This window comes from Dipteris shenzhenensis, chromosome 26, assembly GCF_047967505.1.
Source record: "Dipteris shenzhenensis isolate YYH24624 ecotype China chromosome 26, Dip_SZ_1.0, whole genome shotgun sequence".
Classification (NCBI taxonomy): domain Eukaryota; kingdom Viridiplantae; phylum Streptophyta; class Polypodiopsida; order Gleicheniales; family Dipteridaceae; genus Dipteris; species Dipteris shenzhenensis.
The window spans coordinates 1827059-1899147 of NC_141621.1; the positions used below are offsets into that span (position 1 = coordinate 1827059).

Consider the following 72089-nt stretch of genomic DNA (forward strand, 5'->3'; position numbering starts at 1 on the left):
ATCCATTTGCTTGCTCACATGTGGGATATCTCCTCCATGCCATGTGGCAGCTTGTCCTTTGCTCATACCTTTGCTCTACATGTGCTCATGGCACCACAACTCTCAACAGCTCCCCTTGGTGCCATAATCCTTTGGCTACTGCAAGGTGGTCAGATGTGAGTTACATTCCATCACCTCCCCTTAGTGCATGCATTGCTACTTAAGGTGGTAAAGTGTGGCTTTTACATGTCAATACCTCCCCTGGGTGCTTTCATAGCTACTCTCAGGTGGTCAGGCTTGATTTACAAAACATAGGCAAGGTTGGCAAGGTTTTTGCTTTTCAATACATTCCATTGATGTCACCTTTTGGCTCATGGCTTGATGATGACTCCGCGTAGTTGACTTGTTGATTCTTCAATCTGCAATCTTCTTCCTTGTGTCCGAGCTTCTTGCAATGGTGACACTTTGGTTTGTTCTTTAATCTGCAGTCACTTTGATAGTGACCCATCCTTCCGCAATGGTAGCATTTCACTGATGTTTTACTGAATAGTGCTTGTTTTTCATTATAGCTGTTGTATGTTGATGTCGATGTCGATGTCGATGCCTTTAACTCTCTTTCTTTTTCGAGAAGAGAGGATACACATTCTTCAAACTTTGGTTCTGGTAAATTCTTCAAAGTGGTTGTCAATGCATTATACTCCGCAAGCATGCTTTTAAGGAGAATTGCAAGTGCATCTTTCTCTCCTACTTTTGCATTTATGCCCTCTAGTTGAGTCATAATGCTTTTGATTTTGTTGACAAATTGTGCCATGGATTCATTGAAGCCCATGTGCATACCATAGAATTCAATTTTAAGATGGATTTCTTGGTTTTTGGCTTTTGCACCAAACACTGTGTTCAACTCATCCCATGCATCCTTGGCATGATCCTTAGAGTCTATATGATGAATTATGTTTGGACCCAAGTGCAATCCAATGAGTGATAGTGCTGCTTCATCTTGTTCCTTCCAAGCATCATTTTGTGCAGTGGGTATATCTTCTTTTACAATCTTCCAAAGCTTTTGGTGCATCAGAAGATATCTCATTTGTGTAGACCATGTGTGAAATCCATCCCCGGTGAACTTCTCAACAGTTGGAGTGCGGATTGCCATTGCAAAGGTCTTACCAGTTTGATGATACTTTCAAATCTGGCAATGTCTAATTGCATACAGAAAATCTGAGTTGACAGGTGCGTAGAGCTTGAAAAGACGATCACTTTTCCTTTTTGGAGCGTGTGCAAATTCTTCCTGGATTGCAAGTTATGGCTTGATGAAGCTTTTGTGAAGAAGAGGGGCCTTTGATGATGTGGCACAGGGATTCACATGCTGAATTCCAAACTGTGCTTAACAAGAGGCTGTGCTTAGAAGGCACTGTGGTGACCTTTGAACCCAACTTGGTTAAACCCAAGGTTACATTAACTAACCATGGTCCAACTAACCATAAACTTTACCCAAGGTTAACTTAACCATAGTTAGTTTGATCTCAACCATGGTGAACCTTTACCATAGTTATTTTGACCACAGTTAATTGACCAGTGAGTTAACTCAACTCAACCAAGGTAACTTGTGATCTGCCACGTGTCAGAATTGTAGGAACCTTATGCAAGAAGAGAGCTTCTCTGCTACGTCGCACCGCGGTGGAGAAACAAGATCGTAGGAATGGCGTCGCCGTTGCGAAGAGGCTGGCTTGAGAAGGGCGTGCTTCTTCTTATCCAGGAGCAAGGAGCGTCGTGAGGCTTCTCGTCGATGGCGCGCTGGTCTGTTGGAGCGCTGCTATGCGTTACGAGCTTCAGAGCTCTAGTAACTAGGTGCTATGATGGCAGAGTCGGTGGAGTCACCTATGCAGGAGCGTGGGATTCGGGCGTATGCCTCACTGCAAGCAACGAATTCGCTGTTGATGTCGTAGCATTGCGCTGGGTCGCTGGGAGCTATGGAGGTCGTAGCTGCTCGTTAGTTGCCCGTGAGCATTCTAGTTGCTGCTGAGAGCTAGAGCCTCAAATGGCTTTTGAAACAGTCGTAGAGGTCCGTGATGATAAGGCCACTGGCATTGCATCGTGTGCAATAGTCGTCGAATGCTTGGCTTTGTTGATGGGCTATTTGTGCAAGCTCTGTGTTGGAAGACTGCGTTGGAGCTTGTGAAGGCTACTAAGGCATTGATGGCGGCCTGTAGATCTGTTGTATGCAAGGAGAAGTCATGTAGATTTGTGTAAACCTTACCACTCAAGCATGAGGTCCAATCAAGAGCTTCTCTCTCAATCTATATCTCTCTCTCTCAAAGAGCTCAACGGAAATATGGACGGAAATTTGTTTTCAATCTAAAACTAAAACTAACCTAAGAGAAAACATGTGCTTCTAAGGCAACCTACAACTAATCTAGGAGACTAGACCTAAGCTCTGATACCATGACAAAGTGAGGATCCTACTCTCCTAGTTACTAAGACTACATCCTAATACAACACTAATCTACGGAGGATGCAACCTAAGTGCAAGCATGATGAAGAGAGTGCTCATGACATGTATCTCAAGTCAATTAGGTTCCAAGATAGATTAACTTGGACTCATAAAGAGAATCTTGAGATAGTGCAAAGTGCTTGATTGATATTACTTCAAATGAACCTCCCTTTTATAGGTGAGGGTACTTACATCCATTTGCTTGCTCACATGTGGGATATCTCCTCCATGCCATGTGGCAGCTTGTCCTTTGCTCATACCTTTGCTCTACATGTGCTCATGGCACCACAACTCTCAACAGGGCTACTAGCTAGAAGATTTGATCTGATCTGAACTGATCTAATACAATGGACTGGGGAGGTTGCCTCTTTATAGCTATGTGGGCGGTAGTTGGATCAACGTAGTTAGTGGAACCGACCAGTCAACCTAGTCAGTGGAGCCGACTAGTCAACCTAGTCGGTGGAACTGACTAGTCATCCATGGAATATTTAGGGAATATTTCCTATACTGTCGCCTCGGGGGCTCTTGCCCCCGAACCCCCACTAGGGGGGCTGCTGGCCCCCAGGCCCCAGTAAGAGTAAGGGGCTCCCACACAATCACCTTTCTACTATCAACGATCTCATTGATAGACCTCATCTGACATGCAAGTTTGGATCCATCCAGTGTCCCGGGCTCACACATGGCTTCTCCTCATATGGAGGCCTTACAACTTGAGCACCTTGGACCACTAGTGGTTACCAGGAGGGTGGGGCATTGAGCATATCTAAGACCCCCCCTCAATGTCCACCCGTAGGTGAACTAACTTCTCGGCCCAGTGCGGAGTCTCTGAAGATGACCATGAAGTTGATCCTTCCCGAGTGACTTGGTGAAGATATCTGCTCCATTTTTCTCTATTGGACAGTAGACCAATTCCACTATCCCATCCAATCATGCACATATTGATACTGAATCTCTATATGTTTTGTGCATGCATGAAACACTGGATTTTTAGCAATGGCCATCCAACTTTGATTGTTGCACCTCAGCGCAGTTGCCTCATGCTCTTGCATTCCCATGTGCCATAAGATCCTCCTCAGCCACACTGCTTCACAAGCAGCAAAACATGCTGCCTTGTACTCAGCCTCGGTAGAAGGCAATGCCACTATTGGTTGTTTCTTACTGATCCAAGAGAAGATACCTAAACCTAAAGAGAAACAATATCCACAAACTAATCTCCTGGAATCAAAATCTCCAGCCCAATCTGAGTCACAATGACCAGCCAAGGAAGTGCCCGTACCATAGGTGATGCCATAATCAAGAGTGCCCTTCACATTCCTGAACACATGCATCCCTGCATTCCAATGATTCTCTCGGGGCTTATTGGAGAGCCTACTCAAAACGCCAATGGCAAAACTAATGTCTGGTATCATGTTGCATGGATAGATGAGACTACCGACCAGCTTCATGTACCTCCCGATGTCTACTAGTGGTGAGGCATCCTCCATAGACAGCCTCACATTTACCTTCATAAGTGTAGCTATCTCCTTGCACTTGGACATACCAAATGCTTTCAAGATCTCCCTTGCATATTTTTACTGAGAGATGAAGATCTTGCCTGGCTCTTGCCAGCAGACTTCAATCCCCAAATAGTAGTGCATCAAGCCTAAGTCTGTCATCTCAAACTCTGTGCTCAACGCCTTCTAGTCTGCTAGATCATGTCTTCATAGTCACCTATAATAAGGAGATCATCCACATATAGAACAATAATAGCAAATGTTCCACCTTTCCTGTACACATATAAGTTAGCATCTGAGGCACATCTTTTGAAGTTTAATTTAGGAAAGAATTTATCTATCCCTGTTGGCACCATGCTCTTGGGGCCTGTTTCAGCCCATACAAAGCCTTCTTCAGCTTACATACCTTGTTCTCAGAATGGGGGGCCTCAAACCCAGGTGGCTGAGCCACGTACACCTCCTCCTTGAGGTCACCATTCAACAATGCTGATTTAACATCCATTTGATAAACTGGCCACTTTTTATGAGTAGCCACCGATAGTACTATGTGAATAGTGGTCATTTTAGTAGTTAGAGCGAAAGATTCATGAAATTCAAACCCTTCAACTTGTGAAAATCCTTGTGCAATCAATATGGCTTTGTACTTTTCCAAAGTCCGTCAACCTTGTACTTTATCTTCCAAACCCACTTGGTGCCAATAACCTTTCTGTTAGGTGGTCGATCTGTTGAGAATGTCATCGACTTGTTAGCTATAGATGCGGTTGGTACACTACCCATAAATAATAGCTAGATGACAGCTATCTTTATGTACTCTAGTTAGTGTCTCAATTAGTATGCCACCTTAGTTAGCTGAGTTTGGTTTGAGACCCACATATAGGGTTCACCTATTCTTTTGTACTTAGAGTTCTTTTGGCTTTCACAACTAAGAAGAGGAAAATTGTTTTCAGCCTCCACCTTTGTGTATATTCCCCCATTGTGTATGTGAGAAAGCTACTGCAGGATGGAAAAAAGAAATACCTGTCTGATGTATTTCATGTCCTGAATATCACCAGGAACCTGGTTTTTGTTGGTCAAATGGTTGAGCAGGGCTTGCAGGTTTGATTTAATCCTCATGGATGCTTTGTTGAGGATATGAAAAATAAAGGTCGCTTGATAGCAAAAGGGACAAGGGCAAGATGTTTACATTGGATGCGGACATGCTTGAATTAAGTGCAGCAATGTTTGCACATGGGACCGGTGTAGTTGCAGATATTGATATCTGGCATAAACATGTTGGTCATGTTAATGTACATCGACTTAAATTAATGCAGGATTGCCTAAGTTTAAGGTTGCAAAAATGCAAAAGGTATGTGAAGCCTATCAATTTGGAAAACAGCAAGGAAACCTTTCCTAGACATGTTCAAGAGAGTAAGAGTGAGAGTGCTCTCAATGGAAGCAAGAACAGAAGAGGGAGAGAGAGAAACAGAGAGCCACACAAGTTTTTGGTGGGTGCAGATCACCCTAATCTTATTTTTCATTCATTTATATATGTGTTTGAGTATTGTACATAACCGGGGTAAAGGCACAGTGACCTTTAACCCCCACAACCTCCCACTTAAAGGACAATGTGCCTTTAAGGGAGAACAACTAGGGAGAATACTATCCAATGCCCATCAATACATGACAATACTCAAACCGCTGACTAGGTAGACTCTTCGTCAGCATATCTGCAGGGTTATCATCTGTATAAACCTTGACAAGCTCTATGCGCTTGTCCTCAAGTACCTCCCTGATGAAATGGTACTTGACCTCAATTTGTTTGGTCTTTGCATGAAAGATCAGATTCAGTGCTAGCTGAGCACTCATGGAATCACTAGGCAATGTTGGTACACCTGTATGAATCCCCAAATCTCCCACTAGCCGATCTAGCCATATAGCCTCCTTGCAACCCTATGTGGCTATAGCATACTCAGCCTCTATGGTAGACAAAGCAATGCACTTCTGTGCGCGAGACATCCACAACACTGCACCACTTGCAAAGGTGAACACATAACCAGAAGTGGCTATCCTACTATCCACATGTCCTGCATAGTCTGAATCTGTGTACCCAAGTACATGCATGTCTCCTCTACCAAAGCAGATGCACATCTCCTTGGTACCCTTCATGTAACTCAAGATGCACTTAACTGCCTCTATGCTACTTTCCTAGATTAGCCATATACCGGCTAACAACTCCCACTGCAAATGCAATGTCTGGCCTAGTAGCTACCACAACATACATAAGACTCCCAACCGCTAATGCATAAGGAACCTTGGCCATCATGGCCCTCTCCTCATCTGATTTGGGACTATCTATATGACTCAGTTTCACATATGGAGGCAATGGAGTACTCACTGCCTTGCCCCCGTCCATATTGAAATGCTGCAATACTTTTGTAACATACTCCTTCTGTGAAAGCCAAAGGAGTTTCCTACTCCAATCACGGGTGATGCGCATACCAATAATATGACCTGCAAGTCCCAAATCCTTCATATGAAAGGCCTCATACAACTTGGCCTTTAATGCATCTAGCTCATAAGTATTCTTGCTAACCAATAGCATATCATCCACATTTAGTGCCAGGATTATTAGGCTATTATCCTTAACCCTTTAAGTGTAGAGGCAGTGATCAATTTCACTCCTTCTAAAACCCTTGGACCGAATGAAAGCATCAAACTTATTATACCATTCTCTAGGTACTTGCTTAAGACCATACAGACTCTTCTTCAGCTTGCAAACTAAATGCTCTTTGCCCTTTTCTTCAAAGCCTTCCGGCTATACCATGTAAATTTTCTCATGCAGATCACCATATGCAAGAAAGTTGTCTTGACATCCATCTGCATAAGCTCCATATCCTCTGTTGCCACTAGTCCAAGCATGCATCTAAGTGTGGTCATCTTCACAACCCGACGATCCCACATAAAGACCGCTACTGAAAATAGAACCTGAGATGCCTCAAAACATGGGTGCCATTGCATAATCAGACTCAGCAAGAAAATCTGCAAATATCTCTCTTCTGCTAGAACTCCAAAATCCCAACCGATGAGTGAGAAATGAGTTAACACTTATCCACTGCCATGTGGCATAAATCTAAATTTTCAAAACCTTAGAATGAAAAATGCATAATAGAGAGACGAAATCAAATACACAGAGATCTATAACTCTGAAAATACTCCACTGAATCACGCATGAACTGACAGTTAGGGGGTTTTTGGGCGTCCGAAACGCAATGGGATAGACGGTTTTGGAAACCGTGGTCTCAATCACTGGGTCCAACACACAGATTGAAAAACGTTATTGGAAACAGAGCTGTTTGTAAACTCCACCGGAGTGCGAATGATGAGTAACATAGAAGTTTTAGGACCTCCTAAGTCCACCGAAACTGACAGATCTGCAAATGGTTGCTCCAAACTTGAGTTCCAACACCCGGGCAGAAAAACGTAGGAACTAACACACTGACTCAGAAATCCAATGAAATGATCCCAGATTCAAGAATGAAGGTGTTTCCAAGCTCGTGAAGTGAAGTGGATACCAAAAGCAAGCAATAGTTGCCTCTACAAGTCAATACGGAGTCTCTGTCGTAACGGAACAGGGAAAAGCTCAAAAAACGACTTTTTCTTTGAAAACACTTAACAAGCTCTCAAAACCACTTCGCAAAACCAAAGTGACTTTTCCAAAGGTTCCTCCAAGGTCTCTGGACACTCAGATGCAAGTAAAGTCACCCACAAAGCTTCCCATAGAGCTTCTCCTTCCTCCCACAGAGCTACTGAGCTTCCAAGCATTCACGCACGCTCAGCTAGATCACCCGAGCTCTGATACCAGTTGAGAGTTCTCTCAACGGAAGCAAGAACGGAAGAGGGAGAGTGAGAAACAGAGAGCCACACAAGTTTTGGTGGGTGCAGAACACCCTAATCTTCTTTTTCATTCATTTATATATGTGTTTGAGTATTGTACATAACTGGGGTAAAGGCATAGTGACCTTTAACCCCCACACACATACGTCTAAATGCACCAAATCAATCTTTTCAAACTCTTTCTTTCCCCTTATTTTATGGGCTGATTTAGTCTTCTTCCCATAGAGACAGTGCTCACAAAATTCAAAATCAAAGAAACTCAAATGGGGTACATAACCCAAACGGCATAAGACTTTCATCCCATTTTGGCTCATATGGCCCAACAGGCAATGCCATAAAGAAGTGCTTGGCTGCTCAGTTATTGCAACAACATGATCAAATACACCTGATACATGTAAGGAATACAAAGTCCCACACTTGGCACCCTTGGCCAAAAGCATAGAGCCCTTTAGAATTTTCCAACTCCCAAAACCAAAAATGGTTTGAAAACCAGCATCATCTAGCTGACCCATTGAAATGAGACTCTTGGTCAGCTTAGGCACATGTCTCACATTTTTCAAAATAAATGCAGACCTATTTGCAAAAGAAAACTTTATGTCACCTACCTCCACTATGTCACATGCATAGTCATTTTCAAGATGCACACAACCTGTCTTTCCACTGTCATAAGTGGAGAACCATTCCCTATGGGGAGTAACATGGAATGAAGCACCAAAATCCAAAATCCAATCCTGGGAATATGCATCATCTGAAGTGGTAAGCAACTCTACAGATAAACTAGACATGAAGAGAATGTCATTGTCACTATCATGTGTGACTGCATTGATCTCCTCGATCTTCACTTTTCCTTTGTCCTCCCTTTGACTCTCTTCCTTCTGATTTGCACCCCATTTTGCATTCTTTTTCTTATCCTTTTTCTCTCTTTTCAGCTTGTAGCAATCCTTTTTCATATGGCCCTTCTTGCCACAGTGGTAACACTCAATGTTAAGTGCCCTGGATTTGCTACGAGACTTTCCTCTTTCTTGGGACTTCCCCTTGAACTGTGATTTGCCCCTTTGCACATTTAAGGCTGCATCCTACTTGTTGCCAGCCATACACTTCCGTCTAATCTCCTGGGCCAACAAGCTACCCACAACATCATCAAACTTCAGTACTCCACCAGGTGCAGAGTTACTGACCATTGTACGGAAGGTATCCCATGAGGATGGCAATGAACATAAGAGAAATATTGCCTTAGGATCCGTATGAAAACTAATCTTCTGAGCCTGAGGCTCTGGCTGAAGATAATATTGAATTCATTCAAGTGAGAAGCAATGCAGACCCCTTCCTTCATCTGTAGCTCAAACAACCTCTTCATGAGGTAAACTTTATTAGAGGCAGTTTGCTTCTCATACGTGGCACACAGTTTCTTCCACAAATATTCCGTAGTTTGCTCATTTACTACTATGAGAAATAAACCGACTCGGCAAGATGAAGTCTAATAGTAGACTTTGCTAATGCATCCAAGTCATTCCAATCATTCTGAGACATATCTGCAGGCTTAGCTTAAATACCTGCCAAGGGTGTAATCTGCGTCTTTTGAATAAGCACATTCCTTATCTATTCTTTCCACAAAGAAAAGTTTGTCCCATCAAACTTTTTAACGCTAGAAAACTCCTTTTCAGATATGGAAGAGGATGCCATGATGCAAATGAAGCAAAATCCCAAATGCTAGTGCCTGCAAGAGAGAATCACACCAAATACTAGGTGCACCCAATATGTATGCTTTAATGAAGAATAGTGTCACCAAAACTCAAGGCTCAAAGAATCAAAAAATACATCTGACTTATGTGCATATACTATACATCCATATGAGCAAATCTAGCCCAAAAGAAAATGCCAACTGCAATGGCAATCGAAAATGCCAATAAGTGCCAAATGGCTCAAGCATAAACACCATCCATGGGCATATGCATTACCAATATCTCATCCAAGAGAGCATAACACTATTAGTGCATCACCTGCAATGTGTCAAAGCTGTCCCTCAGCATAAAATAGCATCCATGTGCAAAGCGTCCATAAAAAATAGCATCCCACAAGCCAATCTCGGCCTATCATTGCATCCAATAAGGATCGCAATGCATCTAAATGGCCTATAAATTGTCCACTGCAACCCAATGCACACCACGAATGAGCGCACATGGCTCGAACTACAACGAGAGTGATCTACATAAGGTATGCTCAAGGAATCATGGTCCCACACAATGACTGGTCCCACGCAATGACCGCTACTGAAAATAGAACTTGAGATGCCTCAAAATATGGGTGCCATTGCATAATTGGACTCAGCAAGACAACTTGCAAATATCTCTCTTCTGCTGGAACTCCAAAATCCCAACTGATGAGTGAGAGATGGGAGTCAACACTTATCCACTGCCATGTGGCATAAATCTAAGGTTTCAAAAACTTAGAATGAAAAATGCATAACAGAAAGACAAAATCCAATACACAGAGATCTATAACTTTCAAAATACTCCACCAAATCCTGCAAGAACTAATAGGCAGGGGTTCTTAGGCATCCGGAATGCAATGGGACAGACGGTTTTGGAAACCGTGGTCCCAATCACTAGGTCCAACACACAGACTGAAAAACGTTTTTGGAAATAGAATTGTTTGTGAACTCCACCAGAGTGCGAATCATGAGCAACATAGAAGTTTTAGGACGTCTTGAGTCCACCGGATTTGACAAATCTGCAAATGGTTGCTCCAAACTTGAGTTCAAACACCTAGGCAGAAAAACGTAGAAACTGACACAGTGAGTGAGAAATCCAATGAAATGATCCCAAATTCAAGAATGAAGGTGTTTACAAGCTCCTGAAGTGAAATCAACACCAAAAGCAAGCAATATTTGCCTCTCCAAGTCAATACGGAGTCTCTAGAAGATTAAAAAAAGACTTTTTCTTTGAAAAACTTAACAGCCTCTCAAAACCACTTCGCAAAACCAAAGGTTCCTTCAAGGTCTCTATGCACTCGGATGCAAGTAAAGTCACACACAAAGCTTCCCACAAAGCTTCTCCTTCCTCCAACAGAGCTGCTGAGCTTCCAAGCATTCACGCACGCTCAGCTCTAGATCACTTGGGCTCTAATACCAGTTGAGAGTGCTCTCAATGGAAGCAAGAATGGAAGAGGGAGAGAGAGAAACAAAGAGCCACACAAGTTTTTGGTGGGTGCAGAACACCCTAATCTTATTTTTCATTTATTTATATATGTGTTTGAGTATTGTACATAACCGGGGTAAAGGCAAAGTGATCTTTAACCCCCACAAAGAGGCCATTGGAATTAATCCACTCTGATGTGTGGACTACTAAAGCTACATCTATTGGAGGCTATCATTATTTTGTCACTTTTATGGATGACTATAGCAGAAAAGTTTGGGTGTACTTTATGAAAAAGAAAAGTGAAGTGTTTGGGCATTTCAAAGCTTTTAAAGCTATGGTTGAAAAAGAAACAGGCCTGTAAATAAAATGCCTTAGGTCAGATGGAGGGGGAGAGTACCTCTCAAATGAGTTTGCAAGTTTCTTGCAGGAGCATGGCATAAAGTAGCAATATTCATGCAGTCATACCCCACAGCAAAATGGACTTGCAGAAAGGAAAAACAGGCATATTGGAGAGGTATCTCGTGCCATTCTCAACGAAAAAGACCTGCTATAGTAGTCTACATAATGAACAGGACTCCCACTATAACAATACATGGCATGATGCCAGAGGAGAGGTATACTAGTAGGAAACCAGATATTTCTCATTTGAAAGTTTTTGGTTGCATTGCCTATGTTCATGTGCCAGATGAGTTGAGATCCAAGTTGGACCCAAAAGCTGAGAAGTGCATCTTTATTGGTTATTCTCTGCAACAGAAAGGGTATAGATGCTATAACCCTTCTAATCATAAGTTTACAGTGAGCAGAGATGTTGTTTTTTATGAGATGAGCAGCTGGTATAAACCAGTAAATGTGATTGATGATGTAGATGCACAAAATGGTAATGTTGTACAAAATTCACAGCAAAAATCACAAAATATTAGTGGACCTATAGTGTCCTCTAGCAGTGGTTCACATACTTTGCCATGGACAAGCAGATTGAGATCAGGAGGATCTCCTCAAAGCAATGCAGATAGTGGTATCCAAGTATCACAAAAAGCAAAAGAGAAAGTAGATCAGCCCATGGTTGATGTGAATGCAGGTCACTCTTATGTGGATGGTGAATCCAGTGGCTCAGAACAAAGCCTTGATGATGAGTTGGGTATTCCTTCTATTGTTACACCTGGAGTAAGGAAGACAAGGGATGTTTTGAGAGCACTTGGTAGTGAGCCTATTTTGCACAGGTCTAACAGAGCTAGGTATCATGTGGATAGGCTGAAATATGATGGATTTATAGCCATTCACTATGCCTATATGGTCAAAGTGATACATGAACCAGAACCCACTTCTTTTGAGCAAGCCATGGGAAAAGAAAAATGGGAGAAAGCCATGGATGAAGAAATGGATGCCTTGGAAGCAAATGCTACATGGGAATGGGTGCCTTTGCCTAAAGACAAGAATGCAATTGGCCGCAAGTGGGTTTATAAGGTGAACCACAATGCAGATGGTTCTGTGAATAGATACAAGGCAATATTAGTCGTCAAGGGGTATGCACAATCATATGGCATTGATTATGAAGAAACATTCAGTCCGGTTGCAAGGATGGCAACCGTAAGAGCAGTCATTGCTATGGCTGCATCAAAGGGATGGTCTTTACATTAGATGTATGTAAAGAATGCCTTCTTACATGGTGATTTGCAAGAAGAGGTCTATATGGAGCAGCTACCAGGTTATGTTCATGCTGTTCATCTTGAGTTTGTTTGTAGGTTGAAGAAAGCCTTGTATAGCTTGAAGCAAGCACCCGGAGCATGGTCTGACAAGATAGGATAGTATATGTGGGGTTAAAGGTCACTGTGCCTTAACCCCAGTTATGTACAATACTCAAACACATATATAAATGAATGAAAAAGAAGATTAGGGTGGTTCTGCACCCACCAAAACTTGTGTGGCTCTCTGTCTCTCTCTCTCGCTCTCTCTCGTTCCATTCTTGCTTCCGTTGAGAGCACTCTCAACTGGTATCAGAGCCCGAGTGATCTAACTGAGCGTGCATGAATGCTGGAAGCTCAGCAGCTCTGTGGGAGGAAGGAGAAGCTCTGTGGGAAGCTTTGTGGGTGACTTTACTTGCATCCGAGTGTGCAGAGACCTTGGAGGAACCTTTGGAAAAGTCACTTTGGCTTTACGAAGTGGTTTTGAGAGCCTGTTAAGAGCTTTCAAAGAAAAAGTCGTTTTTTGAGCTTTTCCCTGTTCCGTTCGATGACAGAGACTCCGTATTGACTTGTAGAGGCAACTATTGCTTGCTTTTGGTGTCCACATTACTTCAGGAGCCTGGAAACACCTTTATTCTTGAATCCGGGATCATTTCATTGGATTTCTGACTCACTGTGTCAGTTCCTGCGTTTTTGCCCGGGTGTTGAAACTCAAGTTTGGAGCAACCATTTGCAAATCTGTCAGTTCCGGTGGACTCAGGAGGTCCTAAAACTTCTATGTTGCTCATCATTCGCACTCCGGTAGAGTTTACAGATAGCTCTGTTTCCAAAAACGTTTTTCAGTCCGTGTGTTGGACCCAGTGATTGAGACCACGGTTTCCAAAACCGTCTGTCCCATTGCGTTCCGGACGCCCAAAAACCCCTACCTGTCAGTTCTTGCGCGATTCGGTGGAGGATTTTCAGAGTTATAAATCTCTGTGTATTCGATTTCGTCTCTCTGTTATGCATTTTTCATACTAAGGTTTTGAAACCTTAGATTTATGCCACATGGCAGTGGATAAGTGTTGACTCCCATTTCTCACTCATCGGTTGGGATTTTGGAGTTCTGGCAGAAGAGAGATATTTGCAGATTTTCTTGCTGAGTCCGATTATGCAATGGCGCCCATGTTTTGAAGCATCTCAGGTTCTATTTTCAGTAGCGCTCATTACCGTGGGACTATGATTTCTTGAGCATACCTTATACAGATCACTCTGGTTGCAGTTTGAGCAGTGTGTGCGCTCATTCGTGGTATGCATTGGGTTGCAATGGATGATTTATAGGCCATTTGGATGCATTGCGGTCCTTGTTGGATGTGCTGATAGGCCCAAATTGCCTTGTGGGATGCTATTTTTTATGGACGCTTTGCACATGGATGCTATTTTATGCTGAGGGACAGCTTTGACACATTGTTGGTGATGCACTGATAGTGCTATGCTCTCTTGGATGAGATATAATTGATGCATATGCCAGTGGACAGTGTTTATGCTTGAGTCATTTGGCACTTATTGGCATTTTCTTTTGGGCCAGATTTGCTCATATGGATGCATAGTATATGCACATGAGTCAGATGCTTTGAGTTTTGAGTTTTGAGTTTTGGTGATACTTCAGTCTATTGTGGCATACACATTTGGGTGCACTTGGTATTTGGTGTGATTCTCTCTTGCAGGCACTAGCATTTGGGATTTTGCTTTATTTGCATCATGGCATCCTCTTCCATGCCTGAAAAGGAGTTTTTCAGCATTAAAAAGTTTGATGGGACAAACTTTTCTTTGTGGAAAGAACAGATAAGGGATGTGCTTATTGAAAAGAAGCAGATTAAACCCTTGGCAGGGATTGAAGCTAAGCCTGCAAATATGTCTGAGGATGATTGGAATGAGTTGGATGCATTAGCAAAGTCTACTATTAGACTTCATCTTGCAGAGTCAGTTTATTTCACAGTAGTAAATGAGCAGACTACGGAAGATTTGTGGAAGAAACTGTGTGCCACTTATGAGAAGGAAACTGCCTCTAATAAAGTTTACCTCATGAAGAGGTTGTTTGAGCTGCAGATGAAGGAAGGGGTCTCCATTGCTTCTCACCTGAATGAATTCAATATTATTTTCAGCCAGCTTCAGGCTCAGAAAATGAATTTTGATGTGGAGACTAAGGCAATATTTCTCTTATGTTCATTGCCATCCTCATGGGATACCTTCCGTACAGCTGTCAGTAACTCTGCACCTGGTGGAGTACTGAAATTTGATGATGTTGTGGGTAGCTTGTTGGCCGAGGAGATTAGACGGAAGTCTATGGATGGCAATAAGCAGGATGCAGCCTTAAATGTGCAAAGGGGCAGATCACAGTTCAGGGGGAAGTCCCAAGATAGAGGGAAGTCTTGTAGCAAATCTAGGGCACGGAACATTGAGTGTTACCATTGTGGCAAGAAGGGCCATATGAAAAAGGATTGCTACAAGCTGAAAAGAGAGCAAAAGGATAAGAAAAAGAATGCAAATTGGGGTGCAAATCAAAAGGAAGAGAGTCCAAGGGAGGACAAAGGAAAAGTGAAGATCGAGGAGATCAATGCAGTCACACATGATAGTGACAATGACGTTCTCTTCATGTCTAGTTTATCTGCAGAGTTGCTTACCACTTCAGATGATGCATATTCCCAAGATTGGATTTTGGATTCTGGTGCTTCATTCCATGTTACTCCCCATAGGGAATGGTTCTCCACTTATGATAGTGGAAAGACAGGTTGTGTGCATCTTGGAAATGACTATGCATGTGACATAGTGGGAGCAGGTGACATAAAGTTTTCTTTTGCAAATGGGTCTGCATTTGTTTTGAAACATGTGAGACATGTGCCTAAGCTGACCAAGAGTCTTATTTCAGTGGGTCAGTTAGATGATGCTGGTTTTCACACCACTTTTGGCTTTCAAAGTTGGAAAATTCAAAAGGGCTCTATGCTTTTGGCCAGGGGTGCCAAGTGTGGGACTTTGTATCCCTTACATGTATCAGGGGTATTTGATCATGTTGTTACAATAACCGAGCAGCCAAACACTTCTTTGTGGCATTGCAAGTTGGGGCACATGAGCCAGAATGGAATGAAACTCTTATGCCGTTTGGGTTATGTACCGCATTTGAGTTTCTCTGATTTTGAATTTTGTGAGCACTGTCTCTATGGAAAGCAGACTAAATCAGCCCATAAAAGAAAGGGAAAGAAAGAGTTTGAAAAGCTTGATTTGGTACATTCAGACGTGTGTGGTCCCATGCCTACACGGTCATTAGGCGGGGCTGAATACTATGTGACATTCATTGATGATGCAACTAGGAAAGTGTGGGCTTATGCTATAGCTCGAAAGAGTGATGTGTTCCAGGTATTTCAAAAATGGCTGGCCTTGGTTGAGAATCAGTCAGGTAGAACGCTTAAATGCCTACGGACTGATAATGGTGGAGAGTATCTCTCTCATGACTTTTAGCATTTCTGTGATACACGTGGGATTAAGAGGGAGCTCACATCCCCTCGTACTCCAGAGCAAAATCCAGTTGCAGAAAAGATGAACGTACCATTCAAGAAAGGTTGCAATGCATGCTTTCCAATGCAAGTCTTTCTGGTGGTTTTTGGGCTGAGGCAATGAAGACTGCAGTGCATGTGATCAATAGATCACCTAGTAAGAGTTTGGATGGTGGTATTCCTGAAGAGGCATGGAGTGGCAAGAAGCCCTCTTACTCTCATTTGCGTATATTTGGGTGTGAGGCATATGCACATGTGCCAAAAGAGCTTCGAAAGAAGCTAGATCCTAAGTCTAGGAAATGCATCTTTCTGGGTTATGGTGAAAGTGGAGAGATGGGCTATCGTCTCTGGGATCCAGAAGCAAAGAAGATCATACGCAGCCATGATGTGGTCTTCAATGAGAAGAAGATGCATAAGGCACCCATGAGGGATGTGGAAATGAGGAGAATCACTTTCTAGGATGTGAATCCACCTGCATATGTTGATAGACAGCAAGCTGTCCATGCACCAAATGTGCAAGAAATGGTGCCACCAAGTACTCCCACAGGTATACAATCAAGGGTAGATGATGGATCATCTATTAGTGGAAATGATGAGCCAAATGTGGCTGATATGCAAGTGGGACAGCAAGCTGAAATGCCCTTGAGAAGATCATCTAGAGTGTCTAGACCGCCTGATAGGTTTGTTCCAGGGGTAGACTATGTGATGCTTACTGATTGCGGGGAGCCTTCTTGCTACAAAGAGGCTATGATGCGTGAGGATAAACGCAAGTGGGAGTATGCTATGCAATCAGAGATGAGTTCACTTATGAAGAATAAGACTTGGGACTTGGTTTCTTTGCTACATAGAAAGAAAGCATTGCCATGTAAATGGGTCTACAAAATGAAGGTCACAGGTGATGATGTGCCTAGGTACAAGGCCCGTTTGGTTGCTAAAGGGTTCAAGGAAGAGAAGGGTGTGGACTTTGATGAGATATTCTCTCCGGTTGTGAAGATGACCACACTTAGATGCATGCTTGGACTAGTGGCATCAGAGGATATGGAGCTTATGTAGATGGATGTCAAGACAGCTTTCTTGCATGGGGATTTGCATGAGGAAATTTACATGGTGCAGCCGGAAGGCTTTGAAGAAAAGGTCAAAGAGCATTTAGTTTGCAAGCTAAAGAAGAGTCTCTATGGTCTTAAGCAAGCGCCTAGAGAATGGTATCAGAAGTTTGATGCTTTCATTCGGTCCCAGGGTTTTAGAAGGAGTGAAATTGATCACTGCCTCTACACTAAAAGGGCTAAGGATAGTAGCCTGATAATCCTGGCACTATATGTGGATGATATGCTATTGGCTAGCAAGAATACTTATGAGCTAGATGCATTAAAGGCCAAGTTGCATGAGGCCTTTGATATGAAGGATTTGGGATTTGCAGGTCATATTCTTGGTATGCGCATCACGCGTGATCGGAGTAGGAAACTCCTTTGGCTTTCACAAAAAGAGTATGTTACAAAAGTATTGCAGCGTTTCAATATGGAGGGGGGGAAGGCAGTGAGTACTCCATTGCCTCCATATGTGAAACCGAGTCATACAGATAGTCCCAAATCAGATGAGGAGAGGGCCATGATGGCCAAGGTTCCTTATGCATCAGCGGTTGGGAGTCTTATGTATGCTATGATAGCTACTAGACCAGACATTGCATTTGCAGTGGGAGTTGTTAGCCGGTATATGGCTAATCCAGGAAAGAGGCATTGGGAGGCAGTTAAGTGCATCATGAGGTACATGAAGGGTACCAAGGAGATGTGCATTTGCTTTGGTAAAGGAGACATGCGTGTACTTGGGTACACAGATTCAGACTATGCAGGGCATGTGGATAGTAGGAGATCCACTTCTGGTTATGTGTTCACCTTTGCAGGTGGTGCAGTGTCGTGGATGTCTCGCACACAGAAGTGCGTTGCTTTGTCTACCACAGAGGCTGAGTATGTTGCAGCCACAGAGGGTTGCAAGGAGGCTATATGGCTTGATCGGCTAGTGGGAGATTTGTGGATTCATACAGGTGTACCGACATTGCATAGTGATTCCATGAGTGCTATTCAGCTAGCACGGAATCCGGTCTTTCATGCAAAGACCAAACACATTGAGGTCAGGTACCATTTCATCAGGGAGGTACTTGAGGACAAGCGCATAGAGCTTGTCAAGGTTCATACAGATGATAACCCTGCAGATATGCTGACGAAGAGTCTACCTAGTCAGCGGTTTGAGTATTGTCGTGTATTGATGGGCATTGGATAGTATGCTCACTGGTTGTTCTCCCTTAAAGGCACATTGTCCTTTAAGTGGGAGGTTGTGGGATCAAAGGTCACTGTGCCTTAACCCCAGTTATGTACAATACTCAAACACATATATAAATGAATGAAAAAGAAGATTAGGGTGGTTCTGCACCCACCAAAACTTGTGTGGCTCTCTGTCTCTCTCTCTCGCTCTCTCTCCTTCTTCCATTCTTGCTTCCGTTGAGAGCACTCTCAGTATCTTGTCACTATTGGCTTTCAGATTTTGAAGGCAAATTTCTCACTTTATGTGAGAAAAATAGAGAAAGGCATTATGCTGCTTGTCATTTATGTTGATGATTTGATCACCACAGGTGATAGTGATAAAGATATCCTTCATGTGAAAATGCTATTGAAGCAGAAGTTTGAGATGAAGGATTTGGGAGAGCTGCGTTACTTCTTGGGCATTGAGGTGATTAGATCCACAAGTGGGATATGGCTCTTGCAGAGGCAGTATGGATTGGACATGCTGTCCAAATATGGGATGACAGGCTATAAGCCTATTTCACTTCCTTTGGAGCAGAATGTGAAGTTGAGCATAGATGCAGGTGAGCTTCTAGAAGACCCTACTATGTACAGACGCATAATAGGAAGTTTGATTTATATGACTATTACCAGGCCAGATTTGAGCTATGCTGTTGGGATGGTAAGTCAGTTTATGCAGGCTCCAAGGAAACCGCATTTGAATGCGGCTAGACGCATACTGAGGTATGTGAAGTCCACATTGCAGTATGGACTATTTTATGAGACTAGGGTTCGGATACAGTTGCATGGATACACTGATGCTGATTGCGCTGGTAGTATTTTTGATAGACGATCTAGAAGTGGATATATGTTCTCTTTTGGGAGTGTTGCATTTGGAGCAGCAAGAAACAGCCTACAGTTGCCTTGTTGAGCACAGAGGCTGAGTACAGGGGTGCAGCAATGGCTACATGTGAGGTAGCTTGGTTGCATAAGCTACTTTATGATATGCATCAGTCTACAGATGGGCCAGTTGTCATTTATCGTGACAACATGAGCAGTATACACTTGGCAAATAACCCAGTCTATCATGTTAGAACAAAGCACATTGAGGTGCATTATCACTATGTGTGGGAGAAGGTTCTAGTAGGTTTTCTTGATCTAGTTTATGTCAGCACAGAGGATCAGGTAGCTGACATATTCACGAAGGCATTGGGTGTTGAGAAGTTGTGCAAGTTCAGAGACCTGCTTGGTGTGCAGGAATTGGGATTGAGCTCAAGGGGGAGTATTGAGATATCGACCTCGACTCAAGATATGCCAGGGTGACCATTGTGCATTTATGTCATCAACTTGTTAGCTGCAAATGCGGTTGGTACACCGCCAATGAATAATATCTGGATGACAGCTATCTTTATGTACTCTAGTTAGTGGCTCAGTCAGTATGCCACCTTAGTTAGCTGAGTTTGGTTTGAGATCCACATATAGGGTTCACCTATTCTTTTGTACTTAGAGTTCTTTTGGCTTTCACAACTAAGAAGAGGAAAACTATTTTCAACCTCCACCTTTGCGTATATTCCCCCATTGTGTATGTGAGAAAGTTGCAAGTGAGACTCCTTCCTTCTCTCCCACTCTTCACACAATCTACCAGCTCCCAAGTTTCATTCTTCATGATGCTGTCATATTCTACTCGCATAGCATTTTTCCAATCTTGGTCTGCAAGTGCTTCCTCCAAACTCGCCGGGCTCCTTTACTTCTGCAATAATCTCAGCCATTAAGGCCATATTGACTATGTGAGCAGAAGCCCTCCTTTTCTCCTCAATTCTCTAAGACTGCCTTGGTCCATCTGCATGCTGCTTAACAGACATAGGCATCTGGTTATCATGGTCATAAAGCTGCCATACCCATCGCAACAATGGCTTTTCCGGTGGTGTAACAATAGGTTGGTGACTTATACCTTCATCATCTGATATTTCCTCCTCCTTTATAGCTCCTGGGACAAAACAGGTCCATAGTGAATTACCTCTTCACTTGATGATAAAGTGGAAGAGCTCTTCTCTACCTCCATTGCATGTGGGTGCTCCCTGAACACCACATCACGGCTTGCTATGATCTTCTTTGCCTCTCGATCATACAACTTATAGGCTTTCTTCTCAGCACAATAGCCTAAGAAGATACATTTGTGCTTTTGGGTTGTAGCTTGTTTCTCTCTTTGTCTAGTACATGCGCATAGCACTCACACCCAAACGTTCTGAAGTGGGAGACAGATGGCTTCTTACCGCTCTAAGCCTCATGTGGTGTTTTACCTTTGAGTGCCTTTGTATAGCTACAATTAAGGATGTAAACTGCAGTATTGAATAGCCTCAATCCAAAAGTGGTTTGGCAGTCCAGCACCTTTGAACATACACCTCCCACGGTGGTCCACATTCGATGTTCAATAACCAAATTTTGTTGAGGCGTATGTGGTGTCGCCGTTTGTTGCTTGATCCCTTTGCTCTTGGAAAAATCTCCAAACTCTATAGAAACAAACTCACCACCACCATCCAATCTGATTTTCTTCACTTTCTCCCTGTTTCATTCTTTCAATTTACCAAAAGCTTGAGCCTTTTTGCGAAGAAATTACACCCATATCTTCCTACTATAGTCATCGACAATCAATAAAAAATAGGAAGATCCCCCCAAGGCTTGTGTAGGCATCTTACCGCACAAGTCAACATGCACCAACTCTAGAGGAACGTTTGCTCTATTCTTGCTTTCTTGTGGGAATGCCTTTCTCTGTTGCTTGCCCATCATGCAAGCTTCACACGATTCTTTGATTTCTGCTACTGCAGGTAAGTGAGCAACCATACCTTGCTTCTGCATATCCTTTAGCATTGCAAATCCGATGTGGCCGAATCTTTTGTGCCAAAGTCTTCTTGTTCCCACTCCAGCGGTGGTTGTAAGAGCACTTAGCTCATACAAGTTGTTTCTCCTTACTCCTGTGCCAACAAGATTTCCAGCACTATCCAAAATTTTTACTCCTGTCTTGTTGAACCTCACCTCATGGTCAAGGTCAGTTATGGAAGCAATTGATAGAAAATTTCTCTTGATTTGTGGAACATACAGCACATTAGATAGTTTCTTAACATCTCCATTTACAGAAACAAATGAAACCGTACCTATACTCTCAATAGGGCATTTTGCGTTATTTCCAACCGTCACGGTGATGGGTTCTTGTAGAGGCTGCATGGAACAATATAGACCCTTCTTGCAGGTCATGTGATGGGAGGCACCACTATCTAACACCCATGAATCAGTGGTTGATGCTTCTTGAAGTGAGGAACACTCTTCCTCAATGGCCAAAAATAGATCCAACTATGCTTCCAATGTGTTAGCTATCTCTTTCCCCTAATTTGTCTTCTTTAGGGTACCATTCTTTTCATCTACTTTCTTGGCCCGGCAATCTGCAATCACATGGCTCTTCTTCTTGCAGCAGTAGAAGCATTCTCCTTGAAACTTCTTCTTGCTGCCCTTCTTCTTTTTGTCACCACTAGTAGAGGACTCACCTTTGGTTGAGGAAGCACCTTTGCCTTTCGTAGTGGCAGAGAACGCAGCATCCCCATTGCCGCCTCCATCTCGAGCTTCAAGCCTCAATTCCTCCTCCATAAGTAAAGCACAGAACTCCTCAAATGACAATGGTTGGGGTCTTACCTGAGTGTTAAGTGTTGTTACCAGTCCATCAAACCTTGGTGGACATATCCGAAGACACCGCTGAGCTAGTTCTTTGCTAGTCTTTTGTATCCCAGCACCAGCCATCTGGTCATGTAGATTTTTGATTCGGGTTATGAATGCCTTCGCTGTCTCTCCTTCATTAAACTTCTCAACTGTGAGCTGATTCTCCAGGTTCTGGACCCTTGTCTGATTCCGCGTCACATACTGACTCTTCAATATGTTCTAGGCCAAAGTTTCCTTAGATGTATGCTGAATCAAGGTCAAAACACTATCAGTAGTACTTGTAACTAGAGCACACAGAGCATCTGCATTCCTGCGTTTCCAAGCTCATAGAAGGTCCGCATTAGGAGGTATCGTACTCCCTGAATTTGCTGGGTCAGGGGTTCCTTGTGGTTCTAGGTCAGTCCCCAGTACTGTCTCCAGAAGCTCATATGAATCCAAAATAGTAGTAATTTAAAACTTCCACAGAGTGTGGTTTGTACCATCTAGCTTGCCTTCAGAGAAGGCTGGTGGGTGAATCCTCGACGCTTGGATTGTTGGTGCAGCTGCAGCTGCTGAACTCGAGCCACTTCTTGTTGCCATCACTCTGTATGCTGTTGAAGCTCTCACCTCTCTTCTACTCTTTGATCCTTAGAGCCGCCTGGGCTTTGATACCATGTTAAATTACATGGCGCAGCAGAACAAAAACTGAACAAAGAATAGAGAGTACACAGCAAACTGGAGATGAACAAAATTTTCCTTCAATAATATTGATGTAGTACAGATGATGGCTCCGTCCACTTGTGTGCTCCCACAATGGAGCTTAGATGGTGATCTAGATAGATACTAGGTGAAGAGCTACTAGCTGGAAGATCTGATCTCATCTGAACTCATCTAATAAATGGATTGGGGAGGTCGCCTCTTTATAGCTATGAGGACGGTAGTCGGATCAACCTAGTCGATGGAGCCGACTAGTCAACCTAGTTGGTGGAGCCGACTAGTAATCCCCATGGAATATTTAGGGAATATTTCCTATACCATCGCCTCGGGGGCTCTCCCAGCTGGGCCCCCAAGCCCCAGCAAGAGTAAGGGGCTCCCACTTTTCTACCATCAACGGTCTCATTCATAGACCTCATCTGACATGCAAGTCAGGATCCATCCATTGTCCCGGGCTCACATGGCTTTTTCTCATATGGGGGCCTTACAACTTGAGCACCTTGGACCACTGGTGGTTACCAGGAGGGTGGGGCATTGAGCATATCTAACACATATGAGTTCCAAAATCGAGGCTCTCGCATTAAGCCAATTCCAGTAGGAGTAATATCCTTCTTGGCGAGCATAGTATTGGATGATTGAAAGAATTGCAATATCTCAGCTACTATTGTCACTACAGCGCTATCAAGATCTTTGTCAACCAGGTTATCCTTTGTCATGACATTGTTAGATTTTATAAAGAGCCGAATATGCAAGAGGATTAATTTAGTGGATCATCCATCAGAATGGTTAAACTCTTCATGCCTGGCACACTCAATTCTATATAGCCAGTGTCTATATAGCCAATAGCCAATACACGTGTTTGTGCAATTTCCATGGAATGCAGCCATGTTCCTCTTATATAATGTACATAGCGAGTGTCCTATATATCCAATATATACTTCTAACGTTTGTACTCAATTTTCACAGAGGAAATGAAGCTTTGGTACACCTCTTCATCATCATAAACTTAATCTTTAATGTAGCCTTTAGCTTAGAGTTTAACTACTCGACACCATAGATGCCTTCAATACTTACAATCTAATATCTCATTTCTACATCAAGGGCACCATCATCTTGCTCACACCAAACCTCACTTCTACTATAAAAAAGTACCAGCTCCACAACGTTGGCCATGTTTTGTACAAGATGTCCAACAATTGGAGACTCTCTATGGTGCAGTTAAGCTTGAGAGTGTTCAATACACTTTGCCTGAAACATGAAAGAAACCTTTTCATCAAGGAAAAGCTTCTAACATTGCAGTTGGTTTCAAGTGCCCTAAACAATTTCATAATATCACCGGAGCTCCGAGGAACGACGCTGCAAATGGATGTCCACATAGAAATAGCCGAACCTTGAAAACTTGGAATTTTTGGCCCATATTCGACAAAGTTGCTCTCTAATTTCTTTAATGTTCTCATGTTGTCATGCAAGAGGTATGCTTTGTTCAATCAATAACTCTCTCAATCCATACTACCACTGCAAGGGTCGTATCCCACTTATGGATCCAATCACCTCAATGCCCAAGAAGTAATGCACCTCTCCCAAATCCTTCATCTCAAACTTCTGCATCAATAGCATTTTCACATGAAGGATATCTTCATCACTATCACCTGTGATGATCAAATCATCAACATAAATGACAAGCATCATAATACCTTTCTCTGTTTTTCTCACATAAAGTGAGAAATCTGCCTTGGCAATCTGAAAACCAATAGTGACAAGATACTATCCTATCTTGTCAGACCATGTTCTGGGTGCTTGCTTCAAGCCATACAAGGCTTTCTTCAACCTGCAAACAAACTCAGGATGAGCAGCATGAACATAAACTCGTGGCTGCTCCATATAGACCTCTTCTTGCAAATCACCATGCAAGTAGGCATTCTTTACATCCATCTGATGTAAAGACCATCCCTTTGATGCAGCCATAGCAATTACTGCTCTTACGATTGCCATCCTTGCAACCTGACTGAATGTTTCTTCATAATCAATGCCATATGTATGTGCATACCCCTTGACAACTAATCTTGCCTTGTATCTGTTCACAGAACCATCTGCATTGTGCTTCACCTCATAAACCCACTTGCAGCCAATTGCATTCTTCTCTTTAGGCAAAGGCACCAATTCCCATATAGCATTTTCTTCCAAGGCATCCATTTCTTCATCCATGGCTTTCTCCCATTTTTCTTTTCTTATGGCTTGCCCAAAGGAAGTGGGTTCTAGTTCATGTATCACTTTGACCATATAGGCATAGTGAATGGCTGTAAATCCATTTACAATCTAATAGTAGACTTTGCTAATGCATCCAACTCATTCCAATCATCATCAGACATATCTGCAGGCTTAGCTTAAATACCTGCCAAGGGTTTAATCTTTTTCTTTTGAATAAGCACATTCCTTATTTGTTCTTTCCATAAAGAAAAGTTTGTCCCATCAAACTTTTTAATGCTGAAAACTCCTTTTCAGACATGGAAGAGGATGCCATGATGAAATGAAGCAAAATCCCCAATGCTAGTGCCTGCAAGAGAGAATCACACCAAATACCAGGTGCACCCAAATGTGTATGCCAAAATAGAGTGAAATGTCACCAAAACTCAAAGCTCAAAGCATCAAAAGATACAGCTGACTCATGTGCATGTACTATGCATCCATATGAGCAAATCTGGCCCAAAAGAAAATGCCAACTGCAATGGCAATCCAAAATGCCAATAAGTGCCAAATGGCGCAAGCATAAACACCGTCCATGGGCATATGCATCAACAATATCTCATCTAAGAGAGCATTACACTATCAGTGCATCACCTGAAAAGCTGTCCCTTAGCATAAAATAGCATCCATGTGCAAAGCGTCCATAAAAATAGCATCCCACAAGGCAATCTGGGCCTATCAGCACATCCAATAAGGATCGCAATGCATCTAAAGGGCCTATAAATCATCCACTGTAGCCCAATGCACACCACGAATGAGCGCACACATGGCTCAAACTGCAACCAAAGTGATGTGCATAAGGTATGCTCAAGAAATTATGGTCCCATGGCAATGACCTCTACTAAAAATAGAACCTGAGATGCCTCAAAGCATGGGCACCATTGCATAATCGGACTCAGCAAGAAAATCTGCAAATATCTCTTTTCTGTTGGAACTCCAAAATTCCAACCGATGAGTGAGAAATGGGAGTCAACACTTATCCACTGCCATGTGGCATAAATCTAAGGTTTCAAAACGTTAGAATGAAAAATGCATAACAGAGAGACAAAATCCAATACACAGAGATCTATAACTATGAAAATACTCGACCAAATCGCGCAAGAACTGACAGGTATGGATTTTTAGGTGTCTGAAATGCAATGGGACAGACGGTTTTGGAAACCATGGTCTCAATCACTAGGTCCAACACACGGGCTGAAAAAGGTTTTTGGAAACAGAATTGTTTGTAAACTCCACCGGAGTGCGAATGATGAGCAACATAGAAGTTTTAGGACCTCCTGAGTCCACCGGAACTGACAAATCTGCAAATGGTTGCTCCAAACTTGAGTTCCAACACCCGGGCATAAGAACGTAGAAACTGACACAGTGAGTCAGAAATCCAATGAAACGATCCCAAATTCAAGAATGAAGGTGTTTCCAAGCTCCTGAAGTGAAATGGACATCAAAAGCAAGTAATAGTTGCCTCTACAAGTCAATACGAAGTCTCTGTCGTCGAACGGAACAGGGAAAAGCTTTAAAAACGACTTTTTTCTTTGAAAACACTTAGCAGGCTCTCAAAACCACTTCGCAAAACCAAAGTGACTTTCCAAAGGTTCCTTCAAGGTTCTGCACACTCGGATGCAAGTAAAGTCACCCAAAAAGCTTCCCACAGAGCTTCTCCTTCCTCCCACAGAGCTATTGAGCTTCCAAGCATTCATGCACACTCAGCTAGATCACCCAGGCTTTGATACCTGTTGAGAGTGCTCTCAATGTAAGTAAGAACGGAAGAGAGAGAGAGTGAAACAGAGAGCCACACAAGTTTTGGTGGGTGCAAAACACCATAATCTTCTTTTTCATTCATTTATATATGTGTTTGAGTATTGTACATAACCGGGGTAAAGGCACAGTGAGCTTTAACCCCCACAAACCAAACGTCTAACTCCTTTCCCTCTATCTGTGTCTTGTGTGCTCATCATAGTTTGTAGCACCTCTAACTCCTTCTACGAGAGGCTTGTTGAGTCCCTAGTGGTAGATTGTACGCTTTGTGGATTGTGGTCATAAAAGCTTTGGCTATCTCGAAAATCCAATTGATTATCTTTTTATTGCTTAGGTGAAAAACTAACTCTAGCTCTTCAGTGCCTCGCTACCTCCTACCCTACTACTATCCATGTTCCTTCTACTTTCTAGTAATTTTCATCTCCGCCAATTTCTCCCTGTTCGTGTCATCTCCTTAACCTACATTGAAAGAGAAAGAATAATTATTTGGTATAGAAAGAGTTGTCTTTTTGGTCTCTATTTTAGGACTATTTATGTGCATTGGCTGTTGTAGCGTGTAATCAGAATTGCTAAGAGGGGTTACGTATGAGCTTTTGAGTATTTCTTCTAGTGGACTATTTTATAATGGTTGTTTGTAGAGTCATCGTCTTTCATTATTCTTAGTGCTAAGTGTTACCTCGATTGTAAGATTGACTTATATCGTAGAGTCATCTCTCTCTCAGGACCTATGTATGGGCATAGGCTTAGACGTGGCAAGTAAGCAAGTGTCCTGCAATGCCCCTTTACTTAACTATAGCCCTTCAAAGGTTCAAAGGTAGGTGTTTTCATAAAAAACTCTCCAATCAAAAATCATGCTGCAACCTCACTTCAAAAAGCATTTCAGGCTAGAGTATAGGAGGCTTATGCTGAAGGTTTAGTGCTTAATTTGTTAGCACTGCCTCCGTAGGAGGGATGTATGATTGTATCTTTGGGAATTTTCCACGTGTATTCTTGTTCAGAAAATATTAGTTAGTGATTTATTTATCACATTGTCTCTTGTTAGGTCATGACAAAATTAGAGTGCCTTGTGTAAACAGTTTATCTCGCAACTCTGATAAAGTATTTCATGACATCTTCTTAAATATGCGATAGAGCAATCGAGCTTCTTGACTCTCTTGTATTTCATGCCATTGTTCTCTGAGCATCAATATCTTGTTCTTTGATTCTCCTTCTAACGTAGTTGGGAGACGTAGCAACCCAAGGGCATATCATCTTAGATTTCATGGCAACAACCGGAAGTGCATCAGCTCCTACATAAATAATCCTGCAACATCGTCGTAGTGCAAAGAGGACAAATTTGAAGCGCAGCTCAAACCATTGCATCTTATCTTTGCTTTTACTCCCTCCATGGTTTCAAGGACTCTTCCGTGCTTCGACTCCTTGACCTCTTGGCCAAAGAAGGACCTCTCACTATGAAAGAAATTGCATCCTGCGTGAGCAAAGTGGCTCCCAACATGAATTATCTCTACCAAATTTTGAGGTTCCTATGCATGAAGGGAATCTTCTCCTTGAGGTGGTTCAAAACTCTATTGGGCTAACTCCATGATTAGAATATTTCATCATTGATGATTATGCAATGTTTTACTATCCAGTTGATAATGGAATTTCTTCATCAATGTTGCATGTTATGTTATATGCTAATAGTATCATATGTTAGAACATTGCTAACTTAGTTTGAATATGCATCGTGGTCTTACTTCTCATAGACTTGATACAAAGTTTAGAATTATAGCAGCTACTATCATCAAACAATATCGCACACTCATAGAAGTAAATCATACATAATCAGAACTCCAGGAGCATTATAGTATTAATGGTCACATAGATATACAAGCCTTCCAAAAAGCCTTTGCTAAAAAAGAAGAACAAGCAATTTTGTTTATCTCCCATAAGCTCCTTGTTTTATGTCCTCATTTGCAACTCTTAATCTCAACTTAAAAATGAGGACTTCTTTGTCATTCAGGTAATGTTGCAAGTAAGCTTGTTGTGGTTGTCTAAGTATTTACACTTCTTTTATACATTTATTGCATGATTGCGTATTGATTTCTTGTCTTTATGGTGGGTGCATGTCTATGCTACGTGTGTGTCTTATGTCTATGTTTTGTGTCTATGTGCTTGTGTTGATGCAAATGTGTTGCATGAGTCCATCAAGTCACAATGGACCATGGAAGTGGGTACTTGTGCCCCTAATTAACAAAATAAATGTAACCTATAGGATGCTACCTCGATTTTAATTACCCAAATGTGCTATACCTGTGCTGCTGACAATATCCATTCAAGATATTTATATTTCCTCTAATGAGCCAAGGATGAAAATAATATTAGGAGCTAATTAGAACATCCAATAGAATCTGAATGGTGAACTCTAACAAGGATTTAGGTCATCAACTCTCCATGTATGAGCTAGTGTAGTTTGCAACACGGTGCATCCATGAAGGAGCTCTGAAGCTTGAGAAGTGTCTATGTGGCACTACGTGCACCTTGAAATTTTGGATCATTGCTCAAAACACATAGGACGCAAGCCTGGTTGTCTCGACTTTCAAAGCTCTAAAAAGATTATCTAGAAGCTCTAAAGGGCTTAGGACTACCGCAACAAGATTGATTCTTGAGTAAGCACTAAGTGGAAGAGCTACAATGGGGGCCATGCAAGAAGCTTCTCCCAAATCACATTGAATTCTCCTCTCTCCTTCTACTCTATCTATCTCATTAAGAATAGTCTCTTTCCTTTTTTTCTCTCTTACAAAGTCTCTAACTCAAAAGACCATTATAAATTTATATAGGAGCTCATAATAGCTTCACATCCAAAAAAGTGCATAACTTTTGCTCATGTAATGGAGAAGTTCTTGAACCAAATTCATCATTACAACTCCCTCTACAACTTGGGAGTGAGAAATGTAAGTGTAGAGCCTTGCAATCTCAACAACACACAAAAATGGAGGTGGTGTATCTCAATGGAGATGGAGATGGAGATGGAGATGGAGATGGAGATGGAGATGGAGATGGGGATGGGGATGGGGAGTGCTACACATGAAATGCCGCATTGGAAGCCAAAGCATGTGAGGATGGAGTGCAAATACAGCCGGAAAATCATGTGAGGATGGAGTGCAAATACGAGCGGGATTAATGCTAAAATACTTTCAGGAGAACCTAAAATACTTGATTCCAACAACATGCATTTATTTTATTTTTTAGAAAAACAATAGCATGCATAAATTGGCCAAAAGATTAAAAATTTTGCATAAAAGCAAAGCACATTGAGGTGCCAATACCATTTTATCTAAGGAAAAAATTTTGAGCCACTCTTATACGCTTACTTTATAAAACACCACATTTTCCTTCATTTGCATCTAGCATATCACTAGCTCATCATGGTTTTTCTCTCCCCGCGCTATCATTCTCTATTTCAATGAAAGTCACTTGCTAAGGACAATGGATACACCCGAGTGTGAGATCTCCAAGTGCAAAGACAACAAATTCAAAGTTGGCTTTTGAGCCATAGGATTCGTATAACCCTTCACAGTGAGCAAAAATTGATTCTGGACAAAGACAACAGATTCAAAGTTGGCTTTCAAGCCATGGGATTAGTATAACCCTTCACACTTGGCAAAGCAATTGTGGAAAAAGACAACAAATCCAAAGTTGGCTTTCAAGACATGGGATCAAAATAACCCTTCACTTTGCGTAGCTGATTATCTGTGCACCATATTAGGTTGCATATTAATAATGAATAATAAGTTAAAGTCAATGTATGACCTAGCCATTGATTGTGCTAAGGATCTATATTCTATATATGTGACAAGACAATCAAGGCATCAATATCATCTTTGAGGAAAAGAGAGGAAATGAAGCTCAGAGGATTGAAAAAAAAGACCTTTTATAGGCGGATGGCTAACAAATGTCCCATGCATCCGATGGCCATCTTGAAGGATGTATTCATTATTATATGTAAGCAAGGGTGACTAAGACAATTCAAAATTCAAGTAATGAAAACATGTTAGTGGGGATGCCAATTATGTCTTGGAAGTACCACAAGAGAGAAAGAGAGCAAAAGCAACTAGCATAAGATCAACTCTCAACCAATATTGAGAATCGCATTATTCCCAATCATTAAATTGTGTGACAGAGTGCACTAACTCTTCCCAAGGTAAACGTTGAGGTCTTGATCTATGAAAAAGCTTCTTTATAGTAATAAATGTGTGAGTAAGTAATGGAAGATGATTTGTTAGTTCAAGTTATAACTCTAAGCAAGATAATTTTGCAAATTTCTAAGCACTAAAGGAAACCTGATAGATTTTCAATTGCCTTCTAGCTTATGTGAAGGAAAGGGGTGGTAAAGTGTATTGAAAGGATGGTCTATGATTCATCTATTTTTAGCAAGTAAAGAATAAAGACGTATTTTTAGTGTAAAGAACTAAAGACCTTTTTTTTCGAGGGGAAAAGACGTATCCCCGCCTTGTAGAGCTTAGGTTAATCCACCATCTCTAATGGGTCTCCTAATCTTTAAAATTCCTAATCGACACATTGAAGCATCGAAGCATCGACTTTTGATGGGATTTGTTACACTGGGTTTGTAATTTTGTGTTTTAATTGTCTATGCATTCAAACATTGCATTGCATCTACCTGCGAACTTTCCTTTAAGAAATAATTGCTAATCTATCTAACACTTTAGCCTAAGTTTAACTCCCTAATCTAATTAATTTAAATTAATAATCTAACCTAATGTTATTAATTTATGTAACCTAGCTAACCCTCCCTTCCCCTCCACCTCTCAGCCTCGCCATCTTGCTCAGTCTGCTTCGGGCAATGATTCATGAATTCTCAACCGACTCCCCGTTGAGGTCCTCCGCCTCGCCCACTCGACCCCTCTGGCCCTTGCTGCCTGGAGCCTTTTCCACAGCCCAATCACCTCCCACTCCCTCCTCAGCCCATCTCGTTCGTTGCTGCCTTCACAACAACGACTGCTCATGCTTTCTTGAAATCATACCGCATCCTCCTTTATCTCTGTGGCAATGGAAACCGGATTGGAGGTGTCTTGCAAATGCTAGACCCCCTTAACTGCACATCGACCCTGGGAGAACACAAAAGCTCGAAACGAGCACTGTTCGCACCTCGACAGTGACCTCAAATGCAAGCGGGTCTTTCGTTTTACTATGGAGAATCTAGCAGCGAGTATAGGGACAGCGGATATAGAGCAATGGATATAGGGACAACAGAGGGCACATCAAAGGAAGGGCACAACAGTACTCTAGGAGTGACGTTGAGGCTGGAGGCGCAAGGGAGGGCAGAGGCAGCCGGCGGCGGAGCGCATCGACATTTTTATTCAAGTTTTAAACCTCCATCTAGAAAGATCGTTAATTTTTGGGTTGTACCTTAGATTACGATCATTTCCTTTTCACCACACAAATTAATGGAATTTTTTCACAAAGGGCTGTTTTCATATCCAATCTTACCCATCACCATTTCAAACGACGAACTTTTTTTAACACAAGGAGCCCTTCTAGAAAATAGGACCACCTCTCTATTTCTATAGGCCCTTCACACCTATTATGTATGCCACATGAGCCAACAACCAACCCTTCAAACCTATTCTGCATGCTTCATGGGCCAACAACTATCGTTTCTATTGCAATATGTGCTTAACAAAGAATGCTAGGATTGTGCAAACCAAGGCTACAGCTAAGAGCATCTACAATGCAATACCCTTTGCAAATAGAAGCTTTTAAGTGGTCAAAGTTGCTTTTTGTCCATGCTTTACCAATTCTTCTAGGTTCCAACATGTCATTTCACTAGCTTTTTCCAAATGAGAGGGCTCCCAAGGGTCGCTAACAACTAGACATGAGGAACACAGATGCCCCTCCATAATAGATCCCATTTGCTTAGGAACATTGTGAAAATGCATGAAGTTGGTCAAGAGGTGGTCTCTAATATCAAACCCTTGTTGAGTGATCTGTTGTCTTATCCTTTAGCTTTGATTAGTATATTAATAGCTCCAAATTAGGTAGGTAGTTAGAAAGCAAAGCAACAAACCAAAATCTTAGTTGGTCACGCGGTAGTACCATGCATCGTGCATGAGTACTACTAGTACATGCACCGAATGGGAAACCTTGATAAATTATTACCCCCCCCCCCCCCCTTTAAGTGGGGAGGGAGAGAAAGGTAGGGAGGTATAGAAAGGGAGAAGGAACTGATGTAGGCAATTCCACGCAACCTATTGCGGGCGAGATTTTCCCGTTCACTGCACGTACCATGACAGGTGAGTAGAGTCCATAGAATGCAATGATTAATCACCATCAACAATCAAGTAGATGATATCATAGTTGACTATTGACGTACATACACCATACACGAAACTAAACAATACACAGGGAGATTTAGCTTGAAAATGAAAGCTCAAAGTTGGAATCAATTACTAGATCGAGATTGTAAAACACTCTAGGGCAACAAATCACCATTTGAAGTGGAAGGGGCAGCAACTGTCCTTGAGATGGGATAGAACGGACGAGGTGGCAAGTGTACACAAACAAGTCTCAAAATGATTTAAAGCACTAAAACTAAAATGCACTCCTACAAAAAACACACACACGGGGGGGAAAGGAGGAAAGGGGGGAGGGGGGCTTTTTTTGTACGCCAACCGTATACAGGAAATTCCATACGGTATGCATATCAAAACTACCTTGGCTGGTCCACGTATGCCATAAGGCAAGATCTTATATGAGAAGAAAAGGATCAAGGTGTGTGACGCATCAGGCCCTAATTCGTACACCCTTTAGAAAAAGATCCCAAGGCGATGCATCAAAGCAAGTTTTAGTCTGTAAGATATGAGCTTCTCCAGGGCATAAATTAACACAAACAATTACTAGCAAAGATATTCAACAGCTTCTTCCATGTCATGAATGGCCCATATTACGTCAGCACTCAGTAGGACTAAGGAGGCAGCAGCACGTCTCCATTGATAAGTACAACGAAGGTCTTAGCATTCTGCTTACCATCTAACGTTATAAGGAAATGGAAGTATCGGAATCAGAATACAAAATTTATAAATCTGCAAATTCAGCTTACAGCGTACAAGAAGTCCTTCTCATCATGAGAAGACCACTGTCAGAAGACCATCCCTTGCCAGTATGAATACTTCTGTACTGGAAATGGTAAGCCTGGCTGATCAATGTTCAGAGTTGCCTCTGGTACACGTTTCTCACAAAAAGTACACCTATACCCATAACTCCGACCAGTGCGCTGGTGACCAGCCATTGTTTTGTTGCAACCGCTTTCCGGACTTTTATATCGAGAGGTAGCTTGACAAGAAAAGCTACAATTATACTGAAAGATCCTAATGCAACACTAGCGAGCCATTGCTCTTTGCTTAGATGAACGGTGTTTGCCAACTTCCCAAGGAACTCCACCATAATGACTTGGAATACCACAGTGCTGAAGATAACACCAAGGAATACTCTGTTATTTAGTATATTTTTGAAAACATTGAGCTTTTCCATTTCACGGGAGTTTAGCTCGTTGAAAACCTGCAGCAACCAAGACCAAATAGTCTCTCAATGGCTTTAAACTCTCTCTCTCTCTCTCTCTCTCTCTCTCTCTCTCTCCAGTCCGACCCATAACCCATGCGCTCAGCCTATTTTCCTCCGTAACCTCTCTGCACAGCCCAGCCTTCCCATAAACCATCCACTCAGCCCGCTTTTGCAAGGGCTCTGTTGAGCAAAGAAGATTGTAAAGATAGCAAAGAACAAGAACCTGTCTTGTGAAGAACGTACCAAATGATGTGTGCATGAGGAGGTGTGACATCTTTTGAAAGGTACAGACCTTGATTAGAGGGTACATTACAACGCTCTAAGTAGAGTGCCCTCTTCAAGAAACATGTGCCTCTCCCAAAGAGTCGTAGCTCTTGGTTGTAGCTCGTGTAGGGGTGTGAGTCTCCCATGGAAGGTCATAGCCTTTTAAGAGTCCATCCATCCAACCCTCTAGGAAAGGAATACACTACTGATTGTGACATTACAAGTATTGAATTGCATCGTGCGAATGGGTGTAACTCTTCATTTAAGGACTTGTCATTTAGTGAAAAAGTGCACCTTTTTGTGAAGGGTGCAGGTACGTACCTCTTCCCTTGCATGGCACAAAAGGCATCCATTCTAAGGGGTAAGTTCTTTCAAAGGGATGTATTTTTCCTTGTTGAGGGTTGTGTCTCATAAGCCGTGTTCAGTCAAAGAGCTAGTGTCCCTTCATCCAAGCATCCATAAGTCTAAGGCAGGAAAAGAAATGCGTCATGGGTCGCCACAACTGAACAAATCCTCCAATGTCTCAAATATGCATTGGCATACAGGCCTTGAAATGAGAAAAGCACAAAACAGCCCCAAACGAATCAAAAGAGCAGGAGTAAGGAGCCTTGACTCTATCAAGGTGGCCAGGATGATTAGAGAACATGGTTTCATTAAAATCAAACCATCTTCCTTAAATAGGAGGAGACTCAAGTCCCTATGTGCACACCTAAAGGTCCTTATTCATCAGGCCTTTTTGTATCACCTGGATGATAAGGATGTACTCAAAAGAAGTTAGCTTGTCTTAAAGAAACCCAAAGATTGGAATTTCATAGCCCCTATGCATACGAACAGCTGGCATCCCATTTCTATGCCAAGCCATAGAGGGCATGAGTCCATGAAAGACCCATACAAGCGGGGCTGGGCTCATACGGAGCGTTAAACCTGTAAACTCGTCCCAAAAGCAAACCTTTATTTTCACACCATACATTTGATTTCTAATTTGTTGAGATAAAATTGGCAGCCAATTTCTTCGCTTTCTTGGGTTAATCTACCAGGACAACCGTAGTTCTAGGCCCTTGATTTCCAAGATCTTGAGCAAACCACTACAATTGATTGCAAATCTGGTACTCTACACACTACAGCCTTAGATTGCCAAAATGATAAGCTTTAACTTTACTGTCTTCTTTCTCTTTCTCGCCTCTTAGTTTCTATATCTAGCATGGACATTATTATAAAACAGTCACCTCACCTGACAAAAAACAAAGGTGTTGAAGATCATGGTATCCAATACTTCTTCAGAATCTTCACCTACTAAATGCAAGAACTCTTTCCCTTGTGACTGCAGCTGCCACAAAACTATGAGCTGATATATAGTTTGACCAAAGATGTTTCTCCACATTACTGTAGTGATCAAGTTTCCTTTTCTTCCGACAGGATCTTTGTCCATTAATTCCTCATATGGAGGCTCAGTCGCCAATGCTAAGGCTCCCAATGTGTCCATAATCAAATTTACCCAAAGTAGTTGCACAGCTGTTAGTGGCGCACGTCCTGCAAACAAATACTTTTAGATGGTTATTATTATTATTTTTAATGTGCAGGTAAACATCCCATCTGTATCAGTCTGCAGGATCTATACCTGTTATGCAGGCTGAGGAGAAATTCAGGAGGAGAGCTACAAGGTTCACTGTAAGCTGGAATTGAACAAATTTTTGAATATTAGTGTAAATGGAGCGGCCCCATTTAGCCACACTCACTATAGTAGAAAAGTTGTCATCTAAAATTATAACATCCGCACTCTCCTTAGCCACCTGCAGAAACAAGTTAAGTTTAGCTAAACATAAAACAAAGAAAAAGAGCACAGCAAAGCATATCTACCTTGCATATCCAAAAAGGAACATTAGGGCAAAAGTGAACAACAAACATAAGCAGAAGCAGAACATATTGAGCTGACCAAAAAGGGATTTAGTTCAAAGAACCCTTATAGTAGTTTGCTTGGAAAGTACGGCCTAGCTGGACTAGCAATCATAATTGGCCCTTCCAAAGATGAACAATTTATGAATTTGCTATTTTGTTACTTTTACAAATGACTTCTCAAAATTCACCTGGGTGTTTGTACTACAAAAAAAAATCAGAAGTGTTCACTATGTTTACACATTTCATTGCTATGGTAGAGAATCAATCTAGTTGCGAGATACAAATGCAACATTTGGACAGAGGACATGTCCAAGGAGTTAGAAACTTCTTGGGTGAGAAATGCATTAGACATGAATGCATGGTCTGCTATACTGCTGAGAATAATGGGTGGCTGAGCAGAAGAAGTCACTAATGGAAAATGGTCAACTAATCAACTAAATGGCTCCTGCCTCACAAATTCTGAATGCAAGCAATAGTATGCTCTAATCATGTTTTCAATAGGTATCCAACAGGTTATGACACCGTATCAGGCTTGGTATGAAAGAAGACCCAAGGTCAGTTACTTCCATACACTCAGATGTGTAGCATATGCACAGGGGAAAGCTTGATGGAAAAGCTGAGAAATGCATATTTATGGGCTAAAGCATTGAAAGCAAGGGTTACAGACTCTACTTGTAGGTAAGAAAGCAATAGGCACGAAGTGGGTATATAAGCTGAAACACACGTCAAATGGGTCTATTGCAAAGGGCTATGCTCAAAAAAAGGGCATAGATTATGACAAGACCTTTGCTCCCACTTCTCGTATCACTACCATTAGGTGTGGTTTCCATGACTGCATCTTATGGATGGCATATTCATCAGCTGGATATCTTGAATGGGAACCTCTTGGAAGAGGCTTATGTATCTCAACCCATTCGTTTTGTTGTACCTGGCAAGGAAGACAAAGTTTGCATGTTAAAGAAAGCCTTGCATGGCTTGAAACAAGCTCCTAGAGCCTAGTATGCAACAATTCATGCCTTTGACCAGCCTAAATGAAAGCAGCCTTTATGTCAGAAAGAAGGGGATAAATTGATCATCATCGCCTAGTATGTTGATGACATGCTGCTCACGTGTACTGATGCTGCAAAGATTGCAGACTTTAAGGCTGAATTCCAGACTTGTCTGATTTGGGACTGCTACACTATTACTTGGGCATTCAATTTGTACAAGATGACAAGGGCATCGGCTTGTTGCAGTCCAAGAACATTCAGAGACTGCTTGAGCGGTTCAAATTTCAAAATTGTGAGCCTGTTACAAACTATGGAGCCAAGGCTTAAGTTATCAATGCATGATAACAGTGAGCCGTTTGATGCCAACATTTACAGCCACATAACCCCACATTGTTTGAATGCCTTATTTACTTATCTAATGCACGATAACTTACGTAAGTTATCAATGCATGATAACAGTGAGCCGTTTGATGCCAACATTTACAGCCACATAACCCCACATTGTTTGCATGCCTTATTTACTTATCTAATGCACGGTCACACATTCATGATGCACTATCCCAATTGAGCTAATTTGTGCACATCCCAAAGGCTTTACATTGGCAAGCTGTGAAGCGTGTTTTCAGATACCTACAAGGAACTCAGTCTCTTGGTTTGCTATTTCCCAAGGAGGGTAGCTTGCATTTACATGCTTACAATGATTCAGATTGGGAATTTGATACTCGGCGGTCAACCAATGGTAATTTTTTCTTCTTTGGACACTCATGCATTTCTTGGTTGAACAAGAACCAATCGACGGGTGCTGCCTCAGCATGTGAAGATGAGTATAGGGAAGCTTTAGTAACCACACTAAAATGTGTCTGGTTGAGAGGTTTGTTAGCAAATCTACATGCATCATTGGAGGAGCAATCTCCAATTCTCACTAACAATCAAAGTGCCATTGCAGTGGCGCGTGCAATGGCACTTGCGAAACACATTGAGATACATTATCATTATGTAAAGAGAGCGGCTGCATGCAAGGGAGATCAGCTTGGTCTTTTGCCCTACACATCAAAATGTGGCAGATCTTTTCACCAAAGCCGTACATCATGAAAAGTTTAAGACTTTCTTTAAAGCTTTGAACTTCTATCCATTTCGTGATTCACATTATTCCTTGTACATTTAGACATTGCCAATGTTGAGATATTAATGTCTAACGCAATGGCCAATGTAATAAGGGTTAGGGACACTTTTTCCCTTTTTAAGGGTTGTTCCCTAACCTTGAGATTTTGGTTGAGCTAATCACCATGTGTGTTAATCCTAGTTAGGGTTCATTGTAGGGTTTTGTCTCTATGACTACCCTAGTGTAATCAATCATTAGGGTTGTTGAGTCCTCAATACAGCCTGCTCCTGTTTCGTGTTCTCTTAAGGAAAGCTATCATAATCAGTGGCATAGGGGTTAAGCAAGGCTGCCCCTTCTCCTCCAACTCTTTTCAGCCTCTTTATCGATGATTTGGAAGAGTGGATAAGAATACACAGCAAGGAGGGAGTCCAGATTGTTGGATATGCTCTAATATTGCTTATCTACGCAGATGATGTGGTATTCTTCGCAAAGAGCAAGGAGAACTTGCAAGCACATTTGGATGCACTAAGAGAATTCCATAGGCACTCGGGAATGCAAATCAATATAGACAAAACGAAAGTAATGGTAATTGAGACACGTATTGAACAGGTTGATGTCACCTTTGAGGGAGAGCCTTTGGAAACAGTCAACATATATAAGTATCTAGGGCTGGAATTCGGAGACAACTACAAACGGAATGCATGTGTGGCATAGACACCCTACCCCATCCTACTGCCTGGAGCAAGTAGGATACCTCTAGACAAGGAAGCATTATGTCAATTCATGGCTTTACCTCAACAAAGTTGAGATGGACGCCAATAGGATACCATGTAAGGAGATGGAAGCTACGCAAATCCCGTGTTGGCACAGAGAGGGAATGAAGTGGATGGAATCATGGGGTATAACAGCTGCTGAATAGCAGAAGATGCATGTGAAATTAGGGAGACATTGCCAAAGAAAACATTACAGAAACTATCACAAAACCCGGGGACAATAATGCAATTCTACAAACTGAAAATTAACTCAATGGACAGCTACAGAATGCAGAAATACCTAGGGGAAGACATATCAACATTCAAAAAGGCATTTAATCTGCAAAATCGGAGCCAGTTCACATGATCTAGAGATGGAGAGAAGGTTATGGGGACAGCAGAGATCATTTAAAAAATCTGCTGGAGCAGCTAGACAAAAAGCTAGGAAGTTCCTTAAAAGAGGTTTTGAGCTCCTCAATGCCTTAAGGATCCATCTCCTAAATGCCTTAAGGCCGATGAAGCACATTGAGGTATGCTATGACGTTGTGAGAGAGCTCATTAAGGACAAGCCGATAATCCTTACGTACTGCCCCACTACAAAGAATACTGCTGATATCTTCACCAAGCCTCTCACTTGAGACCAGAGGGAGCAGTTACGGTTGACCGATAAAGCCTGGTAGGCTAGTGGGTTGGTCAAAGGGTGACCGATCAAAGTTGAAATTGGTGGGCTGGTTGACTAGTCAAACTTTGAGCAAACCGGTGGCTGGCTGATTGGATTGCCACTCCCAAGCCCCTCCTGCCCTATAAAAGGAGGACTCCTACTCCCTGGGACTTCCACTGAAGACCTCTTTCATAGAGGCATGTAGGAGCAAGAGAGGATAGCAGCTAGCTGCCTTCACCCCACTTTGTAAATGAATTTACTGAGTAATATTTGGCGCACCTTTGCTGTACTTTATCTACTTCTTATTCAGTCGTACATTGTGTGTGCTGTGAGTATTGGAGAGAGTTGTTTCGTGCATATTGTGCTGCATATAGGTGCTACAGCAAACGATCGCCATGCAACTTTGGTTGCTATTGCACAAGGCCTGTACCAGTTCGAATATCCTATAGAATCCATCTAAGTGAAAGAGATCTTCAGTGGGAGTCCACAGGGTACGAGTCCTCCTTTGCTAGGGCAAGAGGAGGGGCTTGGGCGTGGCAATCCAATCAGCCAGCCACCCGTTGGCTCAAATAGGACTAGTCAACCAGACCACCAATTTTAACTTTAATTGGTCAACCTTGACCAACCCACTAGCCTACTAGGTTTTACTAGTCGACCCTAACCCTATTTTTCCCAAACTGGGATTGTGAGTTGGGGACCTTATTACGGCTATAGATGCCTAACCATCTAAGGTCGCCAAATAAGGCCTGAAACAGACATACAGATTTTGTCTACTCTCTAGCTAACTAAATGCAACCTTCTAGATATGTGCAGCATGCCACTGACTAAGGCCTACACTTGCTGCTACAGGGTATTGCATACTAAACTATTGAGAATCCTAGCTCTACTACCCATTGTCTCTTCATATGGGGGCTCACATGTGGTTCAGTGATCCCTAACATTCCAAGACCCCCTCTCAATGACTCAATGCGGGTCAATACCCAAGAGTCAAAAGAGATGCTCCATCTAGTCTCGAGTGAGAGGCTTGGTGAAGATATCAGCATCATTCTTCGTAGTGGGGCAGTACGTAAGGGTTATCAACTTGTCCTTAATGAGCTCTCTGATGACGTCATATTATACCTCGATGTGTTTCATCAATGCGTGAAACATTGGATTCTCACGATCACCATGCAACTTTGGTTGTTGTCGCAGAAGACCTATACCGATTCAAATATCCTACACAATCCATCTAAGCCAAAGAGATTGCATGATGCCATACAAGGCGCTCTATACTCTGCCTCCAAGGATAATAGAGTGATTTCTTGCTGAGCCAAGAAATGACTACTGACCCCCGAGTGCATGCGTGTGTGCGTGCGTGCGTGTGTGTGTGTGTGTAGTAGTAGCCTTTAGTTCCAAGTAGTAGCTGTCTCAAAACGAGACAGCTATGAATGTATATTCTTTCTAATGATTACTGTTTCTTACCACACACAAAATTGTATGTGTGTGTGCGCGCACGTGAGCGTGCACATGTGTGTGAGAGAGTGACCACCCAATGTCCCACAAAACCGGGGATCACCCAGGGCTTTGCCTGGTACTGAACCATGTTAGACTCAAGTAGCTTGCCACATAAACCTGAGAGGATGTATGTGACATCCAAATTTCAACATTAACAAATATACTAGATGAACATCCTTTACCTCACTTTCGGCCCTTTAATGCATTATTGAATCCAAAATATGCACTCTCCCCCTCTTAACTATGGTACTGTGAATAATATCATTTTCATTGTCTACCAAATAATATACCTTTGTAAGACTAGAATAAGTCCAATCATGCAAATTTAGATTTTTAGTTGTTCTAAAGACCAAAAATCTACAAATAAACCCATTACTTACTTCAGTTCCAGAAATTCCCATAGCTAGTCCAATGTCAGCATCATGTAATGCCGGTGCATCATTTGTCCCATCGCCAGTGACAGCGACCACCTCTTGCTCCTTTTTCAAATGTCTTACTAACAAAAGCTTATCTCCAGGTGAAGATCTGGCCATGACCTATCAATCCAAACACAATCATCCGTGACTTTGAATGTTACTTATGATGCAGTCATCCAAACATCAAAGTGATCAACCTTGTAGAAACAAACTCATCTAAACCATGCCAAAGCTATCTGCACGCACATCTTGCAAGAAGGGAATATTGAAAAAAATCGCATATTATAAATCAATTACAAGAACAAATGCAGATGCATTCCAAAACAGGTAGATCTATAGAGTTCCGATTCTAGTCTTGCTTGCTTCATCAAGAGAGGGAAGGATAAGATGGTTGTACCTATATCTGTGACCTAATCCTCACACGTGAAGGATTCTATGACTTGGAGTACAGGAAGTCAACTACAGGTTTCGGCTTCTCAATTGCCCACATTGCATCCAAGCCTCAACAAGAAGTGACTGAAAGTGGCACTTCTTCTAAAGTTCTAAGCAGAGTACAAGGCAACAGGCATAGTTGTCTGAGATCTATCAAGGGCTATCATAGGAATCATACAAGAAGGAAGCTGGAGCGTGACTGATGAGCGACAGCAAAAGTGGATAGTTCAAGAAGTAAACAAGAAGGACATGTAACCCAAAAAGAAAAGACAAGTAAATTATTAGAAAAACTCTTCATACCATGACAGTGCGAGAGTATGCTTTTTCTAACTGACCAGATCTATGTGGGGCCTAGAGACCTACCAAAACTTAAGATGATAAAAGATTAATATGAGCGAGAAGGCTTCAATCTTACACTGGACTTGCAAGTAACATTGTAGGTTCACACTTACACATCATGTACCTGACGTGTTCGGACCTTGACACAATGTACAAACAGCAGATGAAAATAGCTGCCCTTTTGTTTCATAGATGGTCAACTACATCTGACTCTTGTGGCAAAAGGCCCCCGGCAACAAACCTTTCACATGTAGAAGGCTAGATGCTAGATGCTGCTAAAATTAGGCATATAGAGGCAAGCAAGGGGCAGGGAGGGGGCGCTTAATAGGAGCCAGAGAGCTGGTAATCTCAATATTTGCAAATCCAAGCTACAATATGTACAATCAGGAAACAATTTTTCTCAGTAAAGTTATTATTAGTCAAACCAACAATATTATAAGCATGCTGCTAGAGACTAATCAGATTTGAAAGGCCCGGGCGATACCTGCAATTTGGGGACTTGCTCTTTCATTTCTTTTTCAGTCCAGGTTCGAAACACGGGGCCCTCAACTGCCAGCCCATCTTTCGTTAGAATGTTGCATTCACGAGCAATGGCCTTTGCAGTTTCAATGTTATCCCCAGTGACCATCCTTACAACTATTCCAGCTCTAGAGCAGAGACGAACAGCATCTACAACCCCAGGACGAACTGGATCCTTGATCGCAACTATAGCTGCAAATGTAAACCCTGTATCTGGAATGACTTCGTTGGTGCAAGTTTCACCTTCCATGTTCTTGAAAGCAAGGCATAATGTCCTCAAAGCTTTTCCTGCAAAATTTCTAATAACTCCTTTCAGTTCATTCCGTTTGTGATCGTCCAAAATAGACACATCTCCACCAGCATTCATGATGTTCTCACACATATCAAGGACAATCTCAGACGCTCCCTTGCAGTGTACACGGTATCTGCCCTCTGCAATCCTCAACAACACTGCCATCTTTTTCTTAGAGGAATTGAAAGGCTCAACTTTGACCATATCTGCTCTTGATCGAACTGCTTGAAAAGACCCTCCAAGACTCAAGCCAAACCTCAATATGGCAGTTTCAGTGGGTGAACCAAGCAGCTCAGGCTTATCCTTGTCTTCCGCCACATCCCCATTTGTATTTTGAAAGATTCCCTCCAGAAGCAACTCCAATGCCTTCTCAGAAAGGCATGAGCTCACTTTCTGGGGCTCATGAATTGCGTGGCCAGTCCACACTTTCACCAGTGTCATCTGGTTGGTTGTTAAGGTTCCCGTCTTGTCACTACAAATACATGTGGCTGACCCCATGGTCTCGCATGCTGACAGATGGCGAACAAGAGCTTTGTCTTTCATCATCTGTTTCATTGCATAAGCAAGACTCAGTGTCACAGCGAGAGGAAGCCCTTCAGGCACAGCAACGACAACGATGGTGACTGCAATTGTAAAAAATTCAACTATTTCTACCATGTCCTCCCCTGACCAGTGCATCAAATCCTCCTTTTCGTAACAGAACCTGCCTAGCAGGATGACAAAAGTCAAAATGGCAAAGCCTAGTCCGATCTTCCCCACGAGTGTTGCCACTCCGTTCAGCTTGACCTGCAAAGGAGTTTCCTCGTTCCCAACTTCACTAAGACTCGACATTAGCTTTCCCCAATCAGTATTCATGCCAACAGCTGTTACTAATATTTTTGCACTTCCATCTTGCACCTTAGTTCCTGACAACACGAATGGCTTTTCTTTGCTTGGATACACAGGCTCACTCTCTCCTGTTAAACTAGATTCGTCAATGGTCAGAGAAAATCCGTTTATATAGATTCCATCCGCAGGAACCTGGTCTCCGATAGACAAATGCACCACATCTCCAACAACTAAATCGAAAATCGAAATTTTCTGTCGACGGCCATCACGAGTGACCTGAACCTGTATTTTCTTCTTTTCTTTCTCCAAGTCACGAAACTGAAGAGATTGCCTGTAATCGCTTACTGCCGTGACAAAGACAACAATCAAAATACTGAAAAGTATACCAACACCATCATGCCAGCCTTCACTAAGGCCTTCCGTGGTTATGCCAATCGCTAGAGAGAGGACTGCACAAACTATTAGAATCATGAGCGTCAAGTCCTGCAAGGCCTCCCACACAAACACCAGAAAGCCCTTGTGAGGCTTCTCAGTATAAGTGTTGCGCCCAAAAACTTCCCGCCTTTTGCGGATGTCCTCAGGACTTCCTTCAATGCCTTTGTCCAAAGGGCGGACATGGAGCTTTTCAGCAATTCCATCGAGTTGACCGAGTTTAACATATTCACTATATTTCTCGTGTATGCCTGCCAGTTGCTGGGCGTACGTTTCAAAGCCATACTCCGCCGCGTTTGACAGAGCTTGTTTGGCGTTGACTGCGGGGCGACTACCTACAGAATATGGAGAGAGCTAGTTACACATCAAAAACGGATTGTGCCGAAGTGGAGGCAGCAGTTCTGCAGGATTGATTAAAACCCACCATCCATAAACTTAAAGGCAGCCATGCCTGCGATAATCCCAGCCTTGAGCTTCTTCTGTGCATCTCGCTGCAAGACATGAAGCAAAAGCAAATGGTTAGATTCTTGTTTCTCGTGCAAGCAATCACCTAAACTGGGAAACTACTTTTGATTCATGCCGTCTCTGCAAAAAAAACTTCCGAAGATCTTGTCGAATCTGCAAAAGAAGCAAAGAAAAGGCGGTCCTTGAATTGACTGACGCTTGACGTTCCAATGATGCTCGGTGCTGAGTGGAGATTTGCTCTTCTCAATTGTGCTAGATTTGGGTGCAAATCCAAGAGGAAGCACGGTGGACAAAGACAATGGTGTAGTAGCCCATAACAATTTCTGATCTTACAAACTGTAAGCTCGCCACCAAGCAACCACACTCATACCATGCATAGTAGCGTCGTATAAGGGGGAAGAAGATCCAGCACATGGAACTATGAACCCGTGCATATGTATGGGAGGTGGAGCAGAGTCGGGGGTGACAAATCGCTTCAGTTGCTTCATCCATTGCAGGCAGCGGGGCCAAAATCGTTATATCGAAGCTCTTTCAGCTCGTTAGGGAAGATCTGAGTTTTTGCAATGATTTTGAGGGGTTGAATGCAAGGTTTTTATATAGTAGTCCGAGAAAATCGTCATCTGGGAAACGAACAGTGTGATTAAACAAGGTTATATCGCAAACATACCGTCTTGATTCTCTGTTCGACATCCAAGGTATGTCGAAAGCGGCGTTTGGGATTCAAGGTGAAAGTATGATCTTTCCAGTCTTGGAGTTGATTATCAGGAGCGTCTTTATTGGGGATGCAAAAATGCTGCATCCCCGAGAAATTCTCCATTGGAAAGGGGCAGAGGGAAGGAGGGTGAGGCTGAAAAGGTCAAAATGGCAGAGCTCGGAGAGAGAGAGAGAGAGAGGAGGGGGGGAGAAGTTTGTGAAGAAGCAAGCGGTCTAAAAGGCAACTAACTATTCAAGGAATTCTGTCATTGAAGCAGGTGTGAGGGAGGAGGACTGAGTGAGGGTGCTCTTAAGTAAGTAGTAGTAGTAGTAGTAGCAATTTGCAAAGCACGTTGCTTCCCCACTCTCACACCTTGACTTGACTGACCCCATCCTTTGCTTCCTTCCTAGGTTGCAGCTTCTACGCAACTTCTGCACTTTACTTTCTTTTATTGCCTCGGAATCGCCACAAATACCTTTTCCTTTTGCCTACAAGAAATTGTGAGTGGCAGGTACACTCTCTCTCTCTCTCACCCATAGGTGCCGCCCATGAGTTTTATTCTTTCTATTAATTAGTGAGCGAGGGAGCCAAAGAATTAACCTAAGCTTGGGATGGAACGAAAGAATTAACACCTAAGCTTGAGGAGGTTGTGAAAGCTTGGTCTCGAAGGTTCTAGCCTCTTCTCGTGCCTGCATCCCCTCCTCTATAAATCTGCTTCCTTTGTCATTCTTTGTCCTCTCTCTCTCTCTCTCTCTCTCTCTCTCTCTCTCTCTCTCTCCTCTACTCTCTCCCTACCTCTCTCAGTGTCACTTGCTCCCTCTCCTACGAGCTCTCTCTCTCTCTCTCTTTGTGCTGATGTCATCTCTCCCTCTCTGCGTCCCTCTCTCACAACAACCATTGCTTTCATTTGTTCATGGGAATTTTGTATCGAAAATTAGAATCACTTTGCAATTGATTCCAATTGCAAACGATCAACGGTTCCCATTATAAGAAATTGCCTCCACTCATAAAATGTTGCTTCCATCGGCTCTCTAATCTTGCTTTCAATCTCACCAACATTTCCCATCCTCAACTCCACAAGGTAGATTTCAAATGCCTAACTAAGTTAGGGAATGTGTAAAGCTATGCCAATTGGGGAAACTTGCAAGTGGGTTCCTCCACTGGGCATTAATATCATGAACTTTTTATTGTGCATTCATTCAGCACCCCAAATTAGTTTTCAACGACCACAATTAATTTTTCGTTTTAGAAGGACTCGCACCCTCACTTAGTCCTACCCTTCCAAGGGCAAGCCCAAAAACCTTAATCTCAAGATTAGAAAAGCTTTTATTAGCACTGCTATAGCAGACCAATAGCTTATACGATTTGGGTGTGTATCTATATCAATTCCCTAAGGAACCTCCTCTATTGCATGTCATTGTAGGCTGCAAGCAATTAGCCCATCATTGTTGTCCATGTGTGTATGTGTGTGTGTGTGTGTGTGTGTGTGTTTAGATTAAAAAGTCTCATCAATAATTGAGCCATACAATTAATTCCATCAATTGGATAAAAGGTTTTTTTTAAATTAAGGAAAACATATAAGAAAAAAATGTTTAAGACATCTAAGTTTTAAAATGCAATAACCAAAGTTTGCAAAAAAAAATCACCAAAATTAAGAATTTTCAATAATATTGAGTTTAACAAACATGATATTGAAAAAAGATGTCAAATCCTCAAGCAATCCACGTTCCGAGGTTTGGGTCCACTTACTGCCACCATCCAAACAAACTAGATGCTAGAACATCATAGTTACAATTGGGTAGACAGGTAATGCCTATTTTTCCCAGCTTGTTATCGCTTTACCTAGGAATATAGACAACCATATGGATTCTTAAATTTTATATATATATATATAAAGTTTAAGTCACCAATGGACTAAGAAGCAAATGAGTGCATGGGTTGAGAAGGGATGAGTGAAGGTATGGGAGGATTAGTGTGCTTGGTGCGTGGGTTGATTAAAAGGATAGTGTAAAGGAGAGATTTCACGGGGGGTTACTTAAAAGAATAATTGATAGTTGGGGAAGTATACATGTGTGTGTGTGTGTGTGTAAATAAGTGTTTCTGTGAGATACATTTACTAATCAAAATTTGTGTGTGTGTGTGTGTGACCCACTCCCAACCCAGAGGGTAAGACCACATGGTGGGGAGTAATGTGGAACTTACTCCCCACCTACTGATAATGAGTAAATAAAAGTGGATCTGTATGATAAGTATCAAAATAAAAAAATGATTCCAAGAGTAAATGCATAAACCACTTCTACAAAATAGATATAAAGGTTAGTAAAAACTAAGGCGGATTTAAAAATGACTAGGGATTTTCCATGCTAAAGAATGATCCAATGGATGTGAATTAATTGTATGGCACTAGCCCGACCAAAGGCTAGCTGGGAAATCAAAGTGTGTGTTTAGATTAAAAAGTCCCATCAATAATTGAGCCATACAATTAATTCCATCAATTGGATAAAAAGTTTTTTTTTAAGGGAAACATATAAGAGAAAAATGTTTAAGACATCTAAGTTTTAAATGCAATAACCAAAGTTTGCAAAATATTTCACCAAAATTAAGAATTTTCAATAATACTGAGTTTGACAAACATGATATTGAAAAAAGATGTCGAATCCTCAAGCAATCCACGTTCTGAGGTTAGGGTCCACTTACCTGCCACCATTCAAACAAACTAGATGTTAGAACATCATAGTTACGATTGGGTAGACAGGAGCTTGTTATCGCTTTACCTAAGAATATAGACAACCATATGGATTCTTAAATTATATATATATATATATATATATATAAAGTTTAAGTCACAAGTGGACTTATATAAAGTTTAAGTCACAAGTGGACTAAGGAGCAAATGAGTGCATGGGTTGAGAAGGGATTAGTGAAGGTATGGGAGGATTAGTATGCTTGGTGCGTGGGTTGATTGAAAAGATAGTGTAAAGGAGAGATTTCATGGGGGTTACTTAAAAGAATAATTTGTTGGAATACTGAAAGGAAAGAGTAGAGTGGACACAAACTCAGAATACTTGCTTTACTTGCTTGTAGAATGAAGAAGAGTGAGGTCCTTAAGTAGGCACCTCATACATGCTCACTGACATCACGGATGACTTCAGAGCTCCACAATCATCTCCTCAATCTGCTCCTAGATTCTCTCAATCATCCTATGTGGCTCTTCCACCACCTAACTGTGCTTGTGGGCACCTAACTGTGCCTCTAGCACTCACACATAGAAACATAAGGTGTGCCTGAGGCATACACCTTGAGATATCCCAACAAACCCCCCCTCAAGGAAATGCCTCAGGCTATGTCAAGGATACATCTAGTCTCATAGTTTCTCATGCCATCTCATGGTGGTCAAGGATCTAGGTTCTCATGCTAGCAAGGGTTCCCTTGGGTGTAAGGTAAACAAAAGGGATACAAAAAGACTCTCCAATGGTTATCTCCCCTGCATGTACATGCACACAATGTCTGCAGGAGGTACCATGGAACAAAACATACACATGGCCTACATCATAAGGTGACCAGAGGTGTTTACAAAACACACAAAACACAATAGTTTATTTTCATTCATTTTGGAGGACTATCCAGGCTGAGTACCTTGACATAAAAAGAGAGATCTGGAGCATACATAGAGATGTGTTTAAAATGCATAATCTTCAAAGGATGCCTCATCTTGTGGAGGCTCATTAACTGTAAGTAGATTTGCATTTTCTGTCTTTGCTTTGGCTCTGCAAAACTTCTCATTATGGTTGTTCTTGCCACAGTGCTTGCATGGATTAACTTTGAAGCAGTCCTTTGAATGTCTTTCCACAGTGATTGCAAGGAGTATACTTGCCCTTCTGGACTTTTACAGCATAAGCTGTGTCATTGCCTTTCCTGAGCTCCATATGCCTTTCTTCTTCTTGGAGAGCAGAGATAATACCTTCAAGGTTAGGATTAGGAAGATTTTTCAAAGTGCTAACAATGTGATCATAATCTTCAGGGATACTCTTAAGTAACACTGCCATAGCATCATCTGGAGTAATAGGAGAGTTGATAGAAGCTAATTGAGTCATAAGACTCCGCATATAGTTGACATGAGCTGCTAAAGTAGTACCACTTGCCATCTTTAATTCAAAGAAAGAGATTTTAAGTGATAGTTTAGAGATGTGAGAGCTTGCACCAAAAATCATGTCTAGCTTCTGCCAAGCTTCCGAAGGAGACTCTAAGTCAGAGATATGGTGTATATAATCATCACCCAAAGCAAGAGCAATGATACCATATGCCTTTTCTTCTCTTGCTGGATCCCTTGCCGGTCGTGTCGGTGTTGAGGATTCTCCAGCATTGGAGGCTGTAGAAGAAGCGGTAGGAGTAGGTTTGACAAGTTCCCATAAGTTCTCCCTCATCAATGCAAATTTCACCTTCATTTGCCATGTATGGAAGCCCTTTCCATTGAACTTCTCAAGATTAAATATGGTAGCCATGAGAGGGTCTAACCCAGATATTGGGCAGTGTCTATCTCTCTTACAAGGCAAAAATAACTGAAAGACTTCCAAAATATGAGCACTTGATGTAGCAAAGAGTAGTGACTAGATTTCAAACAATGATGCTTCTTCTTACATGCTTCATAGAAGTGGGTGAAATAAACACTTTCCAATCAAAACCAGGTCTAGAAAGTCAAAACAAAACTGAAGCAACACTTGTCCTGAAGTTATTGAAAACTTCAAAAGACTAGAAATGCTAGAGTAGCATTTTATGTAGCATCATCTTCAAAAGCTTGTCAAAACTGTCAAAACTAGAGAGCTGAACTTGGAGGGCTTATAGCTCACTCTTCAAAGCAAAAGAAAGGGGGCTTTCTGAGGCAAAAGAAAGCTGGTATACCACAGTAGATCCTCTGGGAAGAAGAGGTGGAAAAACGCGTCAGGTCGCCTCTCCTTCTTCAACAAAGTCGACTGGTTTTTCTCTGTTTTCTCCTTCAATATGCAGCCATTGCTGCTCAGATTTCAGCACAAGGTAGCCCAAGGTATGGAGAAGCTTGCCCTGAAAGGAATTAGAGATAGAAGGAGCAGGCGCAGAGAAAACGCAGCAAGAAGAATCGACAAAAATCGTACAATGGCGACCAGCAGAGGTTGAAATACGTCAATTCCTTGCAGCCCAAAATTCACCCCAACAAGATGGATCTCCAGCTAGAAGGGCGTGGGAAATGGGTGAGAACTGGAGGAGAACAAGCTCAAGCAAATTTTTGGAAGAAGAGGGAGAGATGGTGAAGAAGAACAAGAAGAAGATGATGATGATGTGGCAGAAATGGGCTCAAGGAGGATCAAATGGCTCTGATACCATGTTGGAATACTGAAAGGAAAGAGTAGAGTGGACACAAACTCAGAATACTTGCTTTACTTGCTTGTAGAATGAAGAAGAGTGAGGTCCTTAAGTAGGCACCTCATACATGCTCATTGACATCACTGATGACTTCAGAGCTCCACAATCATCTCCTCAATCTGCTCCTAGATTCTCTCAATCATCCTATGTGGCTCTTCCACCACCTAACTGTGCTTGTGGGCACCTAACTGTGCCTCTAGCACTCACACATAGAAACATAAGGTGTGCCTGAGGCATACACCTTGAGATATCCCAACATAATTCATAGTTGGGGAAGTATACATGTGTGTGTGTGTGTGTGTGTGTGTGTGTAAAGAAATAAGTGTTTCTGTGAGATACATTTACTAATCAAAATTTTTGTGTGTGTGTGTGCGTGTGTGTGTGTGAGTGAGAGAGAGAGAGAGAGAGAGAGAGAGAGAGAGAACAAAAAAGTGCTATTCTAGTTTGTAAACTTCCACCTCTAAATTTTGATTTTGATTTTTTCCATTTTTGGGTAAAGTTTTTTATTTTTTTCACTCTCACCCACCCTCTCACATACCCATGGTCCACTCCAAGTGGCACATTCGCCACACAACAAGATTTGAATGACTCAAAGTTTGAATGACTCAAGTGGGCAAATGTCCAACTCAAATAACCTTTTAGGGGGTTTGCTTCTCTAGCAGTTTGGGGAACCATTTGGCTATCAAGGAGATATTTTTTCTTCTGATGTCGAGGAGGCCCAATCTACCCTGCATTTTCGGAGCCTTGAGAGGAATGGTGTGCATCCTTTTTTTACCTACTTCCTCCGCCCACACAAAGCTCCTGAATAGTTGCTCAACCTCATTCCAATGCGACTTCTTGAAGTTCTAGATTGAGGCCATGTAGGTCGTCTCTGGCATTCTGGCATTCCATCCGATGATGAGACCCTGCCATCTCCTTAGTTTTTCCTTAATGTTTTTCTTAAACCAGTTGAACCTTTGGCGTAGGGTCAAACTTAGATTGATGGGGGCCCCTAGGTATCTTATGATGTTACCTCAAGGGATTATCTACTCTTTAGGTTGCTCAAGCCACACCGGCGGTGGAACGTGGTCCAACCGGATAGCAAAAGTATTAGTCCAGCTTGTAATCGAGCCTGAGGTGAGGCAAAAGCTTTGGAGGTTCTGCAAGAGGTTTCTCATGTTGGATTCATCTTCTACGAAGCTAGCTAGGATGTCATCCGTGAACAGTTGAACAAGAAACTGACTCCCCTCTGGTAGGTTGACCTTTTGACCATTTGCATTAGGGGGACTGTGCCAATAACAAACAGCAGCGGGGCAAGAGGGCACCTAGCCTCACTGATCTCCAAAGTGAAAATTTGCCCACCGCATCCCCTTTGATTCACAAGTTCACTTAGGCATTTCCAAAGAGGCTGTCAACAATTCTTAGAAATCTGGTGCCTAGCCCAAGTTTCTCCATCACTGCTAGTAAAAAGTCCCACTGGACGTGATCATAGGCTTTATCAAGATCGAAACCGAAGAAGATGGCTTTCTAAGCTGAGTAGTCCATGTAGTCGATCACTTTAGACCTGTTAGGATATTTTCGAATATGTCCCTACCTTTTACAAACCATTGTGCTCATTATCCACTATGTTGGCGGAAATATCCCTGATCTTGATAGAGACATCAATCATTTTATACAAGGTGTTAAGCATTGTGATCAACCTCCAATCACTGACCTTAAGGCGATTTTGCCTTTTGGGAAACAGCTTCATAAGACCCGCATTCGAATGGGATGTGAGGGAGCCCACCTTTATGGATTTGTTGGCCATGTTGGTTAGATCTTCTCCTATGAAATCCCAGAAAGCACAGTAGAATTTAGTAGTAAGGCCATCCGGGCTTGGTGCTTTGTCCTTGGATAGAGCCTTTAATGCTTCTTCTAGTTCTGTAGTCAACCCTAGCTAGGACTTCATGGGGACTTTACTCTGAAATTTAGATACCCTACAGTCAACCCTAGCTAGGACTTCATCCAGGCATTTGGCCCATCCGATGTCCTTGACTGGCTCTTGGCCCACAATTGCCCCCAATTCCTTTAAGAAAGTAATGTGCTAGAACTCAGTGGTGAGGTTACCTTTGGCATCTTGGACTCGGTCGATCTGACCTCTAGCTCAATTTCTTTTAACTTGTTGAAAGAAGACCTTTGATGCGCAATTGCCTATGTCCAACCAGGATTGCCTACTCTTGGACGGCAACAAGCAGGATGCAACCTTAAATGTGCAAAGGGACAGATCACAGTTTAGGGGGAAGTCCCAAGATAGCCTCTTCCACTCTTTCCAGCTCCGCACCTTGCAAGGTAACTTCTGCTTCAACCAACAGCATGGAAAGAATCAAATCTGCAAGGGTCTGCTTTAGTGCCTCTCTTAGGCCTTCTATGGTGTATGTCAGGGATCCTTTAGACTCCTTGCGCCGCCGTTTGTTGGTCCTATCCTAATCTTTAGACAGTCGCACCACCTTCCTGATTGCATGATCCCACCTCTCCTGCAGATCTAACACGCCATCGTGCGCCTCCTCCTAGTTCTTACGGATTGCAACACAAAACTATGGAAGGGACAAAGGCCTTTTAACACAGAAGCTCCAGCTAATTGGTGAATGATCTGAAACTATGGAGATAGGCAAACAATCACCTTGCATGGGGCTTCTGAGCCATGAGCCCTCGTTTGAGACATAGAAACAATCAAGCCTACAGCTCTGAACTCCATGCCCTTTCTGTGATTATTCTAGGTGAACCCACTCAGACTCCCTTGGACTAACTCGGATCAATCAACGAGACCATGATTTAGGCAAAGCTTCTCCCATGCTTCCCTTTTGGGACTAGCTCTTGGTTTTCCACTATGAGACCTATCAAACTCAGCTTCAGTGAAGTTCCAGTCCTCTCCTAAAATCCGTTTACCCTCTCCCATGCATGCACTCAGTCTCTCCCAACATTTGGCTCTATCCTATGGGGCATGGGGCGCATAGACACTTGCAACTTTCACTTCCACACCCTCAACTACGATCTTGGCTGTAACAATGCACCCTTCCTTATCTCTATACAACTCACTAGAATTAAACTTATTGGAAACTACAGTCCCACCCCTACCTTACTCCGGGTAGTGCACAAAGAGGTTGAAATCCCTATTTTTCTAGGAATTCCAGAATCTATCTCCCTCACCACATTTAAACTCCTGAAGCATAATGACTTGCAGATTAACTTTCTAGAAAATTGACAGACATCTCCTTTGCTTAATTGAGCCACACAACCCTAACATTCCAAGATATCACATTAAGATCAAAACCTAAAGCACCTCCCCTTCCCTACCCGCTACCTAATGGGATAGCGCTTCATAAGCATCTTTAAGGAAATTAAAGCGGTTCTCTCTACCACCACCCACGTGCTTGCCACCTCCTTGATCCTTTTTTATAGATTATGATTCGGTTGGGTCGTTTGTTTGCTCCTAGCACCATCGGGATGTATTGAGGCTTGTTGTTTCTCTTCGAGGAGCCTCTTTTTGTGATGCGCATCTGGGAGGTCCTCATATTCATCCACAACCACAAGGGCTTGAGTATGCATTTTTGCTCCATCGTTTCCTTCAGTAGCCATATTGGTTATTGCCCTAACTACATTGGAGGCATCCACAATAATGCTGCAAGATTGAAGAATAATACGGTGGTTACTCCAATTCTTTTGGTGATGCAAGTGATGGTTCTATCAGAAAAAGGTGCCCAAGTGAGATTCACCCTGATTCACCATACTCTGTTTTATCAATGTAGACATTATTTGGGAGTTGCAAGCAAGGTGTATAGCACTTCATCAGCATCTTAAGACAAAATTAGCATCTAGTAAACTCATGCACTTGCAAGTGATGCCCCTCCACATGTCCTCTCCCCCTTCCTTTGATCGGTTTTGCTGAGCTCCACTATAACACACATTGTACCATAACCAAATCACATGCTTTAAATGATGCATCACTCTTACTACCCAAAAACACTCTAAGGCAAACCCAAAACTATACATAGTCTTAGGCAAACCCAATATATCCACAATCTTAGGAAAACACATGTTGATTCCATTGATATTATGTATTTAAAATGTACATAATCTTAGTTGAACACATCCACCTAATCCTTGCTTTGATCAACATACCATATATATCAGCTTACGAGCCTGTTTAAGATAGCTTTCCATGGTAATCTTTGTCAAGCCTGTTTGAGGTAGATTATGATATGAAAAAAGATATCTATGGATAGAGATCTTGTTGGAAACTTTGTGAGTATAATATCTTATGCACTGCATTGTGCATAGTAGCATCGATTTGCAGCCTCTGAAATACAACCCACTCGACCAAAGCCACTACATATAGAGCTACTAGAAGTTTTGTGGTGGTTTGATCAAGCTATGGTGGCAATGTAGTTATATTTAGCATGTGGTGAATGTGCTTCACATAAGCTTCCTCATAAACAATTTCAATGTTAAAGACAAGTCCATCCTCTCATTGGTCAATAGTGGTAAGACCACATTCATTGTGAACGTCAAACATAATTGCTCAATACTTATAAATTAAGGACGTTAATGTGCATAGGCATGTTTTTCTCTCTAGAAGATAAATTACTTATTAGTGTATAGGTATGGGCATAATGGATTCTACAAAAGCTAAAACAAATTTGTTTTTAAAAAAGTTACAAAACAAAGTCAATTCTTTGGACTTTGGGCCAATAAGTAGGCGACCTCAAAAGGATTCTTCAATGGTACCAAAAAACATTGAGGGAAGCATAGCAAAAACTTAAGATAACTTCAAAATGGGGAAAGTAAAATTGCCAAGAACGTTGTTTTTCTCCCTAGAAAGCATTCAAGAAAAAAGAAAGTAATGGCTTTAATAGTGTTGAATATCATTTCTCTCCATAGAATTCATGTATTCCCCAAGACATGGTAACCTCTAAAATCAATGTTTATAAATGTAACATTTATCTTCCCAACTAGTATTTGAAAATATGCTCGTGTTTAGTTCATTTTCCTTCTCAACTCATCCATAATTGTAACTCTACAAGGCAAAAAGATGTGATTTGTATTTGTAGAATGTTGCAAATGTTTTGCATTTTAAATTATCATATAAAATAGTCAAACCAAGTAGACACGTTTTCTTGAAGATATTGTTAAGTTTGAAACCATGCAACTATCAACAACTAACGAATTATGCCTTGAATACACATTTAGAAATCAAAGCTCTTTAGTGTCACTTTAAAAAAAAAGTAACGTTAGTATTTTTTATAATCATTTATTCTTTCTCAGTTAAAATCTATTCATCATATACATTAGGATGCCTCTAATCAATATATCTTAAGATAATTGTTATTTTTCCCAATGACTAATGTAACATTGAAATTAAGAAAAATAAGAATTAGCAATATTTGAGTCCCTCTTCATACACAAATTTTTATTGCACTGCAACTTCATCTTGATAAGCACTCTACTATATGTTCTTAAGTCCACACAATTAATTTCATAGTTATCCCATCCCATCAATGAACACTATTTTCTCACATCCCTAGGCTATTTGCAAATGTTTATGGATAAAGGGTTGGAACGTGGGCTTACAACTGCATAAATGTGATAACAAGAGCTCTTGCTAGTGAGAGATGCTCTTTCTAATGGAACCAACCCACATTTAGAACCTTTGTCAGCTCTAATTAGGGACCATCCCCACTAGGATCAAGTTTCTTTCACTAAGCCTTTGAAATGTCTACATCCATGACCTAAGGTTCACCATTCATTAACTTGATTAAATGGGAGAGCCTATTGAGGCTTGCCTCTAAGCCTAGCCCTGCATTTCAAGTATTGGGGGGGGCGGCGGGGGGGGAGGGACAGAGGGATGGATGGATGGATGGATGGAGAGAGAGAGAGAGAGAGAGAGAGAGAGAGAGAGAGAGTGGAAGACATCTCAACTTTGGATGAGGACTGTCATTCACCTAAGGGCTAGTGCATGCGAGCATTGGGGGATGTGATTTATTTCACTCCAAGGCATGGTGAAAGATCCGTGAGTCTCATCAATTGAAGAGGAGTTATTACAGGAAGTGATGTTTGATAGAGCGTTAAAGAAGGAGGCAGAGGAACAGAATGGGAACACACGTACATGGATGGTTGGTTCCAAGGTGTAGTGAACAAGGAGTAGTAGGAGGTTCATCTACTCACAATCATATTGAAAGAGATGGACCAGCAATTGATTGGGTTAAGCCAAAACTAAACGACTTCATCAAGGGGCTAATCTATCTCTTCTCTATTGGACATATCCCAACTACGAAAGAACTGCAGGAGTTTATGGAATTTGAGTGTGATCTTACATTTTGTGGCTATGACATGAATTTCTAAGGAGAGGCTTCCTTTTGGTGCAATGGTGCGAAATGAGTTGGCTGGCATCTTTCTGGTTTATGGATCTTGTCATCCCTTGGGCGCCGGCCTTTAACATGGATTTTTTCATCTACCACAAGTGTCCGATGTGGATGAAATTCCCTAACTTGCCTTAGTGGATAAGGGATGCATTAGAGATGATTGCCAGTATGCTAGGGAGAGTCCCTCTCATATCATTGGCTACGAGATCTCCATTTGGGCCTAAATGGGCTTAGACACTATGGGATTAGGATTTGGCCATTTTGGATTTCATGGAGATCAAGTTTGATGATGAGGTGGATCAACTTCAACAAGTTAGATTTAGGCCCTTCCCAGATACTTGTTTTGTCTACAAAAGGTAAGGCACTTCACTCAAGTGTGCCTACCGCAAAGGACTAAGAAGGATATTGAGATGGGACTTTCACGTCTTGATGAGGAGCCTTCTCAACTACAGGAGGAAAAGAAATAAAAGCCTACATGCAGAAGACAAAGCTCAGATCGAAGAGAACAGGGAGAGGTTTTGGAAGTAGACTCTTAGGGATGAAAGGTTGCCGGGAAAAAAGGGAAGGTGCAAGACTTGCATACAAATTTTTGAAGCCCTAGCTCATGCTAAGAACTCAAAGGAACTTATTTGATCTCCAGCTGACAAGAATCCGAATGACATGCATTTGGGACGAGCGGCCTCAAAAGACAGTGCAACAACCAACAAGACAGCTTAAGCTTGGCCTACAAGTGCAAAAATTAAAGGAGTGGATATCAGAGTGGCTGATGAAGTCCTTCTTGACACCAATCAATGGAAATGGTTTTGGAAGACAACCTTACATGGAAACCACTTCATGATGTGGTGTCGAATAATGAAAAAGTCTCTTCGCAGTCAGTCCCAAAGAGGGTCAAGGAGGTGGCTCAACAGCTTGGTGTAGGTAAGTTTACCATTTTAATTTCTTTAGGGATGCATATAAGTCCTTATCTGAGCCAGTAAGGGTGAGGGGAGAGTACGGGCTAGTGGGGAAGGATGGATGAGCACCCATTGGGTCTACAGATGTGGCATTCTTTGTGATACATTTCTTCCCTACATATAGATGATATTCTATATGTACCTAATTAAAATTTTTATACATGAAACCATTCATGCCTTGTCCCATGAGACCATGATCTACTAAGTTGATAAAACTAGGATGAAATATACAAGAACTTGGCAAATTTGGATCGCTTACTAGCATCTTCTTACATCTTCCATCTATTTTTTATCTTGGCTAGGGTAAAGTATACTTTTCTTCTTGAATTGATGTGCTTTTTCCAATTGTTTCTATTGACTCTTACGTGCTTAATATATGCTACTTTGTTTATGAGCTTGCAAGCAGTCATGTTGTTGTTGATGGCATCTATGGGCTTAGCTTTGGTAAAGGTTGGTCCAATCAAGGACTTTACATGGTTTTGAATCTGCCATTTAATCTCCTAAGTAGGTTCATTGGTTACCTTATATGGTGGATTCATGATACGATTCTCCACCATAGGCTCTTTTCTATAAAAATAGAGATCCCATTGTGTGTATATCTATAGAAATAAAGACAATCCTTGAGTCTAATTGGTGCCATGTGATTGATACCTATTAGCCTGGCATTACTAATTTCTAAATTCTTGGGAAACAATGTTACTAGTATAGATTGGTGGCAAAGATCAATGATACATGCTTTAATCACATATCATTCACATTAATAAACATATTGTATTACATTTGACAGTCACTAAAGTCATTACATAAATGTTTTATAGTGTATTTCACAATGCTAGGATAATGTTTGTGCTATATCAAAGTGGTACCTATTATCTTGGCATATTTACTTACATTAATACTCTATCTCTCTCAGTGCTAGAATAATGTTGGTGCCACATCAATGGTACATATCTATTATCCTAGCTTATTTACTAATGTTAAAATTTTCCTTGAAAAGAACTTTTGTCTAGCTTGTTAAACTTAGTTTCAGTCACATAGCCATAACACCTATTTCTAAGAACATACTTTAAATCATGCATCTTTGAATTTAATGGTTTTAAACTAAATGGTGCACCTTGACTTGGGTTAGCATGGGCCATGTATTGCCATGTGGCAGCTAAATCCGCTAAGAATCTCTCGAGCTACTAGCAATCAAAAGTCCATGATCTGAGTGAAGCCTTTCTTATAATATCATATAGAATCTTCATAGTCATAGAATATTGGATTGACCATGTTCCAATCTACTTTGTCTACCACATGCCAACACACATCTAACAATTCAAGCAAGGGAAAACCACAAACCCAAACAAACGCTCCAATAATAATTATAAGCTAGGGCTGAGTGATAGGATAATCTCAATGCTACCTTCTTATCTACGAAAAGAATTGATCTACCAAATAAGTATACATAGTTAGCCTAGGAAGACATTTTTCATTTGTTGATATTAGGGAGATTACACAGGCTTTATGCACTATTCTTTATTGTAATTTGTAAGTGCAAGTGTATATGTTTGGATGTCCAATGTATTCTAATGTTTACAAAACTCTAGGTTTCATAGAACTCCATGGCTATTAACAAAACGTACAGCTTATTCTTGTTCTTGTCTTATGTTAACCAATTGAAATTTGAAACATGACTGAGATTTTTGACTAATAAACAAAGATAAAAGATATGTTAAATTAAAATTAAAAATGGATTTTCTTATTGGTTTTTCCATGTGCAAATTTCAAATTGTTAAATTTATGCAAAAAATAAGAGGTTAGCTTTGCATCAAAAAGTGTTTCCTATTTGGTTTGAGGGTTGATATTGGCCTTCTAGGACTAATTCTTGATTCAAGTTAAGGAGGTTGGTATGAAACATTTTAGTGTGGAAGGTCAGAGCCTGTAGAACAAATGTTCAAGCATGCAAAAGGGGCCTGTAGTAAAAAAGCCAAGGGTGCTATGAAACACACTAGTGCAAGAGGTGGCTTAGGCCCATGTAATAATTGCTTGATCATGCAAGGGGAGCCCACAATATAACTACCCAAGGATGGTAAGTGTGGGAGAGGGCCCACAATACAATTACTCAAAAGTACAAACACCTCATCTTGTGAGGACATTTGGAACTGGACCCATGCGATACGGATGAATGTAAAGCATCCAAGGAAGCTGGTAAGTTGTCATGACATGGAATAATTGATGAATGGGACAAGACAACATCCATGCCAATGGCCAACTGGAGATCTCAAAAAAAGGGTTATGGCCGTGTTGCTACCGCTAATTTTAGGTAGGAAACATGAGATGCAAGAATGGGAGATGACCTATGGCTATCTTTTATGACCATTGATATTGATAAAATATGCTTTCATGACTTTCTTAACATATTCTTGGTATATTTGGCAGATGAATGTGGTTAGAACATCATGACAAGTGTATATACATAGCTAGGTAGACCCACTAAACATCAAAATTATTTTAAAAATCTCTTGGATGCCTTTGAAATTCATGATTTGAAGGTACTTTGATATCACAACATAAGATGGTTATGAGGGGGCTAGCAGATATGAAGAGATGAGAAGAGGTTATTCAACAATCTTAAACATATGTAATGCTCAAAATAACATGACATTTAGTAAAGATATCTTTGTTCAAGTGCAAGTTCATATTAATATTCTTGCCGATGTTTTGGATTTGCTGAAAATTTTTGTAGAGTTAAAAGTCAAAAACTTGTCCTCTAGCATGTAGAAAACATCAACAAAACAACCTACATGCATTATTCTTTCATTATTATTCATCAACATATCACCACCACAATAATATGATTTTGTACTATAGTGCTATAACCATACTAAACCATCCAATGGATACCTTGTGATATTCTTGCCAAACACCCCCTACATACCAATTAATTAGCCTATTCTAAAATAAACTAACTACACAAGCTACCGACATTAACCAACAAGCATATCCTAGATTTTTGCAAAGCAAAAAAGTTGTCATTATTAATAATTAAAAGGTCAACATTATCTACTTTAATCCACTGTGAGAAGCCAAGAATTTGTATAGCTAAGTCACATACATAATCCATATCCCCTAAAAGAAAGAAAACTTTTGCTAATAATTTCAATGATATGATTTGGTACTATATAAAAATTTGAATTACAATTATTTCCAAGAATAAAATAATTCCTATAACACATCATCACAATATAACATGAATACAATCTCACTCAAAATACTCTATCATATGAAATAGAATTTAGAAAAATAAAACCTTCAAGCATGTAATCCAAACAATGATATTTCATTATCACACAATACTTTACCATCTAAACACCCTTTTCAAGATACTCCATGGTACAATAATTTACCGTCTAAACACCCTTTTCAAGATACTCCATGGTACAAAGTGTTGAAAGAATCATGATTTGCAAAACACTCCCTAGAGGTTAAGGGTGAGTGCACATGATTCTCATGAGAAGAGGCACATACCATGTAGTTGATCTCAACATCTTATACTCTATGGAATCCCTTATACTTGAGAGTTCTTGTAAAGTATTTGATTATTATTTTGTAATTAGATAGATATTTGAATGTTGATTTGGTCATTTTAGAGTCCACATTGCATCAATTTAATTGGCAATGTCTTTAAAGCTTTTTGTATGGGACTTTAATGGTTAAGTGCTCAGTATTTGAAAATTTTCACTTAGTATGATATAGACAATGAGTCTAAGGTTCTATGCCAAGCCTATATCCATAAGGTGATGCTAAAAGTCGAGAAAACAGCTTTATGTTTTGACTTTTTATGACTACCTAATAAACATCATGACATTGATTCTTCTTCATAAAAAAAGAGTCTCCTATTCTCCTTTAAACCGACCATTTTACTATGTTTTATACAAAGATCGAACTGGAAGATTATGGTCTCATAAATTGTGTCACATGGAGCATGCCAGTGTACTATGTGGTGAAGGATACAAACAAGTGTCTGGGCATGGATGTACACAAGTGTGCGGTGTATGAACAAAATGGGTGGAGCTCTTGGCTCTATTTGAATGATCCCAATAGAGTCTTTTGTATGGATTGAAACTCTATAGGCCTAAAGCTTTTTTGTACATAGTCTCACAATTTTTCCTTTTGTGGTCTGATCCCCATAAAGCATGTTTGTAAAAGCTCAATTGGATCTATGTGCAAACTACTTGATCAAGGATGGAAGCCTTGCATTGGCCATTGTGTGAGGATGGCCAAGGTAGAAAGAATATGAAGGAAATTACATGACTGTCAAAAGCACATCATACACAAGAAAACAAGCGACTTCAAAGAGTTAAAAATGATGTAGAAATCAAGTATTGATCCTTGTTATTTAGGAAATCATGATGCTATGTAGCCAATGAACTCTCTCCAAGTGCTACATTGAGGGAGGGTGTTGAAAGAATAAGGGTTTGTAGAATATTCCCTAGAGGTTAAGGGTGAGTGTGCACATGCTTCCCAGTAGAAGAGGCAAATGAAAAAAACATGGGTCTCATAAATGATGTCACATGGAGCATGGCAATGTACTATGTGGTGAAGGATACAAAAACATGTGTGTCGATATGGATGTACACAAGTGTGTGGTGTATGACACAAATACGTGGAGCTCTTGGGTCTATTTGAAGGAGCCCAAGAGATTCTTTTGTATAGGTTGAACTCAATATGAACCATTTGCATACATAGTCTCATCATTTTTCCTTTTGTGGTCTTATCCTCTCCTTCTGCGAGGTCTCGTTATCTCAAGCATTCATGCTCACCAAGCTCCCTTGTACACTGCCTAGCTTGAAATGTATCACAAGAGTGTGGCCTTTACAATTTATTAGATCTTCATCTCTAACTTTCTAATTACTATACCACCGATACAAATTCTTTAACCATGTACAAATTATACTAATTACTATACCACATATACAAATTGTTTAACCATGCAAAAAGTATGGAATTTATTAGAAATTTCCAAGACATTCTATTGTATAAAGTGTGGCCTTTACAATTTATTACAGCTTCTCCAACATACTAATATCATGTACAGAAATTGTTTAATCATGCACCATGTATTAATCATCTCCAACTTACTATACCATGTATATATTATTTTAAACCATGCACACCATAACACAAATCCTTTCTTGATGAATTAATTCCGACAGTAATTAAAATACATTCACATTTATATAATATATTTTACTTTTTTTAAATTTATAATCTCATGAACTATGCATACAATTTTGTTAAATATATAAATAAATATTTCCATTAAAACAATAAATTCCACTATCTCACCCAAGCCCATTTTCTTTTCTTCCTTTTTAAAAATTTCCTTATCTCTTCTTTATGCATTCTCCTCCTTGTTCTTCCCCCTCCTTTATTATGTATTTACAAAAGCTTAAGGAAACATTTGCAAATAATTTCAATACAGCAATTTTGTACTATATGAATTCAAATTATAATTCTTTTTAAGTATATTATATATCTAGTTTTGAAACCTTCACACCCATTTAGATGAAATCATTATCAAAGGAAATATTTGACTGTTTTCTCTCGTAACTTTTCCTTGCTTCCAATAAATTGAAGAATAGTACATTGCATGAAGTGCCAAATATTGAAAGAAGCATATAGTACTAAAGCATGCTTAATATCAAAATCATTGTGATATCTCTTCACAGTTTCCCTTATACCCATATGCACAAGTGCTAATGACAATCTATATTCATTCTCTTTTTTCAAAAAGCTTTAGTCCATTCTTTGATTTCTAATCAAATTGACATACCTCCAAGTGTTTTAATCATCTTCCCTTTCAAATAATCAAGCAACTCATATCATAATGCTAGTGGTCCTTCATATTCCATGTCTTCTTTGTTTTTAATTGTTGAATCTGTTTCTCCAACAAAGATCTTTTAGGTAGTAGAAAGAGATACTACATGTGGAAGTATGAAGAGTATATGAAAATGATTTCAAATGAGGATTACCAAAAAGCGAGCGGAGAAAAGCGAGCAGCCCCAAATAAGCGAGCAAGATTAAGTAGGTTTCAAGTGAGCGAGAACCTCATCCAACATCTTATTCCTCTCAATATCATTGGAATAATTGATGTGATCATAAGCAAATTAAACATATTCCAACGATGAAGGCATGCCTGAAACTCACAATTAACTTCTCTTTCATCCCCATACTATCAATTTGAGTCATTGTGGAGAGGTAGAGACACAACAATACATAAAATTTGCGATAAAAAAAGCAAACACTACTCAGATTGAACATCCACACAGCAAGATAATGATATATCACAAGGTAGTATATATGACTGAAAATATGTAAACATGATCATGTGCTACATATACATATCATGTCTTTTATGCTTGCAGAAGATCATCGATACATTCGATCCAAAAACATGGAAACAGAACTAACTATGTCAAAAGAAAAAAAACACATTTTCATCATAAGGATTAATTTTGCTTAGTGAAAATACCTATGTAATCTGGACAATACCATGCTTTAAAAAACTTAGGGAGCCAAAAAAGGATTTTAGCCCTCCATACTTCTATTATGACCAATGTCTGAATGATAGTTCTATCGGAACTAGAAATGAATGCATCTAACCACTATGTTGAGTGCTCATCCAGTATCCTGTAGAATATTATGTTAAACTCAATACGTGACCACAAACTCAAGCATAAGAGGAGCATGATTCAAGTGAAATAATTGGCAAAGACACTCTGTAACTAGCATCCTACTACATCTAACAAAAAATATGCACCATGCGTTAACAAGCTTCTATTTCCACCCCTATAAGCAAACTCGTATCCTGTAGTATGAAAAACTTTAAGGAAAACGGGTGTGATTTTTGGTGAGCTTTTTGTCATGAGCTTTTTTTCAATTTTCATGAATATTGTGAGCTTTTCATTCACCTGAGAGAGAGAGAGGGGGGGGGGGTCATGGAGTGGGGTGGGTGGAAAGTTTGGGTTGTGGTTGCAGTTAAGAGGAGAGAGGGGGGGGAGGGGAGATAAAGGAAAAGGGGAGGGATGGGTGCATGGGTAAAGTGGCATGGAGAAGGGAGGGGAGGGGAGTTGGAACATATATTCGTTATCATAGTTAGAGGGGGAACTTATAAGGTATGCAAAGAGGAGTGCAAGGAGGAGAGAGAGGATGAGGAATGTGAAAGTTATGCTCATCTACTAAATGTAAAGGGGAAGGGAGAGCATATGGGAAATTTGTTCATTTTCAAATTGTATAATTTGATAGATTTGACCTCATATTTGGATTCCTCATCGAATTCTGGTTGTTTTGAGTACCAACATGACCATATTCTGATAAAAATTAGAAAAATGTTGTTTTTGTCATGAATTCATTTTGGCCTGTTTTGGGCCTATTTTGAGTCTGCGTTAGCCGCAGACTCAAAATAGGCCTAAAACAGGCCAAAATGAAAAAAACACCAATTTTCCAATTTTTATCGCAATATGGTCATGTTGGTACTCAAAATGACCAGAATTCGATGAGGAATCCAAATATGAGGTTAAAAGTTTCAAATTATACACTTTTAAAATGAACATATCTCCCATAGTTCCTCCCTTCTACTTTGAATATGGACATATCTTCCATAATTTTTTGCCTCCTACTGCCACTCATATCCGCCCCCCCCTTGTGCATAGTATACACTCTTCCACCCCTTCCGCATGCTATGAAAATGAATATATCCTATATCCTCTCCCCCTCTTTCTAACCTCTCCATCTTTCTTATAACAAAAACATGTATGGATTTCTAAAAAAAGCTCGCAAAAAAAAAGGAAATGGTAAAAAAGCTCACACTAAAAAGCTCGCCAAAAGATTTTTCCCAAGGAAAACATTGCACTTAATCCATCAATTAAGCCAGTGACTACTCATGATGCACAATCGAACAATCATCAAGGAAAGTCTAGTCAAGCAAGTTGAAGCAAAAAACCAAATATCTATTTGGATCTATGCCGTGGTGTATCCGCCAACCATGAGTAGCAAAAGAACCTATGAAAAAAGCAAAATAGGGATTATGCCACTCTACCATGATCACTTCCATGCTACAAATAAGGGAATACATAGTCATTTTAGGGTACTTTTAGGGTTCATTCCCAACCACTAAAAAGAGAGCCAATGCTATCTATTTGTATTCATAAAATCTTTATGAACATTATCATGTTCAATATAAGGATAGGAGCCAGCTCAATGGGTAGTCTTAAACAAATATAAATACTATTCGAATTTTAACCTTATGCAAAAGCTTTTTTTTAAACACAAAGTAAAACTTGATTATACATATAGATGGGAATCAGGTCACCATTGTAAGTATGTATTTAGTAATTAAGTTGAAATTATTCCCTTAGAAAAATAGCTCAATCAACATAGTACCCATATTATATATCCAAAATTTACAAGATCTCATTCATACCATTAGATTGTTTTCATCACTTGTCATGAGTACTAACCTCAATTGGCATTATGTATTTGGGTCAAAATAGTTTTTAGTATAGGATATAATGGAGCAATACATTTATGTAATATCTAGTGATCATAGTTTCTAATATAGGATAAAATGGAGCATAGAGTAATGTTGTCATTCAAAAATGATAATATACCTTCCTTGACCATATACAAGTATCATGCATTCATAAAAAAAGTTAGTCATAAACTGCAATATAATGTGCCCATAATGCATGTACATTAAATCTTCACATGTTAGAATGTGAGAAAGGGAATAATTTAACTATGAAATCAGGGATCAATGTAGGAAATGGTCTTCTATGCACACATATATGCTAAGGGTCCATCTAATACAATATTGGAAATTGATGTGAGTATAAGTGTATGCATCCATCGGTGATATATATGAGTGTATGCATCCATTTGTGATGTATATTGTTGTACTAATCCATGGTGCTTTACCGCTTGAGTTGTTTGTAGCGCAATGCCATAAAAATTTCATGCTGCAAAACACACACAAAAAAATGGCATTTGTAGCATTAATCCAAGCATTTCCTACAAGCAATCTCCATCCCTCCCTTTCCTGCTTACTCTTTCGGCCACCTCCACCCTCTTGTTGCCCTTCAAGACTGCCTCTTGCCTCCTCGCCTCCTTGCTTCCTCACCTCCTCACCTCCTTGCTTCTTTGCCTTCTCACCTCCTTGCATCATGCTTGTTGCTAGCAATTCCAAGGCTATCCCTCCCCTCATTGGCCACCTCCTCTACTCCTCACGTCATCCTTCTCCTCATTTTGGTGTCTCCAATGAATAGCTTGGGGGTCTTGTTTTTGGAGGGGGGAAGCATAAGAATGGCAACACCTTAATGCGTTGTCATTTTTCGTGCTTTTGCCACCCAAATACAAGACCTGCAAAGCCCTTGCTTAAGCTTGAATGGGCCTCTTGATTTTGGGAGTGTTAAGCCATTTTTGACCATTATACCCCCAAAATCAAGAGGCTCATTCAAGCTTAAGCAAGGGCTTTGCAAGCATTGCAAGTCTAGTAAATGAAATCAATCAGATTAGGAATTGGCAAACTCAATTTGGGAATGGTCAGAAATACTTTGTCTTTGAATAATGCCTTGGATCATGGGATTGTGAAGATAGTGGGAGAGAGGGAAGGAGTCTCACTTGCAGCTTTCTCACATGCACAATGGGGGAATACGCACAAAGGTGGAGGCTGAAAACAGTTTTCCTCTTCTTAGTTGTGAAAGCCAAAAGAACTCTAGTACAAAGAAAATAGAAGAACCCTATATGTGGGTCTCAAACCAAACTCAACTAACTAAGGTGGCATACTAACTGAGCCACAAACTAGAGTAGATAAGGATAGCTGTCATCCAGCTATTATTCGTGGGCGGTGTACCAACCGCATCTCCAGCTAACAAGTCGGTGACATAAATACACAACGGTCACCCTGGCATATCGCAAGTGGAGCTCGATATCTCAACACTCCCCCTCAAGCTCAATCCCAATTCCTGCACACCAAGTAGGTCTCTGAACTTGTGCAGCTTCTCTGCGCCCAATGCTTTCGTGAATATGTTAGCTACCTGATCCTCTGTACTGACATAAACTAGATCAATAAGACCTAGTAAAACCTTCTCCCACACATAGTGATAATGCACCTCAATGTGCTTTGTTCTAGCATGAAAGACTGGGTTCTTTGCCAAGTGTATGCTGCTCATGTTGTCACAATAAATGACAACTGGCCCATCTGTAGACTGATGCATATCATAGAGTAGCTTATGCAACCAAGCTACCTCACATGCAACCATTGCTACACCCCTGTACTCAGCCTTTGTGCTCGACAAGGCAACTGTAGGCTGTTTCTTGCTGCTCCAAGTGACTGCAGCACTCCCAAAAGAGAACACATATCCACTGGTAGATCGTCTATCAGAAATACTACCAGCCCAATCAGCATCAGTGTATCCATGCAACTGTATCTGAACCCCAGCCTCATAAAATAGTCCATACTGCAATGTGGACTTCACATACCTGAGTATGCGTCTAGCTGCATCCAAATGCGGTGTCCTTGGAGCTTGCATAAACTGACTTACCAATCCAACAGCATAGCTTAGATCTGGCCTGGTAATAGTCATATAAATCAAACTTCCTACTATGCGTCTGTACATAGTAGGGTCTTCCAAAAGCTCACCTGCATCTGTGCTCAGCTTCACATTCTGCTCCAAAGGAACTGAAATAGGCTTACAGCCTGTCATCCCATATTTGGACAGCATGTCCAATCCATACTGCCTCTGCAAGAGCTGTATCCCACTTGGTGATCTAATCACCTCAATGCCCAAGAAATAACGCAGCTCTCCCAAATCCTTCATCTCAAACTTCTGCCTCAATAGCATTTTCACATGAAGGATATCTTCATCTTCATTTTTCTCAGGAGATACGAGATTGGAAGGAATTGGCCTTCTTCGAAGGCAAAAGGTGAAGTATTGGTGCTTGTTCAAATATCGGATGCAGATTGCTAAAAGGTGATGGACAAAGAGTACTGAAGCCATAAGAGTACCTGCTTGAGAACTCAGCGAGTGTTCATGGTCTTGGTTATCTAGAAATATTCATTGGTTGTAGACCTTGCCATAGGAAGGACGGGTTGAAACAAACCCTCAGAGAACCCGACTCCAGGTTGTTCACTCATTATGAGGGGGCAACTTGAAGATCATGACGGCTGGATTGCTCGAGTTCAAAGGCGGGAACATGATTGAAGGAGGTGGTGCTAGGACGTGCTACCAAAGATGCACCTGTGTACTAGGATGGTGTGTGGAAGTGGAACCAGACTTGGTGGAGCAGGAGCCATTGCATGAAAAGCTAGGTAAATATTGTGACATCGAAATGTTCCAGAGGACTACGACCAGGGAGTTATTGGAGCATTGTCATCAGCATGTTGGCATTGGGCCTGGATGTGTCGATGAGAGGGGGTGTTGGAAAGGTCACACCTGTGATGATCAAATCATCAACATAAATGACAAGAAGCATAATACCTTTCTCTGTTTTTCTCACATAGAGTGAGAAATATGCCTTGGAAATCTGAAAGCCAATAGTGACAAGATACTGTCCTATCTTGTCAGACCATGCTCTAGGTGCTTGCTTCAAGCCATACAAGGCTTTCTTCAACCTGCAAACAAACTCAGGATGAGTAGCATGAACATAACCTGCTGGCTGATCCATAAAGACCTCTTCTTGCAAATCACCATGCAAGAAGGCATTCTTTACATCCATCTGATGTAAAGACCATCCCTTTGATGCAGCCATAGCAATGGCTGCTCTTACGGTTGCCATCCTTGCAACCGGGCTAAAAGTTTCTTCATAATCAATGCCATATGTCTGTGCATACCCCTTGACAACTAATCTTGCCTTGTATCTATTCATAGAACCATCTGCATTGTGCTTGATCTTATAAACCCACTTACAGCCAATTGCATTCTTGTCTTTAGGCAAAGGCACCAATTCCCATGTAGCATTTGCATCCAAGGCATCCATTTCTTCATCCATGGCTTTCTCCCATTTTTCATTTCCCATGGCTTGCTCAAAAGAAGTGGGTTCTGGTTCCTGTATCATTTTGACCATATAGGCATAGTGAATGGCTGTAAATCCATCATATTGTAGCCTATCCACAGGATACCTAACCCTGGTAGACCTGCGCAAAATAGGCTCAATTCCAAGTGCTCTCAAAACATCCCTGGTCTTCCTTACTCCAGGTGTAACAATAGAGGGAATACCCAACTCATCATCAATGCTCTGTTCTGAGCCACTGGATTCACCATCCACACAAGAGTGACCTGCATTCACATCAAACATGGGCTGATCTACCTTCTCTTTTCCTTTTCGTGATACCTGCATACCACTCTCTGCATTGCTTTGAGGAGATTCTCCTGATCTCACTCTGCCTATCCATGGTGAAGTATGTGAACCACTGCTAGAGGACACTCCAGGTCCACTAATATTTTGTGATTGCTGCTGTGAATTCTATGCAGCATTACCATTTTGTGCATCTACATCAATCATCACATTTACTGGTTTATACCAGCTACTCATCTCATCAAAAACAACATCTCTGCTCACTGTAAACTTACGTGTAGAAGGGTTATAGCATCTATACCCTTTTTGTTGCAGAGAATAACCAATAAAGATGCACTTCTCAGCTTTTGGATCCAACTTGGACCTCAACTCATCTGGCACATGGACATAGGCAATGCAACCAAAAATTTTCAAATGAGAAATATTTGGTTTCCTACCAGTATACATCTCCTCTGGCGTCATGCCATGTATTGTTGCAGTGGGAGTCCTGTTCATTATATAAACTGCTGTAGCAACTGCTTCAGCCCAATAATAATCTGGTAGATCTTTTTCATTTAGCATGGCCCGAGATACCTCTCCAATATGCCTATTTTTCCTTTCTGCAATTCCATTTTGCTGTGGGGTATGACCACATGAATATTGCTGCTTTATACCATGCTCCTGCAAGAACCTTGCAAACTCATTTGAGAGGTACTCTCCCCCTCCGTCTGACCTTAGGCATTTTATTTGTAGGCCTATTTCTTTTTCAACCATAGCTTTAAAAGCTTTGAAGTGCCCAGACACTTCACTTTTCTTTTTCATAAAATACACCCAAAGTTTTCTGCTGAAGTCATCAATAAATGTGACAAAATAGTGACAGCCACCAATAGATGCAGCTTTAGTAGTCCACACATCAGAGTGGATTAATTCCAATGACTTTTTACTCTCTTGAACATGCCTAGGAAAAGGTTTCCTTTCCTGTTTCCCAAATTGACAGGCTTCACAAACCTTGTGCATTTCTACAACCTTGAATTTAGGCAATCTTGCAACAATA

At 41.1% G+C, this 72089-nt stretch overlaps 1 protein-coding gene across 1 annotated transcript; it reads right to left on the bottom strand.

Annotated features, from left to right (window-relative positions):
* Window positions 1-33911: 33911 nt before the first annotated feature.
* LOC147884521 (putative calcium-transporting ATPase 7, plasma membrane-type) lies at window positions 33912-46409 on the bottom strand. Its single transcript, XM_087397398.1, has 7 exons — window positions 45964-46409; window positions 45256-45322; window positions 43245-45166; window positions 41954-42109; window positions 36298-36469; window positions 35911-36209; window positions 33912-34412 (listed from the first exon to the last, which is right to left on the bottom strand). The coding sequence occupies exons 1-7, from the start codon at window positions 46111-46113 to the stop codon at window positions 34062-34064; spliced, it is 3117 nt and encodes a 1038-aa protein (XP_087253524.1). The 5' UTR covers window positions 46114-46409; the 3' UTR covers window positions 33912-34061.
* Window positions 46410-72089: the final 25680 nt, after the last annotated feature.

Excerpts from the sequence above, each read along its gene's own strand:
- LOC147884521 (XM_087397398.1), bottom strand. The coding sequence starts at position 46,113 with ATGGAGAATTTCTCGGGGATGCAGCATTTTTGCATCCCCAATAAAGAC. Across the intron at positions 45,323-45,963 it reads TCGAACAGAGAATCAAGACG|CGAGATGCACAGAAGAAGCT; the intron begins GTATGTTTGCGA and ends CATGTCTTGCAG. Across the intron at positions 36,210-36,297 it reads CTCCTCAGCCTGCATAACAG|GACGTGCGCCACTAACAGCT; the intron begins GTATAGATCCTG and ends ATTTGTTTGCAG.